We start from the raw sequence: 72089 nt of genomic DNA, 5'->3' as shown, positions 1-72089 counted from the left end.
TAGATCTTTAATAATTATACTTTGGTTTTTGTAAATTCTTTACTGGCCTCACTCACTCATCTGACAAGGTAAGTAAAATTAGTGGAAGCACCCTGATTAGAGTTTTTAAAGAGACAGGAAAGAAAATGGAAAAATGGACGTTTCTTACAGTAGTTAACATTTGCATAGCCAGTTACAAAACTTAGCCTGCTACTAAGTGAAAGATTTTATTTCAGAGTTTAAAGATCAGTATGAGACAGACAAGTAAACCACGATATTTTGTGGCAATTTTCATGTTGTCTTATAATTACAACTCGAGTCTCAAAGCTAAAGTAAATAGATACATATCATCTCCACAATTTAAAGATCAACACTAGATTTACTCCTGCCTAACTCAGCGAAAGCTGGCAAAACGAGTCTTCTCCCAGTCTTTATAGATAAAGCACTAGACTGGTTTCTCATCGAGTCTGAACGCTCTTCCTCTGGGGTTCATGAAATAACTCTACACCCTTTCAATAAGTTTCTCAATTTTGCCTAAGGTATTTTATGTGAATCTCTGGTACTTGCAACCAAATGACCCCAGACTAAAATATGAAGTACTGTGGTCTTAAGTATAGCTCGTCAGACAACCACACCGTTTTCCTTTTCTAGTCAATACCTAATGGAAGTAACTAGGGAACACCTGGGGTAACGAGACCAACCTCTGAAGGTCAAAATGTGGGGGGGGGGGCTTCCCTGGGGGCGCAGTGGTTGGGGGTCCGCCTGCCGGTGCAGGGGGCGCGGGTTCGTGCCCCGGTCCGGGAGGACCCCACGTGCCGCGGAGCGGCTGGGCCCGTGAGCCGTGGCCGCTGAGCCTGCGCGTCAGGAGCCTGTGCTCCGCAACAGGAGGGGCCGCGGTGGTGGGAGGCCCGCGTACCGCAAAATAATAATAATAATAATAATAATAATAATAATAATAATAATAATAATAATAATAATAATAATTTTTAAAATGTGGGGAAAACCGAAGGTTCAGGTAATAAATCAGTCATCCTGACGGCAAATAAAATAAAAACTGTCAACTCAGCTACATAGGGGAGCAGGCACACTTGAAAGACGTGGGTAATATGAGGGGCATGTCTCACATTTGTCCCTGGCAAAGCCCATTAACAATTCCCAGGAGATAATAACAGAATCTGGGTAATAAAATAAAGTCTAACCTTTTTTTTTCTTTTCCTTTGTGCCTCCTTTGGTTTCACTTGCTCATAGGGTGCTGCGCAGAGGCCTCGCCCCCCGGGAGTTCATGCCAGAGTTCCTAGTGCGAAAGGGCTGCGCCTGACACTTCAGCTCATCAGGCCGTCAACCTGCAGGCAGAAACGCTCCACAGGACACTCAATTTAAGAGGGTAGCAGCGCGCCGTGTGCAGAGACGCTACGCCCGACACGGCACTCTGGAGCGTGAGCTGCGCAGGCGCGCGCACTCGCCTGGCGCGAGCGCCACCCCTTCCCCCTGCTGACGAGATTCCCGCGAAGCAGTTCCGCGCACAGCCGGTCCGGGAGAGTGTGGACTCTGTAGCTCTGGCTCGCGCCTCTCCGTTCTTTAATCAAAGAATAAAGCTTTCCTTTGCTTCTGAGCCGAATTTACCCTCGTTCTATTGACGGAGGACCCTTGTTAGGGACGACTCGGAAGGGTTGGTAACAATTCCTATCATGTGTTATTCCTATTATATACCTTATAGCCCATACGCCATTTTACACGTATTATCTTCCTTATGAGACTATGAAGCTCTGAGGACATAAGTTCCTAATTCATCTTTATATTTTCCCATCAACCAGCATGGGGTCTGTTATTTAGTATATAGTGTGCTTAATAGGTATTTGTCAAGAGTGAAAATGATGGGGAACTAGGATTAGTCTCATTGGAACTAATGGATAGATAGCCCTATCTCAGGGATAGCTTATTTGATGAAAACAAAGGGAATATACCTTAAAAGAAGAGACACTCTGTGTTTCCCTGGTGGCGCAGGGGTTGAGAGTCCGCCTGCTGATGCAGGGGACACGGGTTCGTGCCCCGATCCAGGAAGATCCCACATGCCGCGGAGCGGCTGGGCCCGTGAGCCATGGCCGCTGAGCCTGCGCGTCCGGAGCCTGTGCTCAGCAACGGGAGAGGCCACAACAGTGAGAGGCCCGCGTACTGCAAAAAAAAAAAAAAGAAAGAAAGAAAAGAAAAAAAAACTAACACTTTTTAGCTACCAATTGCCTGATACTCTGCTTTACTCCTCTTGTTGTGGGATATGATTTAGGGAAAATGATCATTGTTTTTTTCCTCCTACATATTCTGGTTGCTGCTCTGATTTCTACCTGTCAAATGAGCAGCCTTCACCCTCTCAGGGGAGGATATGTGTAGCTGAGAAGGGGAAAGAGATATGTTAAAACTCCTCTGAGCCAGGCATTTTGAAATCCAAGCCTTTTATGAGCCAAGCTTTTTGAGATCACAAATGATTTCTGAGCTACAAAAGGCTAAGCCTCTGGAGAATATTAAACATGGAGCCTTGAGGATAAAGTTGGGGGTGAGGGAGGGGAGCTTGCTAAGAGTATTTCCCCAGAGGAAAGGAGATGAAGTTTAATAAGTGAGTAGTGTTATCTGAGGGGAAGGAGCTAGAGTTTGGAAACCGAGGGTGACTGAGACAGCACGTTGTGCCCTACTCTCGGCCTCACCAAGCTCTGGATGGCATAAATGCAGACCACAGAGAGACTTAGGAATCTTGGATCAGAGGAGGAGAGTTTTCCATGAAGCCTGAGGGAGTGCAAGCCTCCAAGATAAGTCCTGTTAGTGTACCTGTTCCCAACCAAAGTCATCATCGTCTTGCAATAGAAGGGTAGAAGGGTCTGGGTCTGGGCCTGCGTCTGGGCCTGGGTCTAGGTCTGGGTCTGGGTCTGGGTCTGGGTCCGGGTCTGGGCCTGGGTCTGGGCCTGGGTCCAGAGCCGGGTCTGGGTCTGGGCCCGGGTCTGGGTCTGGGTCTGGGACTGGGTCTGGGACTGGGTCTGGGTCCAGGTCCAGGCCTGGGTCAGGGTCTGGGCCTGCGTCAGGGTCTGGGCCTAAGCCTGGGTCAGGGCCTGGGTCAGGGTCTGGGCCTGGGACTGGGTCTGAGTCTGGGTCTGGGCCTGGGTCAGGGTCTGGGCCTGGGACTGGGTCTGGGTCTGGGCCTGGGTCAGGGTCTGGACCTGGGCCTGAGTCTGGGTCCAGGACTGGGTCTGGGTCCGGGCCTGGGTCCAGGACTGGGTCTGGGTCTGGGACTGCGTCTGGGTCAGGGTCTGGGCCTGGGTCTGGGTCTGGGTCTGGGACTGGGTCTTAGGCTGGACTTGGTGCTGAAAGAGGCTGGAACTGGGACTGGGAGCAGTGATGGGTCTGGAACAAGGCCTAACCCTGGGTCTGGGTGTGGGATTGTGCCTCGTTCTGCACTAGATCTGCACTAGATTTAAGTTGGAGATGGGTCTGGGCCTTGGGCTGGGCTGGCGCTGAAGATAAGTTTCTGTCTATAAGAGGAAGTCAGGGCTGCTGCAGAGCTGCAGAGGCTTTGCTCTTAATTAAGTTAGTAGATATCAGGAGTGGTACCTAGACTTGCTCTGATAAGGTCACTAAACTGTCAGTGACCAAGAATTTCCTACCAGCAAAGCCATTAACCCCTTTCTCACTCAGACTTTCCTTTAAATCCAGAAATCCTGGTATCTGATTTCAAATAAGAGTTCATCAAGAGCAGAACAAAAGTGAAAATATAGCTTTAGTTACGGCAGAGTCTTAATTAGTTTGCAGTTAGAAGACATTTACGTTTTTTAGCTCTTTTAAATCTTAAACAATTTTCATTTATTCATATTTTATGTTTTAAAGTAATTATTTATTTTTTAATCAAACATGTTACCTTTGGTTGTTATTTATATTGGTTTTGGAATTATTATTATTATTATAAGTATTACTGTAACTTTCATTTCTAAACTTTTGTGGATCTATGATTTTATAAAAATGGGTTATGGATTATGGATTATAGTTATCCATGTTGGAGATGGTACAGCATGCCTTGAGAATAACTCTTTCAATTCCAGCTCTGCCTTTATCTTGACTTTGAATGTGTCGATTACTCTTAAAACCTCACTTTTGACATAACAACCCTGCCTTGTAGGATCGTGAGTGGTCCATCAGCTAGTAAAAACAACATACAGAACAGACAAGCTATACTCCGTAATATCCATTCCCTTCATAGGCGTCACCCTCCACCTGTCCTCACTATCAGAATCCTTCTCCTGCGGAACACAAGCTACTTTGGGCAACTCAGTCTTTTGAGTCCCTCAAAAGTGGTTGTGAATAACCTAGATTGTAAAATCCCCACACTAATTTGCTAAAGTGTAAGTTACTATCCCACTTTGGACTCAGTTTGCTTCTTCTGTTTTGATCTTAGTAAGAGAAAACAACCATTATGAGTTTCCATGATGTCTGGCACTTAGAACTCGTTTACTCACTTAATTTTCACAATGACCTGCAAAGGTGTGTTATTATCCCTATTTAATTTGAGGAATATGAGCCTGAGAAAGACTTAATCACTTGCCCCTAGCTATGTAGGTATACCTGACCGAGTCAGAATTTGAAATAAATACCTTCTGACCCTGCATAGGAAGCCCCAGACCTATTCCTGCTCTCTCATTGCTGGGGCACTTACAGAGGTGACAGTGCTCCCTGACTCATAGTCAAGTGCCTGCCTTTGGTTTCTGACCTTTCCTAGATTCCTCTGACCCTCAGCTTTCCTTCAGTATTGTGACTTAGCTTCTTCTGTCTTGAATCTGAGCCCCATGTCTATGATTCACTGTTAGGTATTCTCTTCGTGGGGTGCCTAAAGGTAGAGTTTTTAATGTATGTAAAAAATTGATTTGGTTTGGACTTATGTAATGATGTAGAAATTAAGACATATGATATAAAAACTAAGAAAAAGAAATACAGCAACTCTTGATTTTCACAAGAGGGTGTGTGTGTGTGTGTGTGTGTGTGTGTGTGTGTGTGTTATTTAAGATAAATTACAAATTCTGGGGCAATTTTTTATCCCCATCTAGTATAATAAACTGCTGCCTACACCAGTCTGTTTGTTTTTAAAGAATGCAAATTAATTTTAATATTGGAGTAAGGCATTTTAAAGGAAGGAAAATCTGTTGTTAAAACATCATATAATTCAGATTTCATTTGTATTCCACTTTGAATACAATTGCCTGTATGTTCTTCATCTAGGAACACAGATGGCAGAAATATGTTTATATATTCACATTTTTTATATTCCTTATAAATTTCATTCATAATCTTTGGCACTGTCAACTGACACAGTTTTATTCATTGAGATTCTAAGATATGTGTAGAACTACCTGTTTAATTGCTCTGAATACAAGTCCAGGAAAGTCAGGGTCATGAGGAAATCATTAGTCATGACCTTGAAGAGTTAATGTAGCAAAGAAAATCAGGAAGAAAGATTTTGTCGACAACCGATTATTACTCAACATCATTTTTTGGTAAAAGACAAAAATATTAAAAGGTAAAACAGAAAGCCTTATCAGCTCTTATTAATGTGCTTAGCATGGCTGACACAGGGGTGATAGTTGTGTTGGCCACCAGTCTCTGTAAGGACTCATCAGTACCTTGGTCTCTGGAATTACCCTAGGAAAGAAATGAGAACTCTATTTTCTTTTACTGTTTTTCATGAAGTGCAACATCAGGATAGTGGACCTTTAAATTAACTTGACCAACCATTGGCTATTAAAAACAGATTGCTAAAGGTTGCTGAAAAGGAAAAATGAGTAGAGAGATTTAACAAATATCGTCTTAAGATAGCAGTGAAAAGGAATTCTGTAGTCAGAGCCAGATTTATATATAATAAATTGTCTAAATGCTAACCTGCTATAAATTCTATGGTTTTAGGAAAATATAATAAGAAATTAACTCATGCCTAAAATCTCACACCATCTTTGTTTTCCTTTCAGGTTAGAGTTTTGAACTCTAATTAATGTGAATAACTCTCCCTGAGAGGTAATGTCACCCAGTAATTGGTACAAAGTTGCTTAAAAGAGAACCAGAGGAGGGTGGTATGAGTGATCCCATGAGGCAGTGTCACTGCTCAATCTCATACGTGCTGATTTTCTTGGGGATTGCCAGTTCATTACACCAGCATGAATGAACATCTGAAGCAGGTTTTCCTAGGAGAGAGAAAACAAAGTATAGTTGGACCACACCAAAAGAAAATAATGACATGGGGCACATAGACCATAGCTGCCGAAAATTATATGGAGAGCACAGTATTTAAGGTTAGGGGTTTTGGAATTATGCATGCCTGGGCTCAAATCCTTCATCCACCAACCATTTGTGGAGACAAGATACATAGCTATGCTATGAAATAGACTCCTCAGCTGTATCTGCTAGGGTTGTGGATAAGATTAAAGAAGAAAATGATATCATGAGCATAGTATAGGATTTAGCTCCATAAACAGAAAATGTTTGGCTCTTGGCAGCTAATATTAATTCTTTTATTATCATCATCACCTCCAGTGCATGGCAGGAGTATGGATTCTGGAGTCAGACTATTAAGGTTCAAATCCTTTCTTCATCAGTTACTAACTCAGTAACCCTTTGCAGGATATTTACCCTTGATGTGCCTTAGTGTCCTCATCTGTATAATGAAGATACTAATAGCTATCTTATGAGTTTGTTAAGAGGAATCAATGGTTTAATACATGTGGACAATTGAACAACTAGATCCTGTAAATAGTAAGCACTCTGTTAGTTTATAGTCCATCTGTATAATTTTTTTTTGCGGTATGTGGGCCTCTCACTGTTGTGGCCTCTCCCGTTGCGGAGCACAGGCTCCGGATGCGCAGGCTCAGCGGCCATGGCTCAAGGGCCTAGCCGCTCCGCGGCATGTGGGATCTTCCCGGACCGGGGCATGACCCCGTGTCCCCTGCATCGGCAGGGGGACTCTCAACCACTGCGCCACCAGGGAAGCCCCCATCTGTATAATTTTAAATGGTGTAGAGGAACTCTGAATAGGAGATCAGTGGCAATTTGAACATAAAATAGGATACTTTTTAGCTTTTTAGGAGAGTGATTTTTTTTTCGTATGACTGTCCAAACTAACCTCAGGTGCCTGAAGGTTAGGATTAATTTTTTTTTCTAGGACTCTGTTATGCTTGGAGCAGTACCTCCAGTCATAGAATCTCCAAGTAGGAGGAAACCCAGTGGTTTTTCTGGCCTATGTAAGACATGCACACTCTTTATAGTACCTTGGACAACACAGGGCATAGCCAGTGAAGGTGAACATATTACTTTTCAAGGCAGCCAATTTTCAGACAGTCATAGGAAAGAAAGTTGGTTCTTGTCTGGAACTGAATCTCAATTCCCTTCTAACCACTGGACAAGTCCAGCCCTAGAAAGCATCACAGACTAAATATAGTTTCTCTTCCTTATGGAAATTATTCAAATATTTGTGAATAGCATCCAGGTCTATTCCTCTCCCCTGTGTTAGGCTGAGTTTCCCTTTTCTTGAAGCTAAGTTCCTTCCATTGTTGCTTGTATAAGAACAGCATGGAATCCTTTGGAGTCATATTGGGTGGACATCAAATTTCCATGTGCTTAACCTGGGCTGTTTATTAGATCCCTCTTTAATGCCTCATAGAGATGGAAGTGGTAATACCTAACTTAAAAATTGCATTAGGGATTAAATGTGTGAGTGTATGCATAATACTAGACACAACATAGGTGCTCAATGATAACAATAACTACATTGGTAATTATTGTTTTACCTAGAATGTTTCTTCTGCTATTCTTGGCCTTCTTTGATGAAAGTGTTCAATGTGTCAACATATGAAGAAAGAAAAATAATTACTTTCGTTTTTCGTACTGTTCCTAGGTGTGGTTTAATCTTAGATTTTAAGACTAAAATGTCATAGAGACATTTGAAATCACTTCTAATTAATAAATTTTGTGAAAGTTTCAGAGTGCTTATTATGTGTCATTCACTGCGTTAAGTGCATTAGGTGCATCATGCACTGTCTCCATTACAATAACTCTATGGGGCAAAAGGCATTTATTTATTTATTTATTTATTTATTTATTTATTTATTGGCTGCGTTGAGTCTTCGTTGCTGCACGCGGGCTTTCTCTAGCTGTGGTGATCAGGGGCTACTCTTCATTGCAGTGAGCGGGCTTCTCATTGCGGTGGCTTCTCTTGTTGCAGAGCACAGGCTCTAGGCACGGGGGCTTTGATGCTCCGTAGCATGTGGGATCTTCCCGGGCCAGGGATCAAACCCCTGTCCCCTACATTGTCAGGTGGATTCTTAACCACTGCATCATCAGGGAAGTGCCCAAAAGACCATTATTTTCCTCATTTTATAGAAAAGCAAACTGAGATTTAGTGATACTAAGAAGCTTGTGCAAATTCACATAGCTGTTAGGTAGCAAAACTATTATTATCCAAGTCTCTCTGATACAGCATATAGCACAAGTGGTCCACAGTCAGGTGTGGGGTTGCTGGCACAATCCATGGTCCTATGAATTTTTTTTTTAATTTATCAACTGAAGCTGTCTTCTAGGATAAAGTCCTACTCTAATGGGAAACTTCTGGACATTGAATCCAAATGGAGGACAGTGTCAATGGGAATAAAGGAGAGAAGATTCCTTATATAAGGAATGGGTGGGTCGGAGGGCAAAGCCAGGAGATCTCAGGAAGTATATGACAATTTTAAAATTTACTTTACAAAAAAGCAGGGAAGAATAGGTTCTAGAGCTGGGGTGCTGGAAGAGCTGGAGAGTCCAAAATAACTCCTTTCACATAGTTGCTTGCCATTTGCAGGGGCCTTAGCTGAGACTCTCAGCAGAGGTCTTGACCTTTTTCAGATGGGTCTATCATCAAGGCTTCTTGAACTTCCTCAAGCCTTATGGCTGAGTTATAAGAAGAAAGCAGAAAGCAGAAGCTGTCAGTTCTCTTAAGTCCAGGACTCAGAATTTCCAAGAAATCAGCTTTGCTGGTCAAAGCACCACAAGACCAACCCAGATTCAAGGTGTGGGGAAATAAATTCCACCTCTCAAGAGGAGAGTACCACATTTGTCAAGTAAGAAAAGAACTGATGGAGGCCATCTTTGGAGACTATTTACCATATATGCTTATACTAAAATGCAAAGAATGAACCTAAAAGTGTATCCAGTTGTTGATATAACTATGCTGAGAGAAACTATTCCAAAACTGATGTTAAAATGTAGTACTAGATTATACATCTTTAGTAGGTATATTTTAAGGACAAAAATAACAACAAAGTAAAATATATATCTTAAAATGATTTTAGAAATCATACTATTTGTGGTAGTGTTGGTATTGACAATCTGGGACTTGTGTATAAGCTGGAAAAAAAGAAAATTATATGATATTTAACTTTATCATGTTATTAAGAATCAGGATTTGTGGCATGGGAGAAATAAGACAGTATAAACTCATGATGTATTTTATCTTATTTTTTTATATTTTACCTTAAAAATATTGTCCACTGAAAATTTCTGAAAAAATAAGCAACCTAGAAGAAATACACATTTAGCACTCAGTTGAAATATTATGTCTCACTAAAAAGAATGAGAGTTCCTTGGGAAAATGGCTGATTCTGGTGGTACGAAATGTGCAAGATGGGCATACCAAATAGCAAGGAAACCATCAAAGACATAAAAAAATCATACCAGGACTTCCCTGGTGGTCCAGTGGTTAGGACTTCACCTTCAAATGCAGGGAGTGCGGGTTCAATCCCTGGTTGAGGAGCTAAGGTCCCACATGCCTCGCGGCCAAAACATCAAAACATAAAACAGAAGCAATGTGGTAACAAATTCAATAAAGACTTTCAAAAAATGGTCCACATCAAAAACAAAAAATCTTAAAAAAAAAAAATCATACCAAAAGTACTCAGGAGCCCACTTGAGGAATTTCTCAGTGGCCAAATGAGGGACAATTTGGCCGTAAACAAGGATATAACTATAATAAATTTAAACATATCACATAGTTTAAATCTACAAGTTCCTAATAATAGTTTAAAAAAAGCTTATAGCTCAATATTGGAGGATGCTAGGAAGCCAGCTTATTATTTTTAAAACTGGTAAAGGAAAAGAACAAGCATTTATCCTTTCTCTTCTATATGTATTTGGCTACTCCTGGGTAACCATATAGTAGATGTGTAATGAGCCTCTTTATAGAAGTATTGTAGTTAATAAGTAATGAAAGAATATTAGACTTAGATATCACCATATTTCAATTCTCCAAAGAAATAGTGAATGTATCCATTCATAATCAATGGCCTCTATCATCACAGTATAGAGAGAACCAGACCTCTTGATGAAAGAACAAAACAGCATTTATGAAGTAGTCTTGCAAAAGCATCCAAGTAAAAAGTGAGCAGCAAACTGATTAAGGCTCCAGATTCAAAATCCAATTTATAAGAAACTCAGTAATCAGAGAAACATGTTAAATGGCAGTCACAAGGATGTAGTTGGCAAGATTCAGACCACAGGAAAACCTACAGAATGAGCAACCTAATTTATTCAACAAATAAATTATAATAAAAGATACAGAGAAGATGCCTACAGATTTTAGAGACATTAATCAATTACAATGTGTAATTTTAATTTTAAAAGTAAAAAAGAATTTGTTTTACACACATACACTATATTATATATATATACATGTGTGTATATATATGTGTGTATACACACACATATACACATTATATACTTATTGTGTATATGTATACATTATACACTTTATGATATGTATCACATTTTTTGACAGAATTGGAAATTTTAAAACTGGATATTTGATATTCAATGATAGTAAAAAAATACTGTTAAATAATTTTAGATGCAATAATTGCATCTAAATCTCAAATTTCAACACATATTTCTTTCTCTTTCCCCAGTATTTGTGCATTGTCTGGACAATTCTGCCTCAGGCTATGGGCTTGTGTTCAAATGTGTCCCATGAGTTTCTCAGTCTCCCTAGATCTCATGTTCTTTTAAAGACAGATGACAGGACCACAGAGGTCAGACTTAATCACACAGCACTATGCAGTCTTTGCTGGTGTCATGAGCACTAACATTTCAAGCTATTTTCATGGCCAAGTTCAACATCTACAGGTAAGGACACAAACTCTGTCCACAGAGGTGGAACTGTAAAGCCACATGGTAAAGGTCATAAATGGGTAATTCTATAATAAAGTAGAAGTGAAAACATGAGATCAGTAACCCATTCTACGATATACTTATAACTTTTAAAAATAAGTTTTTATCTTTTAGAGATAAATATTAACATTTATAGATTAAATGATATGATGCCTGGCATTTACTTCAATATGATAAAGGTGAGGGTACTTACAAAACAGGGTCTTCCATAAGTTGATAAATATTGTAGCTACGTGACAGGAACATTGGAAGTTCATTTTACTATTGTTTTTATTCCAACATAAAGAGTTAAAAATTTCAGAATAATTTAAAAATGAATACTCGATGTCTTTTGTCATTATTTGTAGACCATAGAATCATGAACAAATATTTGCTAAGCATTCTTAGGTATATACATAGTTTTAAGTACCATCTTAGGGAAGTAGGATTTCTTAAAAATGAAGTAATTCTGAATTGTGAAAGGCCAGATAACAAACCAAGTATGTTTGTTCTTTCTGAAAAACTTTTGAGTAATACATGCCAAAAATATAAATGACTGATGTTTCCCAAGAAAACCATTTCAATTCTATAAACAAGATATATCTACAATCATCTATTTAGTGATTATTCAGTGATTCAGCAAAATGAATGATCATTTGTCTTTTCAACATATCACAGTTACTGGATGCAATAAAAAATAAAGTTCTAATCCTCTTTTCTTACCCATACTCTACATAACCAAATTACTGCCAAATTTACAAACTTTTATTCTGTTTCCAAGATCGTCCTAACACTTCACACTTTTGCTTAATGATATGATGTTATTGAGGTTATTTAGCTCTTCATTTTATTTATCTAGATTTCAAGATCTTTATAACTTATATTTGAAGTTTACATAAGCCCTTTAGGTATCCTTTTATCAGCTTCATCTTCATTACTCTACAAAAGCTCACTGTACCTTCCAAACATGAAAAAACAGAGATGAAAAAAAATTTTTAAGTGCTTTTCCTAATTACTAGGCAAACATTTAGAACTGAATAGTGCTTTTCTTAATTAATAGGCAAACATTTAGAACTGATATTTCTTCCCAACTCATTGAGTCTGTTTCATAAGTCCTTAAACAACAATAAAAGCAATCATAAAATAGTGCAATGTTCTAACAAATTAAAATATTTACTCAGAAGTATTTTGTGCAGTAGAAATTATTTAAGTAATGCTGATTTGAAAATAAATAGATTTTTGACTCTTACTTGATTCCATATGTGATTTGAGTATGAAAAGTTTATACTATTGATAACTGAACACAGGTTTGGTGATATTTACAAACTGTAACTGACTAAACAGGAGTGTACTGGAACCGAATTTGAAAACAACAGTCAGGACACTCCACAACTCCTTTTCAAATCACCTATAGGGATTGGGAAGAAAAGATTGCAAACAGATGCCTATGATTCATTCTCTCCTGTTCTGGTAAGTGGAGAGTCACCTAGGAAAGAAAAAGTCTAGGGAAGACCTGGTCTAATTTTGTAAACATGGTGATTGGGCCTCCTGGAAAATAGACTAATGCTATTCATAAGAGACTGCTTATCTATGGAATCTTTTTTAGCAGAATTCCCATGGTTTAGGATTGACATATTGATGAATAAAGCTAGAATCTGGCTTTATGAAGCATGGCTTCCTGTGAAATGTAACATATGCTATAACTATCTAGGACACACAACATCTATGTATGGCAATCTAAAGTGCCTTGCAAACTTTCTTAGATACCTCATCCATTACTTTGGGTCAGAGGGCTTTTCCATTGGGAGAAGGAAGGACCTAGGGAGGTGCTCTCAATGTTCCAGAGCATTCCCTGCTTTGCTTATGTCCCTTGCCTGCCCACAACCTTGAAAATATTAGTAAACCGTGGTACTGGGTATGGTCTTTTATTTATTTATTTTATTTTATTGATTTATTTGTGTCAGACTGATTTAACAATATTTTAAAACATTTAAACGCTGTCTAAATTAAATCATGGGGTTTCCCAATAACTGTTTTGAACTATGTGACTCAGAAATAGAGTAATGGGTACTAAAGCTCTGGGTAGTTAGTTACAAGGCCAAAACAAAATTCCTCCTTTTTGTAAGTAATTATAAACAATAATTAGTAAAAAGATTAGAAACTATTTCTAAGCAATATAAATTTTACTGATAATTGCACCTAGACTGATAAATCCAAAAATGATGTGTGTTGCATACTGAATATTTTATCTGTGATCTCTATAAAGGAAACCATAGTTACAAAATGAGGTTGCTTTCTATAATTGATACTGGGGTAGATATTTCTATACTGTTGTATTAACATTTTGAGGCTGCACACTGGAGGTTCTCTGAGAATGAACAGACATTCAAAGCGATTCCTTTACCTCAGAAGGGGCATGAAATTTTTCACGAATTAAAAAATATATAGTTTGAGAGATTTGCAGATAATGTTGATCTCAATCCTCTTTTTATGTATCTTGAGAAACATTGCTATAAACAGATAAAGTGTGACACTCTATCTCATTGATTTAATTATTTGATGCGATAATTAATATGATACCAATATTTCTAAAATATATCTCTTTATTGACAGGGTATCTATAAAATCTTGAAATAAGATTTGAAGATAAAATCAAATTTCCCTGTAGAGGTGGCACAGGAATCAATTTAAGCTCAGAGATAAGACATAAATCAATGAAATTTTCTGGAGGGAAAGAGTGAAAAAGAAGAGGGAGCTGAGAAGACCAATACTGAAGAAAGAGGAGGCTGGGGTAAGAGTGACAGAGCTGGTAGAGCAGTGAAAGAAAGACAGCAGGACAAAGTATGTCAAATTAATGATTTAACTGTTTAGTAAATTTTATGTTCTGTCTTTGTTTAAGCCTCCCTAAAATAACCCTTTTAGGAAAAGTCCTAGTTGGAGAACTCTTGAATGGTTCCATGTACACTGCATTGCAAGCTGAACAGCTTTGCATACATGTATGGTTTCTCTACTTCCAGAAAGACACTACTGACCGTCTCATCTAAAAATGCACACTTAGGAAAGAATTGATCCCTCATGGGATTTGCCTGCAAATGTCTACCTTCCAGGCATATGCCTTTATGCTTCAGCTCCCCCTTCTGTTGCCCTCCCCACACCCACCCCCCTCCACATGGCAGCCCTCAGCAGGATTGGTGTCACCTCCAAATCATCCCCCAACCTACTGTGACAGAATGATTCCATGCACTTTTAGCAATTTGAGCACATCTCTATTTTTGCCCTGTACTTACTCCTGTCTGTTTGCGTGTCTGTTTTCCTTATAAGACCAGGAGCTAATTGAAGGCAAGAAATATTTGTTATTCATAGCTTAACCAATGACAAAATTTCTGGCAAACACTGGAAATATTTGTTGAATAAGTATTTTTTTATACATGTGGCAAGCTGCCACATGATTCTACCTGTTTACATAATACATAATATGATTTTTATTTTTATTTTAAATGTGTTTAGCATCCAAGGCACATCTCAGTTTAAGTCTCATCAGTCTCCTGGTATAGACAAAGTTTAATGAGAAAATGTCTCATAGAAACTAAGTGATTGCGTGATTGATGTCATGAGTTTACTTTCCTGTTATATGTATTAAATATGTATATATTTATCTCTATATATAGAAAATTTGTATATGTATGCCAAGACTTTCTCCAGGTCCACCAATTTGGGAGTGCAAATAGAATCATAAAATAATAATGCTTTTTCTTGATTGTACTCCACCTACTCAATATGTCTAAAATCCTGCCTGGGTATGTATTTTTGTAAGGTCCCTGGAATATGTCTCATTTATACTCATAAATGTGCTCATGTTTCCTTCTCCTCTTCTGTTGCAGATTCTTTTTCATGGCATCCTGCTTGGATTGCTGAACCCAAGAGATCTGACTAACCACTGTGCTCCTGATGAGTAAGTACTTCCACTTAGATCTGGCATCTGGGAACAACCACTGTCACCAATGGATATTATATCACTCAAGTTTCAAAATAGCATAATATTCCAAGGTTAAGTGTGTGAAGAACTTTCTTTTTAAACAGCTTGTGGCATGGGTGCAGGTCCTTGTAAGGCAATGCAGGGTTGTTAAAATCCAGAAAGAAACCTGTTGTGTCTATCTGGCATGAGAAAGCAAAGGACAAGTTCAGAATGAACTCAGCATCTGGAAAGTAAGTGGGGGAAGATCCTACAGAAGAGTCTATATACATCTTGTGTATAAACTGCTCAAGTCTCTAGCTGACCTCTGAATTATGGATGTGCTGGGTAGATTCTAAACAGCTTAGTTTCTAAGCTGGCCAAAATAACTGAACTGAGATTGCAGAGTTTGGAGTTTGAGTTCAGCCATGAAACAAAATATCAGTACTTTTCAATGGAACATAACAGAATCCAGAGTCTCCACAAGGTGTTATTCATAGTGCTCAGAGTATAGTTAAATTTATTATATGGGAAGAAACAGGAAATTGTCACCCATACTTAAAGAACTTAAAGAGAAAAAGCAATCAATGGAGACCAACTTCAACATGACCCAGATTTGGAACTAGCAGGCACAGATCTTAAGCATTCATTAAAACTATGCTAAAAACGATAGAGGAAAATATAAGGGACAGGGCAATGGTGGCTGGCACATGTATTGGTGTATAGACACTCTATCCTTCCTATAAAATAGCATTCATTATAAAAGTAGTGATGACAGAAAAGAGCTTGATATGCACCCTCTAAAGGAGCATTGAATTCAAATTTGTTCTATAAGATATTCATTCATAATGAAGAATCGTTTAAAATGTACCTTGTTGGGTGCTATGAAGACAACAAAAATTAAATTAAAAAATTAGATATGGTTTTTCCATTAGCAGACCTAAGAGTTGACTTGAATCTGAACAACTATAATATAAGGCCAAAAATAATGTGTTTTATAAAAACAGTACTCAAATGTAGTCTGAAGCCCTAGAGGTAGGCAGATTTATTTCCAGATTTTGGGAGGAGAAGATCTAAAAGTAAGGCTTTAAGATGACGTGACAGATAAGATGGCTCTTAATAAAGGCTTAGATTTTTTTTATATGTGGGCATGAAAAAACAAGGGTGAGCATCCAGGTATACCCAGTAAAGAAAGTTCTAAATATAATGAAATGAAGTAGCTATCTTTGCCTGGAGGGTACAATTTGTAACAAAAGCAACGAGAGAGAATGCGCAAAGAACAGGTGGGTCCAGATTGAAAAATGCTGGACCAAGTAGTTTAGACATGATTCTGAAGATACTAGGGAGCCAATAAAAGACAAGATACAAAAATCCAACATTATTTCCTTTGAAAACCACAAATGCAGAAAGGATTTCCATTATTTATTTTTTGTGATTGTAATCACCTAGTACAAAAGGCAAACGGAGTGGCTCTTATAATTTCAGTGCAGGTCTCTTTAGTCTGTTCAGGATTAAGTTACCACATGACACATTTGAGCAAAAAAAGAAAAAGATACATGTGCTATAAAATGACTTAACATTTTGGTTAAAAGATATATGTAAGAGCTTATAGTTTCACAAAATATTTCACTGTACTATTAAAAAGAGCCTACCCCTGCCACTTCTTGGCATAGGTGTGAGGCAAATTGAATTTCATCTTTACAAATGAAAACCAATGCATAAAATACAAATTGCAATTAAATTATATGTTGCTAAGCTTATCTGCTAATATTTGCAGGTAAGCAAATATTTCTTTCCTAAGACCCTTTCTGCAGCCTTTTCTTGTGAAAAAATTCAGAAGATTAACTATCAGGCAGTTATAAAATTACATTGACATTTGAAAAATATTGATAATAAAGGCAAAGCATGAAAAAATATTTTAAGCTTAATGTTAGGTAGGAAAACAAATCCTTTGTGGGTAATGTGATTTTATAATATTTCAATGGGAATATTTTGGGTTTTTGGAATGTCAGAATATAATATTACCAGAGTATCTCAAAACAGGATGGACAATGGAATTTTATGTCTTTGCTCTCATAATGCTTATTTTATCCTTCATATTACAGCTAATGGCCTCAAGAAAAAGAGCATACACATGTGGCCATGCACACATTTTATTACATGCAATAAGTGATTTATTATGTGATACTTTTTGACTGCAGATAGCTAATGCAGCACTCATTTTTTCCCCTAAATTTGTTTTGTGGCATGGAATGGTGTCTAAGTAACCCTCCTGAGATAATCTATATTGATATATACATAAATGTTCCATATATTCTGCAAGTTCATATAGTGCATTTTGTTTAGAACATTCCCTCCAATGGTCTTAGGTAATGTTCTATGAAAATGTCTCATTGAAGATGTGAGTCACTTTCTCAAGATAAAGTTGTCCTTGTAAATGATCCCATTGCTTACAAAAAAAAAAAAAAATGTGTGTGGGGAGGTGGAAAAACTGTGATTTTTTTTCCCTCTGAAAGGGAAAATAACCCAACAAATTTTGGTCTTACCATTTCATTTCCTCTTACTTGCTGGTTTTATGATATTAATGTATTTTAAAGTTTACTACTTAATCAAGATCAGGAAGGCTAATGAACTTAATATATTTCCATGCACTGACAATCAAATTGTGATCATAAAATGCCAGATGGCACACTCATTATAAAAACAGTGCACTCACTTTTGTTTTGTTTTGTTTTGTCTTGCTTTGGGTTTCCTGGTAGGTGCTTTGTTCTATGACTTTGGAATTTTTGCAGTTATCCTTGGTATCTCTCTCTAGCATTCTCATAAAATCATTTATACCCAAGTCTCCTGAGATCCAAGCTCAAATATGTCTCTCTCTTTATTAAACCATCTCATATTGCTCTCTTTATTAAACCATCTCTTTCTATTTTATAGGATTCTTTTCACTAAAAACCATACAATAAAAAAGGGCTTAAAATTACAACTTGACCCCAATTCATGATCAATATAAAGAAATATAGGCATCCTTGAACTCATTATATTGCTTTCTGCTCATTGTTTTTACTGTTTACTCTAAAATATGCTCAAGAGCACTTCTAGCAACAATATTTAATAGCATATGACCAATCTTCTATTATTTGGTTCTCACACAGTTATAGGATTGTATGAATAACATACAGAATGGTGCCAACAAAATTGTTTTTTTAACAATCTGACCAGTGATTAAACACAGATAACTTGCTGCTTTATCTATCTTCTGTTCCTTTTACACTGATTGAGAAGGTCTTATAACACCTAGAATTTTGGACTTATGTGCTCAAACATTAGACAGTGCTAGTCCAACTCCTTTCTGTGCTTAGGTCAAGAAACAAATAAATACTTCCCATCCTCTCCTTTTCACACACCCTGGGTCCAACATGCCTTTAAAACAGGGTCAAATCTGTGACCCTCTCTGATTTACGTCTGTGAGTTAAATCAAACTCTAACTGGCCTACAGCTGCTTGTGTAAAACAGTCTGTTACACAAGCACCTCAGTTTTCCCTGAATGAAAATGTTAGTCCGTGGGCTCATCTTCTGAAGGGGGTAAGGGACTTGAAGAGGTATCTCAGCTTATTCATCAGCATCTCCCTGAAGTGATCTCCCATAAAGAAATAGAAGACAGGGTTGATGACACTGTTCAGAAAGGCCAGCGGCCGAGTCACAATGTACAAGGAGTTGATGGTGGCCTTAGTGCATGGCGTCTGCTTCCAGATCCCCCAGCGTGAAGCAATCCTCACGTTTCGCATGATGTGATAGGGAGTAAAAAGCACGGAGAAGATCACAACTGCCATGATGACTAAGGTGAGAGGCTTCTCAAGGGGCAAAGCAGTAGAGAGCTGCCTGCTCCTGTGCTTTAGGAAGACACCAATCTTGAAATAAAAGAAGCACATCACAAAAAGAGGAATGAGGAACCCCAAGAAGGTTAGACACATGCTGTAAATGAGGACGTTATTGGGGTCTCCAGAACTTGCATAATCAGTACAGTTGGTGCCTTCGGAAGCTATAACAGGAAGTATGGGCAGGAGCTCTAAGGTTACTAAACCCCAAATGGCCAAAGAGATTAAAACAGCAAACTTTTTCTTTTGCAGGCAGTGTTCCCGGAACGGATACTTCATGAGCAGGTATCGATCGATGCTGATGAAAGTGAGGAAAAGAATGCTGGTGTAGAGGTTAGCATGAAGTACATATCGGTTGCTTATGCAGAGCACATCCCCATATGTCCATTTTCCCTGGGCATAGTTTCTCATCAGCATGGGGAGGGTACACAAAAAAGCCAAGTCAGAGATAGAGAGATTAAAGAGATAGATGTTACTGCTGTTCCAGTTCTTCAGGCAGAAGAGGTAGCCAAAAACAACAACAGTATTCCCAAGGATTCCCACAATAAACTCAAACCCGTAAAAAATGGAAAGGTAGTACTTTTCCAGAGCAGCCTCCACTGCCTGCCAGTTTTCACAAGTTGCATTCCATGCCTAAAGAAGAGAGAGAGAAAATATAAGAAGGAATCACTAGACTACGACTGAAGATAAAACTGCAGAATATCATCACCATCATCATCAGCATCATCATCAACATCATCATCCAATAACACTTAAAAGTTGAACTGCAGAGAGTTGGTTACATTAGTAAGGAGTGCGTATGTATACAAACATAATCATGTACATATATATCACTAATATATTATTTCAACAAATATTTATTGAGTTCCTTTGAACTATGTGCTAGACACGGGATGACAGCCATGAGTAAAACAAAGCTCCTCATCTCAAATAATTTATACTCTCTTGGGAAAAATCAGGAAATAATCAAATAAGTGCATATCATGTAATGATAAGGAGTATCAAACATAAAGAAAAGCGCATGCAAAGGCCCAGACGTGGAAACATGCATAGAGGACTTGACAAACACAAGGAGGCCAAGAGAAAGTGCAGTGAAGTAAGTGAAGAGTCAAATTCAATGTGTGTCTTCAGGATTGACTGTGGTCCCTAGCATATCACAGTTGTTCAACAAATCCTCTGAGTTAAATTTAATTGAACCATAACCTAGAAGAGGAAACAGGGATTCTTATAACTCTAGTCTTGCAATTTTAATAGCTTTGATTATGTTTTCATATTGACAAAGGATTATGCTTGTTGTTTTAAGTTTATAAAACACGACACCAGTTTTTTTGTTTGTTTGTTTGTTTGGTTTTTGCGGTACACAGGCCACTCACTGCTGTGGCCTCTCCCATTGCGGGGCACAGGCTCCGGACACGCAGGCTCAGCGGCCATGGCTCACGGGCCCAGCTGCTCCGTGGCACGTGGGATCCTCCCGGACCGGGGCACGAACCTGTGTCCCCTGCATCGGCAGGCGGACTCTCAACCACTGCACCACCAGGGAAGCCCCACAACACCTGTTTTTAAAAATTTTTGCAACGAGACAACATATTTATTGACATGTTATATGCCCAGCACATCACAAATATTATCTCTAATTTTCAGAAGAATCCATTTGACTCAATCCCACTTCCATCCTACTAGACATGAGAACAACCTGGGTTGAAGAATTAAATTACTAATCACAGGTCACCAAATGCCAGAGCCAGAATTTGACCTTCAGCCTATTGCACCACACACAGTGATCTTTCACTACATACTTCAGCATGCTTGTTATGGGATGGATTGTGCTCCCCACAAGTTCATATGGTGAGGTCCCAAAGCCCAGTACCTCAGAATTTAACCCTATTTGGAGCTGGACCTTAAAAGAAGTAATTAAGGTTACATGAGATCATATATATTTGTGTCCATATATGATGAGAAAGAGACGGCAGGGATGCATGCACATAGAGGAAAGGCCATGTGAGCACATAGTCAGAAGACAGCCATCTGCAAACCAAAGAGAGAGGCCTCAAGAGGAACCAAACCTGCTGACACCTTGATCTCGGATTTCTAGCCTCTAGAACTGTGAGAAAATAAGTTTCTGTTGTTTAAGCCACCCAGTCCAAAACATTTTGTTATAGCAGACCTAGCAACAAATATAGTGCTTAAAATAGTTTTCTTAACATTTAATAGAATCTGTACAACTCCAGTGTTAAAACATGATTTTAAAAATTTAAAATATGAAGCTGAAAATATTAGTAATAATAATACCAGTGGCCACTATTTACTGAAAGCTTATAGTGTACTAGACACTGTGCTCACCACTTTCCAAGGATTATCTCATTTAATACAGTGACATAAGGGACTGGGGATTGTTATTACTTTCACTTTATACACAAAGTCACTGAGTCTTGAAAGGTCATACATTTAGTAATAGACCACAGTCATAGCCCCTTCTGAATAGGGGCCATGAAAATAAGCAACCTGATTCATTCAAACTTCAAAAGTCTTACTCACCTGCCACTTTCTCTCTTTAAAGAGGCAAGATTATTTGTGGTTGGATAGACTATTTAAAGAATTGAATTTCTTAAAAATGTACTGGATTGCCATTTTGAAATATTAAATCCTACTTATTTCTAGTAAGAAAAAAGCAAGGTTGGAAATAAAATTTTCTAAAAATTTCCTATCAAATAGGCCTTGGAGTGTTAGTTGCAATCAAATGATTCTCTTAGTATAGTATTTTGGTAAATAGAGCAAAATAAGAACAAATGCATCTGAACCGCCTCTTCTGGGAAACATGCAAACATTGAGCAGAATTTTCTGTAATGAAGGCATCTGGAGAACTTTTATTGATTTTTGTCAAATTCAAGTGTTTTATTTCAGTTGAAGATCACTGCTACTTTTTTTTTTTTTGGCTGTGCCACGAGGCTTCTGGAATCTTAGTTCCTCAACCAGGGATTGATCCGAGCTCCCCTGAGGTGAAAGCACTGAGTCCTACAGTCCTAACCACTGGACTGCTAGGGAGTTCCCAAGATCGCTGCTACTTTGAGAGTGTTTTATTTACAAAAATAATTCATGGAATTGTAGATATGATAAATGCAATCTTTTGATAAGTTATTTTTAATCACTTACTTTAAAACATCCTGAATTCCTCTGAGCCTCTCCTCAAGGCTTCCCATGGCAACCTGCCACAAAGTCCAACACTAGAAGAAGCTAGATTGGAACTTCCTCAGGCAGCAGACACATTGAACGATGCTGAAGAACCAAGCAAATTGGTTTCACTCTGTGTTTGAGGTTATGTGATTCTACTGCTCTCTCACATTGCCTGCGACTTATTACATTTTTCATTGTCATACCTTTCCAATTTTTTTAAACCTCTGTCCTCATCATGGATGAGTTTTGCCTACAAATCCCTGAGACAGAGCCCGTCCACTGGGTGTCCACTCTCTGGTTCCTTCCTCCGTTACTGTCCTCTCCTCCTTCCTTCCTGTGACAACAGACAATATCTATTCCTCTGGGCTTGCTCCAGATCCAACTCATTCCCAAATTCTCAAGATTCCTACACGTTATCCATCTTGTCTCTTTACTGTCTCTTCAGCTTCTCCACCTCAACTGCATCCTTTTGATCAGCATTTAGACACTCTCATCTTGTCAGTCTTAAAAACAAGACATAGGAGACCTTCAAGATGGTGGAAGAGTAAGACGTGGTGATCACCTTCCTCCCCATAAATATATCAGAAATACATCTACACGTGGAACAACTCCTACAGAACACCTACCGAATGCTGGCAGAAGACCTCAGACCTCCCAAAAGGCAAGAAACTCCCCATGTACCTGGGTAGGGCAAAAGAAAACAGAAAAAACAGAGACAAAAGAATAGGGATGGGACCTGCACCAGTGGGAGGGAGCTGTGAAGGAGGAAAGGTTTCCACACACTAGGAAGGCCCTTCACAGGCGGAGACTGCGGGTGGCGGAGGGGGGAAGCTTCGGAGCCACGGAGGAGAGCACAGCGACAGGGGTGCGGAGGGAAAAGCGGAGAGATTCCCGCACAGAGGATCGGTGCCGGCCAGCACTCACCAGCCCGAGAGGCTTGTCTGCTCACCCACCGGGGCGGGCGGGGGCTGGGAGCTGAGGCTCGGGCTTTGGTCTGAGCGCAGGGAGAGGACTGGGGTTGGCGGCGTGAACACAGCCTGAAGGGGGCCAGTGCACCACGGCTAGCCGGGAGGGAGTCCGGGAAAAGGTCTGGAGCTGCCAAAGAGGCAAGAAACCATTGTTTTGGGGTGAGCGAGGAAAGGGGATTCACAGCACCACATAAACAAGTTCCAGAGAAAGGTGCGAGCGGCGGCTATCAGCGCGGACCCCAGAGACAGGCATGAGATGTTAAGGCTGCTGCTGCCGCCACCAAGAACCCTGTGTCCGAGCACAGGTCCACACCTCCCCTCTGGGGAGCCTGTGCAGCGCGCCACTGCCAGGGTCCCGTGATCCAGGGACAACTTCCCCGGGAGAATGCACGGCACGCCTCAGGCTGCTGCAAAGTCACGCCGGCCTCTGCCGCCGCAGGCTCACCCCACATCTGTACCCCTCCCTCCCCCCGGCCTGAGTGAGCCAGAGCCCCCGAAGCAGCTGCTCCTTTAACCCCGTCCTGTCTGAGCGAAGAACAGACGCCCTCCGGCGACCTACACGCAGAGGCGGGACCAAATCTAAAGCTGAACCCTGGGAGCTGTGGGAGCAAAGAAGAGAAAGGGAAATCTCTCCCAGCAGCAGCAGGAGCAGCGGATTAAATCTCCACAATCAACTTGATGTACCCTGCATCTGTGGAATGCCTGAATAGACAACGAATCATCCCAAATTGAGGTGGTGGAATTTGGGAGCAAACATATATATTTTTTTTCCTTTTTCTCTTTTTGTGAGTGTGTATTTTATGGTTCTTTGTGTGATTTTGTCTGTATAGCTTTGCTTTTACCATTTGTCCTAGGGTTCTGTCTGTCTGTTTTGGGGGGATTTTTTTTGTTTTTTTAGTATAGTTTTTAGCACTTGTTATCATTGCTGGATTTGTTTTTTGATTTGGTGCTCTCTTATATCTATCTTTCTTTTTTCTTTTTTTTATTACTTTTTAACTTTTTAATTTTTAATGATTATTTTTTATTTTAATAACTTTATTTTATTTTATTTTTCTTTCTTTCTTTTGTTCTCTCTTTACTTCTGAGCCATGTGGGGGACAGGGTCTTGGTGCTCCGGCCAGTTGTGACGAGTGTGCCTCTGAGGTGGGAGAGCTGAGACATTGGTCCACCAGACACCTCCTGGCTCCACATAATATCAAACGGCGAAGGCTCTCCCACAGATCTCCATCTCAATGCTGAGACCCAGCTCAACTCAACAACCAGCAAGCTACAGGGCTGGACACCCTATGCCAAACAATTAGCAAGACAGGAACACAACACCACCCATTAGCAGAGAGGCTGTCTAAAATCATAATAAGGTCACAGACACCCCAAAACACACCACAGGATGTGGTCCTGCCCACCAGAAAGAAAAGGTCCAGCCCCACCTACCAAAACACAGGCCCCAGTCCCTTCCACCAGGAAGCCTACACAACCCACTGAACCAAACTTAGCCACTGGGGGCAGACACCAAAAACAATGGGAACTATGAACTTGCACCCTGCAAAAAGGAGACCCCAAATGCAGTAAATTAAGCAAAATGAGAAGACAGAGAAACACACAGCAGATGAAGGAGCAAGGTAAAAACCGACCAGACCAAACAAAGGAAGAGGAAATAGGCAGTCTACCTGAAACAGAATTCAGAGTAATGATAGAAAGGATTATCTAAAATCTTGGAAATAGAATGGAGAAAATACAAGAAACATTTAACAAGGACTTAGAAGAACTAAAGAGCAAACAAACAACAATGGACAACACAAAAAATGAAATAAAAAATTCTCTAGAAGGAACCAATAGGAGAAAAACTGAGGCAGAAGAACGGATAAGTGACCTGGAAGATAAAATAGTGGGATTAACTACCACAGAGCAGAATAAAGAAAAAAGAATGACAAGAATTGAGGACACTCTCAGAGACCTCTGAAACAACATTAAATGCACCAATATTCAAATTATAGGGGTCCCAGAAGAAGAGGAGAAAAAGAAAGGGACTGAGAAAATATTTGAAGAGATTATAGATGAAAACTTCCCTAGTATGGGAAAGGAAATAAGTCCAGGAAGCACAGAGAGTCTCATACAGGATAAATCCAAGGAGAAACACTCCAAGACACATATTAATCAAGCTATCAAAAGTTAAATACAAAGAAAAAATATTAAAAGCAGCAAGGGAAAAACAACAGGTAACATACAAGGGAAGCCCCATAAGGTTAACAGCTGATCTTTCAGCAGAAACTCTGCAAGCCAGAAGGGAGTGGCAGGACACATTTAAAGTGATGAGATGGAAAAACCTACAACCAAGATTACTCTACCCAGCAAGGATTACATACAGATTTGATGGAGAAATTAAAAGCTTTACACACAAGCAAAAGCTTAGAGAATTCAGCACCATCAAATCAGCGTCACAACAAATGCTAAAGGAACTTCTCTATGCAGGAAACACAAGAGAAGGAAAAGACCTACAATAACAAACCCAAAACAATTCAGAAAATGGTAATTGGAACATACATATCGATAATTACCTAAATGTAAATGGATTAAGTTCTACAACCAAAAGACATAGACTGGCTGAATTGATACAAAGCCTAGACCCATATATATGCTGTCTACAAGAGACCCACTTCAGACCTAGGGACACATACAGACTGAAAGTGAAAGGCTTTTAAAAGATATTCCATGCAAATGGACGTCAAAAGAAAGCTGGAGTAGCAATTCTCATATCAGGATAAATAGACTTTAAAATAAAAACTATTACAAGAGACAGAGAAGGACACTACGTAATGATCAAGGAATCAATCCAAGAAGAAGATATAACAATTGTAAATATTTATGCACTCAATCAGAGCACCTCAATACATAAGGCAAATGCTAACAGCCATAAAAGGGGAAATCGACAGCAACACAATCATAGTAGGCGACTTTAACACTCCACTTTCACCAATGGACAGATCATCCAAAGTGAAAAGAAATATGGAAACACAAGCTTTAAATGATATATTAAATGAGGTGGAGTTAATTGATATTTAAAGAACATTCCATCTGAAATGACAGAATACATTTTCTTCTCAAGTGTTCATGGACCATTTTCCAGGATAGATCATATCTTGGGTCACAAATCAAGCCTTGGTAAATTTAAGAAAATTGAAATCATATCAAGTATCTTTTCTGACCACAACGCTATGAGACTAGATTTCAATTACAGGAAAAAATCTGTAAAACATACAAACACATGGAGGGTAAACAGTACACTACTTAACAACCAAGAGATCACTGAAGAAATCAAAAAATACCTAGAAACAAATGACAGTGAAAACAGGACAACCTGAAACCTATGGGATGCAGCAAAAGCAGTTCTAAGAGGGAAGTTTATAGCAGTACAATCCCACCTCAAGAAACCAGAAACATCTCAAATAAACAACCTAACTTTACACCTAAAGCAATTAAAGAAAGAAGAACAAAAAAACCCCAAAGTTAACAGAAGGAAAAAAATCATAAAGATCACATCAGAAATAAATGAAAAAGAAATGAAGGAAAAAATAGGAATGATTAATAAAACTAAAAGCTGGTTCTTTGAGAAGATAAACAAAATTGATAAACCTTTAGCCAGACTCATCAAGAAAAAAAGGGAGAAGAGCTAACGCCTATCCTTCTCAAACTCTTCCAAAATATAGCAGAGGGAGGAACACTCCCAAACTCATTCTACGAGGCCACCATCACCTTGATACCAAAACCAGACAAGGATGTCACAAAGAAAGAAAACTACAGGCCAATATCACTGATGAACATAGATGCAAAAATCCTCAACAAAATACTAGCAAACAGAATCCAACAGCACATTAAAAGGATCATACACCATGATCAAGTGGGGTTTATCCCAGGAATGCAAGGATTCTTCAATATACGCAAATCAATCAACGTGATACACCATATTAACAAATTGAAGGAGAAAAACCATATGATCATCTCAATAGATGCAGAGAAAGCTTTCGACAAAATTCAACACCCATTCATGATAAAAACCCTGCAGAAAGTAGGCATAGAGGGAACTTTCCTCAACATAATAAAGGCCATATATGACAAACCCACAGCCAGCATCGTCCTCAATGGTGAAAAACTGAAACCATTTCCACTAAGATCAGGAACAAGACAAGGTTGCCCACTCTCACCACTCTTATTCAACATAGTTTTGGAAGTTTTAGCCACAGCAATCAGAGAAGAAAAGCAAATAAAAGGAATCCAAATTGGAAAAGAAGAAGTAAAGCTGTCACTGTTTGCAGATGACATGATACTATACATAGAGAATCCTAAAGATGCTACCAGAAAACTACTAGAGCTAATCAATGAATTTGGTAAAGTTGCAGGATACAAAATTAATGCACAGAAATCTCTGGCATTCCTATATACTAATGATGAAAAATCTGAAAGTGAAATCAAGGAAACACTCCCATTTACCATTGCAACAAAAAGAATAAAATATCTAGGAATAAACCTACCTAAGGAGACAAAAGACCTGTATGCAGAAAATTATAAGACACTGATGAAAGAAATTAAAGATGATACAAATAGATGGAGAGATGTACCATGTTCTTGGATTGGAAGAATCAACATTGTGAAAATGACTCTACTACCCAAAGCAATCTACAGATTCAATGCAATCCCTATCAAAATACCACTGGCATTTTTCACAGAACTAGAACAAAAAATTTCACAATTTGTATGGAAACACAAAAGACCCCGAATAGCCAAAGCAATCTTGAGAACGAAAAATGGAGCTGGAGGAATCAGGCTCCCTGACTTCAGACTATACTACAAAGCTGCAGTAATCAAGACAGTATGGTACTGGCACAGAAACAGAAAGATAGATCAATGGAACAGGATAGAAAGCCCAGAGATAAACCCACGGACATATGGTCACCTTATCTTTGATAAAGGAGGCAGGAATGTACAGTGGAGAAAGGACAGTCTCTTCAATAAGTGGTGTTGGGAAAACTGGACAGGGACATGTAAAAGTATGAGATTCGATCACTCCCTAACACCATACACAAAAATAAGCTCAAAATGGATTAAAGACCTAAATGTAAGGCCAGACACTATCAAACTCTTAGAGGAAAACATAGGCAGAACACTCTATGACATAAATCACAGCAAGATCCTTTTTGACCCACCTCCTAGAGAAATGGAAATAAAGACAAAAATAAACACATGGGACCTAATGAAACTTAAAAGCTTTTGCACAGCAAAGGAAACCATAAACAAGACCAAAAGACAACCCTCAGAATGGGAGAAAATATTTGCAAATGAAGCAACTGACAAAGGATTAATCTCCAAAATTTATAAGCAGCTCATGCAGCTCAATAACAAAAAAACAAACAACCCAATCCAAAAATGGGCAGAAGACCTAAATAGACATTTCTCCACAGAAGATATACAGACTGCCAACAAACACATGAAAGGATGCTCAACATCTTTACTAATTAGAGAAATGCAAATCAAAACTACAATGAGATATCATCTCACACCAGTCAGAATGGCCATCATCAAAAAATCTAGAAACAATAAATGCTGGAGAGGGTGTGGAAAAAAGGGAACACTCTTGCACTGCTGGTGGGAATGTGAATTGGTACAGCCACTATGGAGAACGGTATGGAGGTTCCTTAAAAAACTACAAATAGAACTACCATATGACCCTGCAATCCCACTACTGGGCATATACCCTGAGAAAACCATAATTCAAAAAGAGACATGTACCAAAATGTTCATAGCAGCCCTATTTACAATAGCCCGGAGATGGAAACAACCTAAGTGTCCATCATTGGATGAATGGGTAAAGAAGATGTGGCACATACATACAATGGAATATTACTCAGCCATAAAAAGAAATGAAATTGAACTATTTGTAATGAGGTGGATGGACCTAGAGTCTGTCATACAGAGTGAAGTAAGTCAGAAAGAGAAAGACAAATACTGTATGCTGACACATATATATGGAATTTAAGAAAAAAAAAGGTCATGAAGAACATAGGGGTAAGACAGGAATAAAGACACAGACCTACTAGAGAATGGACTTGAGGATATGGGGAGGGGGAAGGGTAAGCTGTGACAAAGTGAAAGAGCGGCATGGACATATATACACTACCAAACGTAAGGTAGATAGCTAGTGGGAAGCAGCCGCATAGCACAGGGAGATCAGCTCGGTGCTTTGTGACCGCCTGGAGGGGTGGGATAGGGAGGGTGGGAGGGAGACGCAAAAGGGAGGGGATATGGGAACATATGTATACATATAACTGATTAAATTTGTGATAAAGCAAAAAATAAAAAAAAAATAAAAAAAAAAAAAAAAAGAAAAAAAGGGAGAAGACTCAAATCAATAAAATAAGAAATGAAAAGGAGAAGTAACAACTGACACTGCAGAAATACAAAGGATCATGAGAGATTACTACAAGCAACTATATGCCAATACAATTGACAACCTGGAAGAAATGGACAAATTCTTAGAAAAGCACAACCATCTGAGACTGAAGCAGAAAGAAGTAGAAAATATAAACAGGCCAATCACAAGCCCTGAAATTGCGACTGTGACTAAAAATCTTCCAACAAAAAAAAGCCCAGGACCAGGTGGCTTCACAGGCAAATTCTATCAAACATTTAGAGAAGAGCTAACACCTATCCTTCTCAAACTCTTCCAAAATATAGTAGAGGGAGGAACATCCCCAAACTCATTCTACGAGACCATCATCACCCTGATACCAAAACCAGACAAAGATGTCACAAAGAGAGAAAACTACAGGCCAATATCACTGATGAACATAGATGCAAAAATCCTCAACAAAATACTAGCAAACAGAATCCAACAGCACATTAAAAGGATCATACACCATGATCAAGTGGGGTATATCCCAGGAATGCAAGGATTCTTCAATATAGGCAAATCAATCAATGTGATAACCATATTAATAAATTGAAGGAGAAAAACCATATGATCATCTCAATAGATGCAGAAAAAGCTTTCGACAAAATTCAACACCATTTATGATAAAAACCCTCCAGAAAGTAGGCATAGAGGGAACTTACCTCAAAATAATAAAGGGCATATATGACAAAGCCACAGCCAACATCATTCTCAGTGGGAACTGACACCATTTCCACTAAGATCAGGAACAAGACAAGGTTGCCCACTCTCACCACTATTATTCAATATAGTTTTGGAACTTTTAGCCATATCAATCAGAGAAGAAACTGAAATAAAATGAATCCAAATCGGAAAAGAAGTAAAGCTGTCACTGTTTGCAGATGACATGATACTATACATAGAGAATCCTAAAGATGCTACCAGAAAACTCCTAGAGCTAAACAGTGAATTTGGTAGAGTAGCAGGATACAAAATTAATGCAGAGAAATCACTTGCATTCCTATACACTAATGATGAAAAATCTGAAAGAGAAATTAAGGAAAGACTCCCATCTACCATTGCAACAAAAAGAATAAAATACCTAGGAATGTTTACCTAAGGAGACAAAAGACCTCTATGCAGAAAACTATGAGAAACTGATGAAAGAAATTAAAAATGATACAAACAGATGGAGAGATATACCATGTTCCTGGATTGGAAGAATCAACACAGTGAAAATGCCTATACTACCCAAAGCAATCTACGCATTCAGTGCAATCCCTATCAAACTACCAATGCCATTTTTCACAGAACTAGAGCAAAAAATTTCACAATTTGTATGGAAACACAAAAGGCCACGAATAGCCAAACCAATCTTGAGAACGAAAAATGGAGCTGGAGGAATCAGGCTCCCTGACTTCAGACTATACTACAAAGCTACAGTAATTAAGACAGTATGGTACTGGCACAAAAACAGGAATATAGATCAGTGGAACAGGATAGAAAGCCCAGAGATAAACCCATGCACATATGGTCACCTTATTTTTGATAGGAGGTGAGAATATACAATGGAGAAAAGACAGCCTCTTCAATAAGTGGTGCTGGGGAAACTGGACAGCTATATGTAAAAGAATGAAATTACAACACTCCCTAACACCATACATAAAAATAAACTCAAAATAGATTAAAGACCTAAATGTAAAGCCAGACACTATAAAACTCTTAGAGTAAAACATAGGCAGAACACTCTATGACATAAATCACAGCAAGATCCTTTTTGACCCACCTCCTAGAGAAATGGAAATAAAACAAAAATAAACAAATGGGACCTAATGAAACTTAAAAACTTTTGCACAGCAAAGGGAACCATGAACAAGACAAAAAGAAAACCCTTAGAATGGGAGAAAATATTTGCAAATGAAACAACTGACAAAGGATTAATCTCCATAATTTACAAGCAGCTCATGCAGCTCAATATCAAAGAAACAAACAACCCAATCCAAAAATGGGCAGAAGACCTAAATAGACATTTCTCCAAGGAAGATATACAGATTGCCAACAAACCCATGAAAGAATGCTCAACATCACTAATCATTAGAGAAATGCAAATCAAAACTACAATGAGGTATCACCTCACACGAGTCAGAATGGGCATCATTAAAAAACCTATCAACAATAAGTGCTGGAGAGGGTGTGGAGAAAAGTGAACCCTTTTGCATTGTTGGTGGGAAGGTAAATTGATACAGCCACTATGGAGAACAGTATGGAGGTTCCTTAAAAAAGTAAAAATAGAACTGCTATATGACCCAGCACTCCCACTACTGGGCATATACACTGAGAAAACCATAATTCAAAAAGAGTCATGTGGGCTTCCCTGGTGGCGCAGTGGTTGAGAGTCCGCCTGCCGATGCAGGGGATGTGGGTTCGTGCCCCGGTCCGGGAGGATCCCACATGCCGCGGAGTGGCTGGGCCTGTGAGCCATGGCCGCTGAGCCTGCGCGTCCGGAGCCTGGGCTCCACAACGGGAGAGGCCACAACAGTGAGAGGCCCGCGTACCACAAAAAAATAAAAAGTAAAATTAAAAAAATAATTTAAAAATAAATAAATAAATAAATAAATTTATTTAAAAAAAAAAAAAAAAGTCATGTACCACAATGTTCATTGCAGCTCTATTTACAATAGCCAGGACATGGAAGCAACCTGAGTGTCCATTGACAGATAAATGGATAAAGAAGATGTGACTCATATATACAATGGAATATTACTCTCCCCTAGAATGAAATGAAATTGAGTTATTTTTAGTGAGGTGGTTGGACCTAGAGACTCTCATACAGCATGAAGTAAGTCAGAAAGAGAAAAACAAATACCATATGCTAATACATATATATGGTATCTAAAAAAAAAAAAAAAAAAAGGTTCTGAACAATCTAGGGGCAGGACAGGAATAAAGACGCAGACGCAGAGAATGGACTTGAGGACATGGGGAGGGGGAGGGGGAAGGGTAAGCTGGGACGAAGTGAAAGAGTGGCATGGACATATATACACTACCAAATGTAAAATAGATAGCTAGTGGGAAGCAGCTGCATGGCACAGGGAGATCAGCTCAGTGCTTTGTGACCACCTGGGGTGGGATAGGGAGGGTGGGAGGGAGACGCAAGAGGGAGGGTTTATGGGGATATATGTATATGTACAGCTTATTCTTGTTGTTATAAAGCAGAAACTAACACACCATTGTAAAGCAATTATACTCCAATAAAGATGTTAATAAATAAATAAGTATATAAATAAATAAAAAGACCATAAGAAGTGAAGCCAACTGTTTAGACTTGCTGAGACAGGCAACAGGGAACCACTAGGTGGTGATGAAAGCGGTATTTTAAGATTAGTCTGGCAGCTGGTAGCAGAATGGATTAGTGGGGAGAGACCTCAGTCAGAGGCCATGTGGTGGCCACAAGGAATTTCTAGAAATGAGCCTGCATATTGCCAGGAATACAGTCCTCAGCCAGCACGGCCCTCCTGGTCAGCACGAGGGCTCACAGGCACAAAGTAAGACACAGTTTTTAGCAACCACACCCAAACACCCAAATATAAAGTTTTCTGATCCAAACGAGCCATACTGAGAATTAGGGAAAACTTCTTCATCACCTAAATGTAGCCACTTTGAAACCTATGAACTTACTCCCTACATGGTATCACTACTCAAAATGTATATTTGATTAAGAGAATGAAAAGACAAGCCACAGACTGGGAGAAGATATTTGCAAAGTGCATAACCGATAAAGGATGGGTATCTAAGATATACAAAGACCTCTTAACACACAGCAATAAGAAAAAACACCCCAATTTTTAAAATGGGTGAAAGATCTGATCAGACACCTCACCAAAAAAGAGATACAGATGGAAGATAAGCATATGCAAATATGCTCCACATCATATGTTCTTAGGGAGTTGCAAATTAAAACAACAGTGAGAAACTACTGCACACCTGTTAGAGTAGCTAAAATCCAAAACACTAACCACCAAATATCTGTGAGGATATGGGGCAACGACAGGAGCTCTTATTCTTTGCTGGTGGGGATGCAAAATGGTGCCGTCACTTTCAGGGATAGTTTGGCAGTTTCATACAAAACTAAACATACTCTTGCCGTAACATCCAGCAATCACGTTCCCTGGTGTTTACCTAAAGGATTTGAAAACTTAGGCCCACAAAAAATACACACACAGATGTTTATGGCAGGTTTATTCCCAAATGCCAAAACTTGGAGGCAATCAAGATGTCCCTTGGCAAGTGAATGGATAAATAAACGGTGGTTCATCCAGACAATGGAATATCATTCAGTGCTGAAAAGAAATGAGCTAGCAAGCCATGAAAAGATGTGAAGGAACCTTAGATGCATACTACCATGAGAAAGAAGCCAATCTGAAAAGGCTACATTCTGTGATTCCAACTCTATGACATTCTGAAAAACGCAAAACTATAAGGATAATAAAATGATCAGGGGTTACCAGGGGTTTGGGGGGAGGGAGGGAAGGATGATTAGGTGGAGCAGAAAGGATTTTTAGGGCAGTGAAACTATTTTGTATGATGCTGGAATGGTGGATACTTGTCATTATGCATCATCCAAACCCAGAGAAGGTACAACACAAAGAGTGATCTCTAATGTATATCTCTAATGTGGACTTTAATAAGTTAATAGTTTAATAGTTAATAAGAATGCATCTTTATCGTACTAAGTGAAGTAAGCCAGACAGAGAAAGACAAATATCATATATCACTTATATGTGGAATCTAAAATTTGACACAAATGAACTTATTTACAAAACAGAAACAGACTCACAGACTTCAAAAATACATTAATGATTACCAAAGGGGAAAGGTGAGGAGGGGGGAGGGATAAATTAGGAGTTTGGGATGAACATACACACACGACTATATATAAAATAGACAACCAACAAGGACCTACTGTATAGCACAGGGAACTCTACTCAATATTCTCTAATAACCTATATGGGAAAAGAATCTGAAAAAGAATGGATATCTGTATATGTATATCTGAACCACTTTGCTATACACCTGAAACTAACACAACATTGTAAATCAGCTATACTCCAATATAAAAGTTAAGTTTAAAAAAGAAAAAATAAAATAAACAAGGCATAGATAAGACATCAACAACTCTCCCTGGTTTCACATGTTTCTCTCCTTGTCATACCTTGAGCAACAAAAATAGCTGTCTTTCCCTAATTGTTTTGACATCCTGACACCCTATTCCCTTTTCAACATACTCCAATTTGGCTCCTGATCCATCATTCCACCAAAATAGCCTCCACGTTGCTCCATCTAAAGCTCATTTTTCAGTCATCTTCTTACTTGACTTCTCACCTGTTTTTCATACCATAACTTCTGGAAGCACTCTCTTCCTTTGCCTTCTCTGACTTGACAGTCTCCTAGTTTTCCTTCTTTCTCCCTGGTTGTTCTTTGCAGGCTCTTTTGTGATCTAAGCCTTTTTGTGTTAAGCATTAAACGTTAAGTTCCTCAAGGATCAGTATTGAATTCTTTCTTTATCTAGGCTCTGCCCGGATGATCTCATCCACTTTCTATCTTTAATGACCATCCACATATCAACCTCTCAACGTTTATCCCAGCACAGACCTGTCTTATAAGCTCTAGTTTTTTATACTTATTACCACAGATTGATCTCTCAGAGGTACCTCTACCTCCAGAAATCCTATATAAGCTCTCCAACTTCCTTCTCAGTCTTGCTGTACCTCCACCTAACTCAGTGAATTTACCCAGGTGGTCACCTCAGACATCCGAGCAACATCCTTGAAGTCATCTGTTGCTCACCTCCAATAACAACTAAACTATCTATGTCTCATTGACTATAATGTCTGGATATTTCTCAAATTCACCACTATTGCTCCATCTCCTTCATCACCATTCTAATCCAGGCTACTATCATCTTGGACTATACCATATCCTTCCATGGTCTCCTCACATCTTCTCTGACCCCCTTTTAATCTACCTTCAACACGATAGCTAAACAATCTTAAAAAAAACTATAATCAAAATTCCAATCATATTACTCTACTCAACCAAAACGTTTCAATAATTCTTTACTGTCTAAGGAATAAAGTCCAAAATTTTTAATGAGACTTCAAGGCCTGCATGGTTTGGCTCCTGGACTCCACTCCAGCCTCACCTGGTATTATTCTCCTCCTTTCTCATCTTTCTTCCTGCTCTTTGAATGCACAGACAACTTTCCTAATGTTCAGTTCATTGAATTTTTCTCTGACATTTTCCCCCTATGATCCTTGCTCCATCACATACTCTGTCTTACATCTACAATTCTTTCAGACCTCAGTTTAAGTGTGGGTTTCCCAAGATAGGATCTCTGACTCCCTAGTCTAATTAGCACCCCCTCCCCACCGCATTGTGTACTTATCTTGCTCTTAGCATTTCTCACAACTTTATCTTACTCACAGTTTACCTTTTACACCTGGTACAGTGACTACCAGGTAAGTAGACGGTCTGTAAGTTCTTGCTCAGTGGAAAGAGGAATATAAACACTTGACTGTTTACAAAACATGTTTATAAATATTTCCTCCAAGGTCAGATAAGTAGTAAGTCCACCAAATTAAGCTCCTTGCTCTATTTCCCTATAAAAGATGATGCTGCATATAGTATGACAAATATTCAAAACTGGCAACTGGAGTAGTGATAGCTGTGATTTAGACATATTGTTGTAGAAGGTAAAATTTGATATATATATATCTTCTAAGATCAATTTTTTAAATTAAAATTAACAAAAAAATTAGAAATTTACATCTGAAATTAATAAACCTTAGAAAGCTTAGGACATGTACCAAAGTATTAATACTTTTATCCCTAGTAAAGAGATTCCAGATAATTTTTATTGTGTCCTTTCTCCTTTTGGTTTATCTGGACTTCCTATTTTTTTTCTGCAGATCAGCATGTATAATATTAAAAATTAAAAATTCTTAGGAATACAGCCGAAGGTCAATGGTCTTTTAAAAAATAATAATAGGCTTTAGTTTCTAGCTCATGGTAATTTTTCAATATTATTTTTTACTCTATTCCCAGCAACTTCCCATTCCACAATTTCTGGAAGTTCTCCCTTCCTTGCCTTCTATGACATGGCAATCTCCTTGTCCTCCTTCCTCTCTTTGTAGACTCTTTTATGGTCTAATCCTTCTTTGCCCACATTGTAAATATTGGAGTTTCTCAAGGCTCAGTTCTAGGCAACTCTATTCTGGGAATACTCAAAACTCTGATGCACACACTCAGATGAATATTAAGACAATAGGAAGTCTCATTATGACAAGAAACTTACTTGTTTTATTTTTGTATTTCCTCCTTTTCTAGTCATAATGCTTATCTTTCTGCCTAGTTAGTTCTTAAATGTACTGACTTATGTCAGTAGCTTATGTGTAGCATAAAGGTTTGTCTGCCATGGAAGAAAAATACATCCATGAAGACTTGTATAACTAGAAGCCAGATTACCAATAGCTACCACTCGGGCAGGTAGGGGCCATGTTGATGCCACAGAGAATTCTTCTGCTTTTGAGTCATCCACTGGGATTAAGAGATTAAGGGAGGTAGCAGGGATAAAGAATACCACTAGAATAAGGGAAGTGAATGACTAACCATTGTTCTGCTTAGAGTGGTTGCTTCATTCTTTTTTTAAAGAATAACTTTTAAAAACACCTGTTATTATGTAACACTCACTCAGAAAAGGCAGATAGGCAAAGAAAAAAAAAAATCAAAAATTTCTATAACCAACCATTCCTAATATTTGGATACCCTCCTACACTTTGATATATACTTGAATTTATCTTTACAAAAATGGTATTATACTCTTTATGATGTTTTATAATGTGCTTTTTTGATACATTTATTTCATTCTTAAAATAATTTTTCTAAGTCCAGTATTAGTAATTTGTGGTTTTATAAAGGTAAGTTTGTCTAATATTTGCAAACCAATTTAACCTCACCAGGACCCACAGTTTTTAGATTTCAAATTGGATGATATTTGTAGCTGCATGTGTTTTTAGTGTGGCCATCACAATTCTACAAATTGATGAAGTAAGCTAGTCCTTTAAGCAAAATTCCTATTGAAGAGAAACTTCTCTCATGAAAAATTAATATTTCTCTCCTGCTTTGTAGTGGTTATATTTTTAATTTTTAGGAAATAGAAATCATAATAAATAGGTTATAGCTGATTTGGTTTAATTATTTTTAACGGTTTTTTTTCCTTTAGATATTGGCAATTAAAGTGAAATCTTTAATTATACTTATAAAAAATATATCCAAACCTGTTAGAGGTATTAAACTATAAATAACATTCAATTTTCTTACATAAGCAGATCAGTAGTTCTCACTTTTAATTTGGGAATAATGTTTCTTTCACTTTAGTTGTATTCAGCCTTTTAAAAATGAACATTTTTAAAACTTAAATTTAAAAATATGTTTGATAGTCTGTTAGCTTTTAAACTGCTTTTTCTTATAATCATCACAATTAAACAAAGAACATTTATAAAGTTTTAATTCTTAACTACAAGACAAGTTTATATAGCAACATGAGTAATTTATAAACAAATTAATTTTTCATTGATAAACTGAATGAAAATATTTACAATGAAAATATACAATCATTTAATATTGATGACTTCCTTTTTAATATATTTTTATATATTCCAAAAATTACACCAGAAATCAAGATATTAAAAAGTGATAGTATGGTATCAACTTGTGTGTTTATGAAGTTCTTTAAAAGTACTTCACCAATTATTAAAAGTTCTGAAAGGTGTAATAGCAATAGTTTCTGCAATTTTCTTTTTGTCCTTGGTGAACTATATATATTCTTGAATAATGTAAGTTTTACAAACATAAATGCTAAATTTCATTTCTGGAATGCCTTAAAATTTCCTCTTAACACATTATTTTCTGAACATGCAAATATTATAGACTAGATTCTTTCATCTGATTTAGAAACTTTAAATTACATTCTATAAGTAGTTATATATATTTAAGTAAATCCAATTACTCTTTTTGTTGAAATATCAGTTACCAAGACATTAGTAAATAAAATAAATTTAATAAAATAAATTTAATAAAATTTATAAAATAAATTATAAAATAAATTTAGTACTTAATAAAATAAATTTAGTATTTGGAAATAAAATAAAATAAATTTAGTATTAAATTTAGTATAATAAATTTAGTGTTTATTAATAAAATAAAATTAATAAAATAAATTATTTTATTAAAATAATAATAAAATAAATTTAGTATTTGGCAATTAAAACAAGACAAAATTTGGGAAAAAATAAATGAGGAAACAACTATGACTTCCTTTCTTTTGCGGTTCTACATGTACTTACAAATGACAGTTCAGACAGTTCATTTAAACATTACTTAAAACCTTAATTGTTCACAGGCCACTTTTAAAAGAAACCCTTAACTAATGGAAGGTCTAGCATTACTTTATATACCTGACAACATGAGTTGCATTAGAGCTTACCATTGTGTCAGAAGGCTGTGATCCCCTGACAGAAATTCTTTACCAGCCACTTGACACAGCTTCTGACCCAGCACTGTGCTGCTGGCCATAGTTAGTGCAGTCTGATTTGCATATCATGCAGCCAAGATTAATAATTCAAAAGTCCAGGAGAAATTTCTTCAGTCATGCCTCCAAGTCAGATGTTCATGTAAGCGAACTTCCTGAGAAGTTCAGACACAAAACAAATGACTCATTTCATGGAAAACACATTTCACATATAGGTTGTTTTTTTTGTTTGTTTTTTTTTTCTGTGTGCGGGACTCTGTTGTGGCCTCTCCCGTTGCGGAGCACAGGCTCTGGACGCACAGGCCCAGCAGCCATGGCTCACGAGCCCAGCCGCTCCGCGGCACGTGGGATCTTCCCAGACCGGGGCACGAACCCGTGTCCCCTGCATCGGCAGGCGGACTCTCAACCACTGCGCCACCAGGGAAGCCCCACATATAGGTTTTTAAAAGACTGCTGTCGAAATTATTCCTCTCACTAGCAAAACAACAGAGAAGCACTCATTATTTCCATGTTTATTTGCATATTTAAATAATAAGAAAAGGTAAAGCACTGTTTATGTTGGGTTTACAATTGCTTCTGTTTTTTCTTCATTTTTCAAATTCACAAATTTTGGTGAATTCTGTATTGGGCATATAATAACTAAACAGCTGTTTTCAACAAATTTTAGGGAACTATAAAACTGAAATTTTGGAGGCTAAGCTGGATATATGCTGTCAGTGTACTATCAAAAGGGATACTAGAGCTTCAGGTATTTCCCATTTTATTTTCAGTGATTAAAAACAAGAGACACATAAAAAATACATAAGGTAGCTAGGGATTAGGGAGAGAGGTGGCAGTTAAGTAAGATAACCTCAATAGAAGGAAATTCATGCATCCCAATCAATGCTCTGCATAACACCTGGAAACACATAACACCATTTCAAACAGGAAACACACCTGGCTTTTTCTGAGGATTATATTAGATTTATACTCAAGTAAACACTCAGTCTGCTTGATTTGAAGCATAAGGATGATGCTGAAAAAGTTCCTAATTGTGCAGGCAGTAGTAATTTAATTTGAATGCCATAAAAGTTGAATGTTCAATCGGCAGTGACAGACAGAAGCCCCAAAAGAAACTATTGCAGCCAGTCCTCCTAGCCAAGTATTCCCCTTCTCTGATATACAAGAACTCAAAACTCAGAAACCTAAAATATATATTTTATAAGTATACACACATATGTATTTATTTACCTATATTATATACTTAAAAGTATATACATACATGAAATACAAATATACTCATATATGCATATTTATATGAAATAATGTCTCTATAATTTGTTGAATTCTTGTGATGTGCCAGGTATTGCACTAAGCACCTTTATGTACTGAATACTTATAAAGATCCTCTGAGGTTGTTTATTATTTCTAAAATTTTCTCACTTTACAGATTAAAAAACACTGAGGCTCAGAGAGGTTAATTAACTTTCTCAAGATCACAGAGGAGAGGGACCTGAGCTAAACCTATGTATTTTGATTCAAACCTGCTCTAATTCTTTTTTTTTTTTTTTTTCCTGTGGTACGCGGGCCTCTCACTGCTGTGGGCTCTCCCGTTGCGGAGCACAGGCTCCGGACGCGCAGGCTCAGCAGCCATGGCTCACGGGCCCAGCCGCTCCGTGGCATGTGGGATCTTCCTGGACCGGGGCACGAACCCGTGTCCCCTGCATCGGCAGGCGGACTCTCAACAACTGCGCCACCAGGGAAGCCCTAAACCTGCTCTAATTCTTGATTGCCTCCAATATAGAATGACAATACTTTTGATGTACACCACAGATTGAATCAAAGATCAAAAATTAAAGACAACTGGGACTTCCCTGGTGGCGCAGTGGTTAAGAATCCACCTGCCAATGCAGGGGACACAGGTTCGGGCCCTTGTCCGGGAATATCCCACATGCCCGTGGAGCAATTAAGCCCGTGCACCACAACTACTGAGCCTGAGCTCTAGAGCCCTTGAGCCACAACTACTGAACCCACGTGCCACAACTACTGAAGCTTGTGCACCTAGAACCCATGCTCTGCAACAAGAGAAGCCACCACAATGAGAAGCTTGTGCACCACAACAAAGGGTAACCCCTGCTCGCCACAACTAGAAAAAGCCCGCACACAGCAACAAAGTCCCAATGCAGCCAAAAATAAATAAATAAATTTATTTTAAAAAAATTAATGACAACTATTTTTCAGAAATGCAACTCTTTTCTACCTTTAGAAGGAAGACTAAAAACTATTTCTTGTCTACAATTTTAAAAGTGCAAAAAGCAAAGCATTTTAATGTCCAGGGCCAGGCTTACTAATTTTAAACAAATTAACATGGACCCCCATCCAAATGACCAAGATAAATGGATATATTTTACAGGTTTCTGCCACCATTCTGATGGGAAGCAAGTGTGATTCCCTCTTTGTGGGATAGTGGGAATTCCCCAGAACTTCCTCTTTCTTCTCCCCACATCCTGATCACTATCTTACTCTGGACTGCTAAGATGAAATCTGGTCTCTGCTTCTCCTTTCTCACAGCAGATCTGGTAGCCTTGCTTCCCTCCCAAGTCTTACTTCACCAATGGCCCATTGCCTCAGGGTGCTCTCACTGGAAAAACTAGAGTAATTCTGAGACAGACTCAATAAGAGGTCTCCAGTGCTTCTATTCCATTAAGAGGCTTTATTGGAGCCTAAAATAGGATAGATGTGCTGGGCCAAGGCCAGGTACAGGGTTATGGGCCCTGCATGGGCCCATGTCATGGGCGTACTACCTTTTAGTCACACAGGGTCTCATGCTCCACAGGACCACATACTTGATTTAATGCTCTACTGTCACATTCTAATTGGAATTCTTAATAACTTTTTAAAATAGGGTCCTCTAATTTTATTTTGCACTGGACTCTGCAAATTATGTAGCAGTCTTGCCTGTGAGAGTACAAACATCCTAGGAAATATTTCTATTCAGCACTCAAAATTTCAATGGTGACAGTGTTTTGGGTTTTTCTTTTTTCTTTCTTTTTTTTTTGGTTTTGGTCTTGTTTTGTTTTGTTTTAGAAACAATGTGACATGTTGAAATTTACTGGTTGAGGAGAAATGAAACTTTGAAAGCAGTAAGTTTGCAGTATAATTTACTAAGAGGTAATACAGTGTACTGGTTAAGAGCACAGGCCCTGGAAACAAACTTCCTCCTTTCAGACCTTGGCTTCACCACTTACTAGCTCTCAGTTTTCTTATCTGTAAATCAGGGACTATAAGAGTGCCAGTCTCATGGAGTTGTTATGTATATAGTAGAAGCACGTAGTTTATACATATGTAGTATGGGGTATATACTAAGTGCTAAATAAATGTTGGCTATTAGAGATGTTTGTAATAAATGAGAAGACTTCCTCAGAATGATCATGTCAATCCAATGCCATCAATGTTAGAATATTTGCTGCCCAGGAATATCCATTCCAAATGACCTTATAAAAGGAAGCTTGGTGAAAAAAGATTAGTGAATTCTCATGTGGTTTTGCCTTTTACTCACTGTGTGCTCTGTGAAAAGATAACAAAACTTAGTTTCCTTGTTTGGAAAAGGGGGATAATAATTCCTACGCCATAAACCTCATAATATTCATAATATTAAATGAGATAATATATGAAAATGCAATGAGCTATGAATGCAAGAGCAGTACATATAAACCAGGGGCACCAATCAGGAAATTCAATAGGAAAAAGAAAACAGTGGGAAAGACAATCAAAATAATTAAATCCAATGTTAATAACTTTCACTAACATTTTTTGAGCACCCACTTTGTAACAACACTGTGCTTATTAATTTCTTTAATATACAAAAGAATTTAATGCAGCGGATATTGGATCAACATGGCAGAGTAGAAGGACGTGCGCTCACTCCCTCTTGAGAGAGGACCAGAATCACAACTAACTGCTGAATAATCATCGACAGGAAGACACTGGAACTAACCAAAAAGATACTCCACATCCAAAGACAAAGGAGAAGCCACAATGAGACGGTAGGAGGGGTGCAATCACAATAAAATCAATTCCCATAACAGCTGGGTGGGTGACTCAGAAATTGAAGAACAATTAAACCACAGAAGTCCACCCACTGGAGTGAAGGTTCTGAGCCCCACATCAGGCTTCCCAAGCTGGGGAGTCCAGCAATGGGAGGAGGAATTCCTAGAGAATCAGACTTTGAAGTCTAGCAGGATTTGATTGCAGGACTTCAACAGGACTGGGGGAAACAGAGAATCCACTCTTGGAGGGCACACACAAAGTAGTGTGCACATCAGGACCCAGGGGAAGGAGCAGTGACCCCATAGGAGACTGAACCACAAGAACCTGCTACTGTTGGAGGGTCTCTTGCAGAGGCAGGGGGTGGCTGTGGCTCACAATGGGGACAAGGACACTGGTAGCAGAAGTTTTAGGAAGTACTCCTTGGCGTGAGCCCTCCCAGAGTGTGCCATTAGCCCCACCAAAGAGCCAGGTAGGCTCCAGTGCTGGGTTGTCTCGGGCCAAACAACCAACAGGGAAGGAACCCAGCCCCACGCAGCAGCAGACAAGCAGATTAGACTTTTACTGAGCTCTGCCCACCAGAGCAAAACTCAGCTCTACCCACCAGCAGTCCCTCCCATCAGGAAGCTTACACAAGCCTCTTAGATAGACTCATCCCCCAGAGGGCAGAGAATAGAAACAAGAAGAACTACGATCCAGCAGCCTGTGGAAAGAAAACCACATTCACAGAAAGATAGACAAAATGAAAAGGCAGAAGACTTTGTACCAGATGAAGGAACAAGATAAAACCCCAGAAAAACAACTAAATGAAGTGGACATAGGCAACTTTCCAGAAAAAGAATTCAGAATAATGATAGTGAAGATAATCCAGGACCTCGGAAAAAGAATGGAGGCAAAGATCCACAAGATGCAAGAAACGTTTAACAAAGACCTAGAAGAATTAAAGAACAAACACCTAGAAGAATTAAACAACAAACAAACAGAGATGAACAATACAATAACTGAAATGAAAAATACACTAGAAGGAATCAGTAGCAGAATAACTGAGGCAGAAGAAGGGATAAGTGACCTGGAAGACAGAATGGTGGAATTCAATGCCATGGAACAGAATAAAGAAAAAGAATGAAAAGAAATGAAGATAGCTTAAGAGACCTCTGGGACAACATTAAATGCAACAACGTTCTCATTATAGGGGTTCCAGAAGGAGAAGAGAGAGAGAAAGGACCCGAGAAAATATTTGAAGAGATAATAGTCGAAAACTTCCTTAACATGGGAAAGGAAATAGCCACCCAAGTCCAGGAAGAGCAGAGAGTGCCAGGCAGGATAAACTCAAGGAGAAACATGCCAAGACACACAGTAATCAAACTGACAAAAATTAAAGACAAAGCAAAATTATTGAAAGCAACAAGGGAAAAACGACAAATAACATACAAGGGAACTCCCATAAAGTTAACAGCTGATTTCTCAGAAGAAACGCTACATGCCAGAAGGAAGTGGCACGATATATTTAAAGTGATGAAAGGGAAGAACCTACAACCAAGATTACATCACCCTGCAAGGATCTCGTTCAGATTCAATGGAGAAATCAAAAACTTTACAGAGAAGCAAAAGCTAAGAGAATTCAGCATCACCAAACCAGCTCTACAACAAATGCTAAAGGAACTTCTCTAAGTGGGAAACACAAGAGAAGAAAAGGACCTAGAAAAACAGACCCATAACAATTAAGAAAATGGTAATAGGAACATACATATCAATAATGACCTTCAATGTGAATGGATTAAATGCTCCAACCAAAAGGCATAGGCTTGTTGAATGGATACAAAAACAAGGCCCATATATATGCTGTCTACAAGAGACCCACTTCAGACCTAGGGACACATACAGACTGAAAGTGAGGGGATGGAAAAAGATATTCCATGCAAATGGAAATCAAAAGAAAGCTGCAGTAGCAATACTTATATCACATAAAATAGACCTTAAAATAAAGAATGTTATAAGAGACAAGGAAGGACACTACATAATGATCAAGGGATCAGTCCAAGAAGAAGATATAACAATTATAAATATATATGCACCCAACATAGGAGCACCTCAATACATAAGGCAAATGCTCACAGCTATAAAAGAGGAAATCAACAATAACACAATAATAGTGGGGGACTTTAACATCTCACTTAAAGCCAATGGACAGATCATCCAGACAGAGAATTAATAAGGAAACACAAGCTTTAAATGACACAATATACCAGACACATTTAATTGATATTTATAAGACATTCCATCCAAAAACAGCAGATTAAACTTTTGTCTCAAGTGTGCACAGAACATTCTCCAGGATAGATTACATCTTGGGTCACAAATCAAGCCTTGGTAAATTTAAGAAAATTGAAATCATATCAAGCATCTTTTCCAAGCACAATGCTATCAGATTAGAAATCAATTACAGGGAAAATAATGTAAAAAACACAAACTTATGGAGGTTAAACAATACGTTACTAAATAACCAAGAGATCACTGAAGAAATCAAAGAATACCTAGAGACAAATGGCAATGAAAACAAGACGAGCCAAAACCTATGGGATTCAGCAAAAGCAGTTCTAAGAGGGAAGTTTCTAGCAATACAACCCTACCTCAAGAAACAAGAAATATCTCAAATAAGCAACCTAAACTTACACCTAAAGCAATTAGAGAAAGAAGAAAACAGCCAAAAAAAAAAAAAAAAAAAAAAACCCAAAGTGCGCAAAAGGAAAGAAATCCTAAAGATCAGACCAGAAATAAATGAAAAAGAAATGAAGGAAACAATAGCAACAATTAATAAAACTAAAAGCTGGTTCTTTGAGAAGATAAACAAAATTGATAAACCTTTAGTCAGACTCATCAAGAAAAAGAGGGAGAGGACTCAAATCAATAAAATTAGAAATGAAAAAGGAGAAGTTACAATGGACACTGCAGAAATACAAAGCATCATATCAGACTACTACAAGCAACTCTATGCCAATAAAATGGACAACCTGGAAGAAATGCACAAATTCTTAGAAAGGCATAACCTTCCAAGACTGAACCAGGAAGAAATAGAAAATATGAACAGACCAGTCACAAGCACTGAAATTGAAACTGTGATTAAAAATCTTCTGACAACCAAAAGTCCAGGACCAGATGGCTTCACAGGTGAATTCTAGCAAACATTTAGAGAAAAGCTAACACCCATCCTTCTCAAACTCTTCCAAACAATTTCAGAGGAAGGAACACTCCCAAACTCATTCTATGAGGCCACCATCACCCTGATAGCAAACCAGACAAAGATACTACAAAAAAAGAAAATTACAGACCAATATCACTGATGAACATAGATACAAAAATCCTCAACAGAATACTAGCAAACCGAATCCAACAACACATTAAAAGGATCATACACCATGATCAAGTGGGATTTATCCCAGGGATGCAAGGATTCTTCAGTATATGCAAATCAGTCAATGTGATACACCATATTAACAAATTGAAGTATATAAACAGTATGATCATCTCAATAGATGCAGAAAAAGCTTTTGACAAAATTCAACTCCCATTTATGAGAAAAACTCTCCAGAATGTGGGCATAGAGGGAACCTACCTCAACATAATAAAGGTCATATACAGAAAACCAACAGCAAAGATCATTCTCAATGGTGAAAAACTGAAAGCATTTCCTCTAAGATCAGGAACAAGACAAGGATGTACACTCTCACCACTATTATTCAACAAAGTTTTGGAAGTCCGAGCCATGGCAATCAGAGAAGAAAAAGGAATAAAGGGAATACAAATTGGAAAAGAAGAAGTAAAGCTGTCACTGTTCACAGATGACATGATACTATACATAGAGAGTCCTAAAGATGCCACCAGAAAACTACTAGAGCTAATCAATGGATTTGGTAAAGTTGCAGGATACAGAATTAATGCACAGAAATCTCTTGCATTCCTATACACTAACAATGAAAGATCAGAAAGAGAATTTAAGGAAACAATCCCATGCACCATTGCAACAAAAAGAATAAAATACCTTGGAATAAACCTACCTAAGGAGGTAAAAGACCTTTATGCAGAAAACTATAAGACACTGATGAAAGAAATCAGAGGTGACACAAACAGATGAAGAGATATACAATGTTCTTAGATTGGAAGAATCAATATTTTGAAAATGACTATACTACCCAAAACAATCTACAGATTCCATGCAATCCCTATCAAATCACCAGTGACATTTTTTACAGAACTAGAACAAAAACTCTTAAAATTTGTTTGGAGGCACAAAAGACCCCAAATAGCCAAAGCAGTCTTGAGGGAAAAAAACAGAGATGGAGGAATCAGACTCCCTGACTTCATACTATACTACAAAGCTACAGTAATCAAGACAATATGGTACTGGCACAAAAACAGAAATATAGATCAATGGAACAGGATAGAAAGCCCAGAGATAAACCCACGCACATATGGTCACCTTATTTTTGATAAAGGAGGCAAGAATATACAATGGCAAAAAGACAGCCTCTTCAATAAGTGGTGCTGGGAAAACTGGACAGCTACATGTAAAAGAATGAAATTACAACACTCCATAACACCATACACAAAAATAAACTCAAAATGGATTAGAGACCTAAATGTAAGATTGGACACTATAAAACTCTTAGAGGAAAACATGGGAAGGACACTCTTTGACATAAATCACAGCAAGATCTTTTTTGATCCACCTCCTAGAGTAATGGAAATAAAAACAAAAATAAACAAATGGGACCTAATGAAACTTAAAAGCTTTTGCAAATCAAAGGAAACTGCAAATCAAAGGAAACTACAAACAAGACAAAAAGACAACCCTCAGATTGGCAGAAAATATTTGCAAATCAATCAACGGACAAAGGATTAATCTCCAAAATATATAAACATGTCATGCAGCTCAATATACAAAAAAAAAAAAACAGCCCAATCAGAAAATGGGCAGAAGACATAAATAGACATTTCTCCAAAGAAGGCATACAGATGCCCAAGATGCACATGTAAAGCTGCTCAACATCACTAATTATTAGAGAAGTGCAAATCAAAACTACAATGAGGTATCACCTCACACCAGTTAGAATGGGCATCATCAGAAAATCTACAAACAAATGCTGGAGAGGGTGCGGAGAAAAGGGAATCCTCTTGCACTGTTGGTGGGAATGTAAACGGACATGGCCACTATGGAGAACAGTATGGAGGTTCCTTAAAAAACCAAAAATAGAATTACCATATGACCCAGCAACCCCACTACTGGGTATATACCCAGAGAAAACCATAATTCAAAAAGACACATGCACCCCAATGTTCATTGCAGCACTATTTACAATAGCCGGGTCATGGAAGCAACCTAAATGCCCATCGACAGAGGAATGGATAAAGAAGATGTGGTACATATATACAATAGAATATTATTCAGCCATAAAAGGGAATGAAATTGGGTCATTTGTAGAGACGTGGATGGATCTAGAGACTGTCATACAGGGTCAAGTATGTCAGAAAGAGAAAAACAGATATCATATATTAACACATATATGTGGAACCCAGAAAAATGGTACAGATGAACTGGCTTGCAAGGCAGAAATAGAGACAGCGATGTAGAGAACTAACGTATGGACATCAAGGGGGGAAAGTGACAGGGGTGGTAGTGGTGTGATGAATTGGGAGATTGGGGTTGACATATATACACTAATATGTATAAAATAGATAACTAATAAAAACCTGCTGTATAAAAAATAAAATAACTCAAAAATTCAAAAAAAATAAAGAATTTAATGCACTGCATAAGATTATATCCCTAATTTTCTGATGAAGAGACTGAGGCCAAATAAAGATTAAATAATTGTCCACAATCACACAGCTAGTAAATGACTGGACTATAATTTGAAGGCTTGTCTGTTTGATTCCTGAACCCAAGCCTTTGACTCTTATTCTGTCCCTCTCATGGCAAAGGAGAAAATATCAGGTCAAAACATAAAGTGACTGACATTGGGTAATTTTTACTTTATATATGGCAATTTCATGTGTTTTAACCTAATAAAAATAAGTTTAAAACTAACACTAAATTTAATTACTAATTTTCAGATTTATTGGTTATCAAATTTAAGCTTTTAAATCTGACAACTAAAGAGAATAGGACATTTTGCATAAGAAATCAGACAACTAGACACATTTAAAATAAATAAGGTGTTGGGTTTCCCTGGTGGCGCAGTGGTTAAGAATCCGCCTGCCAGTGCAGGGGACATGGGTTCAAGCCCTGGTCTGGGAAGATCCCACATGCTGTGGAGTAACTAAGCCCATGCGCCACAACTACTGCAGCTGCGCTCTGGAGCCCGTGTGCAACAACTGCTGAGCCCGCGTACCTAGAGCCAGTGCTCCTCAACAAGAGAAGCCACTGCAATGAGAAGCCCGTGCACCGCAACGAAGAGTAGCCCCCACTCGCTGCCCACGGGCAGCAAATAAGACCCTGTGCAGCCAAAAATAAATAAATAAATTTATTAATAAAAATTAAAAAAAATAAGTAAGGTGTTTATGGGACGGTTCTACTAGCAATAGCCCTAGTCATGTTTATAAGACATTTCTTTTAACAGTGTGAACAAATCTGAGTGGAAAACAAGCTTGCCTAAAGGTCACACTGATCATCAAGAAATCACAGGCAGGGAAAGAGGAAGACAATTAATTCAATTCAAGGAATTTCTACCAAACCTTTATAGGTAATAATAATAACATTATGACCCCAAAGAGGGGTCATTATTTTGGTGTTGCTGTGCTAGGTGGATTTACCAAAGGCTATTTCTCTATTCATACAATGGGGGGTTTTTTGTTGTTGTTGCTCTGTTTTGTTTTAATTTTTATTGGAGTATAGTTGATTTACAATGTTGTGTCAGTTTCAGGTGTACAACAGTCAAAGAATGGGTTTGGATAGGAAAAGAGAAATTAAGAGAACAGAAAAACAGAAAACATAATAGAGGGTATATGTAGATTGTCTCTAAACTCTTCCAGATTCTAAAGTTCAAACAAACTTTCTATTGACCAAATTTACTTTATGATGGAAAGTAGTCCATCCAGGATGGGCATTCCAGCTGAGGCAAAGCAATTTGTTTCTACTTAATATAAAAATCCTTGTCGTGTAAGAGTCACATGAATAATGTGATTTTGTCCAACATTGCTGCTTCTTTGTTTCTTATCCCACTGAATAAAATGCGTTGTGTTTACTTTTTCTGAGCATAACTCAAAATAATTGTTTTCTGCTGAATTAAATATGTTACTTGTTAAAATATCTGGCTATAGCTGAAAAGATTCCAAGTGTTTTGAACTAGTAATAGTCTAGAAACACAAGAAACTCACTTTTTATTTTTCAGCTTATACTCAAATTCCAACAGTTAAAAATTTTTTTTGATATATGGTAAGCATTAATCACCAGTGTCTCCCTACAGAAATAATGTTGTCTTGTTTTCCTGATATGAAATTCAAACATTTATGTAAAATTCTGGAGACAATTTTCATTCTTAACTATCACTGACCAAGGCACAGACTTTCTGATTAAAAAAGGAGAGCTTGCCTGAAATATTGAAATAATTTATTCAGCTAATTGGCTATACAACTACTCAGTCTTTTCCAGTCACATTTATTGTATTTTGTACAAATTTGCTTGATTCTTGGAATATTTTGCATTATTTATGAAAACAAAACAAAACAAAAAACAGCTAGTTCATTGTTTTGATGTATCTATAAGCACTTTGAATTGAATGCTAATTAACCACTCCCCATCTTGCACCTCTTGCTTGTTCTAATATATTATTTACCCTTGGAATATAGAACAAGAAATCAGTATGATTGAATCTCACTGAGCATTTTGTAATTGAATTGAGAGATTTTTAAAATTCCCTGGAGTATGAGAAGTATGTTCATTAAGAGAGCTAAGTGCTCTGTGATTGTGTTATGAATTAAATTTTTAAAATTACTTGTCTCCACTAATAAAACACTTAGTGATATGATTCTCTTGTATTAGTTTCTTTGTCTCTATGACATATTCACTGATGCAATTATTAATTTTAAAGTGTGTTTTATGCTGGCTTATTACACTGCAAAACTAATAAAATTTGACTTCACTATTAGGTCAATATTTGTAACATACTAAATGAAAAAATTTCAGATTATAGCAATTTTGACAATTACAATTAAACAATGTAAAAGGTTAAGAAACCTTTTACATTACAAATATTGCCTTTTAAAATATCCTTCTACCCTCTATGTATCATTTATGTGTCTATAAGTAGCTTTTTTTTTTCATGTTAACCTAAATTTTTTTTTTTGGCCACTGAGTGTGGCTTGCAGGGTCTTAGTTCCCTGACCAAGGATCAAACCTGGCCCTGGCAGTGAAAGTGCCGAGTCCTAACCACTGGACTGCCAGGGAAATTCCCAACCTAACTTTAAAGCCCAACATCACTTGTATTATTTAAAAGAATTGTTGCTGGTCAAAACTCCTAGTGTGGGCTGTCAGATCTGGAGAAATGCTTAGAAATCATTGCATAGAGCTCCCTCATCCTAAGCACAAGGACAAAAGGCTCAGAGTGGTTAAGAGGGATGCACATGGATTGGAAGGCTGACTTCAGGAACAATAAGAGATGTTCTGTGCACAGTGGAGATGCCAGGCTCCATGCTGGGGAGGAGAGAGTACTAGGGAAACTTCCCTGAGAGCCATATATGCACATTGTTTCCTGCTGGAAGAGGATAAAACCACTATTTGATCCATCCCTGGACTGGCGCCTAACATTATTTATTTTAATTAACAAAAAAGAAGGCAAGAAAAATAACAACAATCTTGAGAAAGAGGGTCCAGCCATTTGACCCTCCATGATGTCTCCACGGTCAGGGGAGGGATATGACAAATGTGAGCTGGCCAGAAACTTCTCACTGCCAAAGGACTGCAAAACACAAAAGCTTATGCCAAAAGACCATTCACTCTAAACAAAATTCTGCATGTCTGTACACTGTGACCATAATGAAGTGCACCAGCTGCATCAATTTGTTTTGCCACTGATAGGACCTTAATCCCCAAAGTCCAAGCAAATGTTTTGAATAAAAATGGCCCATTTCCTGTATTCTGTCATTCTTTCTCCTTCACTCAACATCTTTTAAAGGCCTCCACATATAGCTATCAGGAACTGGAAATGGTGAAATGGTAATTTGTAGCAGAGATTAGAATATGAAAATGAAATAAATATTTCCAATAACACTAGATTCTTGAATGTTAAATACCAAGCATCATGACAGGAGGAAAATTAGCAGAGATTAGAAAAGCTCTTCACAAAACAGTACCTGATATTTCTCTTCTCTCCTAATTTTGTTTCTGTCCTCATAACTTATACACTAATATTTCATTACTTCAATAATTAATTCAACAAACATGTATTGATCACCTACTATGTTCAGGGCCATATGGGAAATAAGGGATAAATAAGTATAAGGAAATTGTGACATTTTTACACACAAATCCGGTTAAAATTTTAAACAAAGTCTCATCCCATATGAAGCTTTCCTTTTTTGTCTTCAGCTAGTCTACAGTGATACTTGTTATTGTTTGCATTCTTAAACAATAGAATTTCTATAATACTCTGTTAAATCTCTAGATTTTCCATAATCTCCTCTTTTGTTGGTGTGCAAAGTTAAATATTTAATATGTGACCTTGAAAATTTTATATCATTATCTGAGCCTTGATTTTCTCAAAAAAATGAAGCAAATTGGTGGACTGAGTTATGAATGGCAAATAATAAGGGCTACCTGTCCACATGCTTGAGTCCACGGTAGACATCAGTCACTCTGTTGTTTCTGCTGTGCCCAAACTTAACCTCAGAATATTTTTTAATGGAGTGCTCCAGGACATCCCTACCAATTAAAGATATCACTCTTGCTGTGTCTTGTCTTGAATACAGCAGCTCTTATTTAAATATAATTAGCTGATTCTATCATATGATAATGTCCTCTTAAAATGTGGTACCAACTGAGAATTAAAAAAATTTTTTTCTGCCATTTCATATTTCCATATTGTCCTGGGCTCCTAGAAAATTCCTGGTTGTGAGTTTGACTATAGTTTATATATTAGCTGGATGTTTTACTCTAGTTTTAATGGTTTTATTATATCTGGAAATTATTATAAACTGCTTCAACTACTGTCTGCAAAATGTGAGCTTCTAAATAGTAAGTGAATTAATGTTTCAGTGATTTGTATGGTCTTTATAATCTTATTCAAGACTCATAGGGTATCAGTTTCAACTTAAATTAATTCAGAGTATTAGCATGCTGACTGATTTAGAATCCAACATGTAGTGCTTGAAATTTTCACAATTTGTTTTTCTAACATGTAGATTTGTGACTACTGCAAGGGCCTTGTCCATCTTTGGTTATTAGTCAAGTCTCCTTTTTTTTTTTTTTTGTGGTACTCAGGCCTCTCACTGTTGTGGCCTCTCCCGCTGCGGAGCACAGGCTCCGGACGCACAGGCCCAGTGGCCATGGCTTATGGGCCCAGCCGCTCCGCGGCATATGGGATCCTCCCGGACCGGGGCATGAACCCGTATCCCCTGCATCGGCAGGCGGACTCCCAACCACTGCACCACCAGGGAAGCCCCAAGTCTCCTTTTAAATAGCAGGAAGAATTGTGTATACAGGACAAAGGGCAAGAACATGTTTCCACATATTATTCTCTAGAGAAATGAAAACCCAGCCTCTTAGAAAATCTGTGGAGGTGGGGGATGCAAAAAAAAATTCTACCCCATAGTACCATGCTTTGTGAACTCAAGAAGAGAATGAAGAAGAAAATAAATCATAGAAATGGGGAGAAAATCCTCTTAGAATTCAAGACATCAAAGAGTGGTACTGACTTGGGGAATGTTTGGAAACATAGATACAGGCATGTCTAGGTCAAAGAACAAGAATTAATGAGAAGACCAAGTACTTCACTAATAGCAAGCAATAAATTCACTGCTGATGGTAAAAATTAACAAAATTCAAGAAATCTGTCTTACCTTTCTCTTAATTAGGTCTGTTGCATATTTATTTTAATTAAGACAATCTTCTGCCTCTATTAACCTTATAACTTTAATTTACACAGATGGGAAGATTTTGCCAGAATTGATATTTTTGTTAATGTTAGTTTGCATACTCTATCTTTACAAAATTGGAAATATTTGCAGGTCATAATTTTTAAAGTTTATTTATAGGTATTCTGCTAGACAAAGTTCTAAATTTACAAATAAAATTTTATTATTTTTAGGTAAATTAAAAAATAATAAAATTATATTTTCTAGGCAGAAACTCAGTAATGTAACAGCTACTATTAAACTGAGCAGTAAAGGGAAAAGAGCAAAGATTTAATTGTGTGGCATGAAAGAGGCAGCAGGAAAATATTATGTGTGAAGAGAAAAGGTTAATGTGAATCAATAAAAGAGATTCCAGCTCAGTCAGGACACTGAAGCAAGTAATAACAATACTGCCCACTGGGCCTCCTCTGACCCCATCCCAGCAAGGAGTAGGGGTAGGGGAAGTGCCTTGATACTGTCATGTGGGGATGAAAGTTCTGGCTCCCTACAGGAGAGTTGGAGGTGCCTTTACAGCCTGGAAAGGGTGGGAGTCTTGGATCCTCACTCAGCCTTTTCTGGTGTGGTGGTGGGAGTGGTCTAGTTTTTTCTGCTCTGGTGTTTGATTCGGAGTGGTTTTAAAAGGTTTGTATCTTGCTAGACTGTCCCTTTCCTATCCCTTGGGCTAGAGAGAACGGGCTTTTATTGTGGTTCTTTTTTTTTTTTTTTTTTCTGTCTATGCCTGTTGCCATTTCTAGGTTGTGCTTCTTTAGCTCCAAGTCTGGTCTACCTGAAGCAAATAACAACAAATTAACAAAAAACCAAAAAAAAACAACCAAGGGACATCACCACTGTGTCATTCCTTGGGTACAAAAGTCTTGGCTGATCTGCCTTCTCTCCCGCTTTCAGAATCTTCTCATGTTTTTAGTTGCACTTAACAGAAAGAATAGGAAAAACTATATCTGTTTCATCTTCCCAGAAGCAGGGGTCTCCCAACACAGGAATTTAAATCAAACATTATAAGTTAATAATTGTTTCTTTAAAATGAGAGAAATAAATCACACTGTTAATGCATATGTTCTTATATTTCCATATCCTAGTTATGTGTAGTGGCTCCTTCAAAATTAGAAATAAAAGAGTATTGCCTGCTTTTGCTCAAAGATTAGCAGGAAGGTAAGTGATATTAGAAATGAGCAAAATTACTGGGAGGATCTTCAATGCTTAGATTAATTTTTAGTTTGACATTATCTTTGTCCCCACATTATGTTTTAAATCTGTCTAGAAAGTACTTTTAAAAGTTTCAAAGATGTACCAAGTATAATCAGAGAATTATTCTGGAGATGAGGAAGTTCAAGTATATTAAACTGAGGGGTTTTTTTTTATGTTTAATTACAAAGTATATCCTTGACAAAAGTCATTTGGAGGAAAAATAGAATTCGAAGGTGAGTTTTTGAAGATAATGCTAAGAAAAAATGAGAATAGTAGTTGTAGTTTAAATAGCAAAACTTCTTGTGTCAGTAAAACAATAATTTCTTTCATAGAATGAAATGACATTAAATTTCTTTCATTGTCCATGTATCACAGGATTTTTAGAACCAAATATGTATGCATGCTGTAAATGTACACCAGTTAAATTTTTAAAAATAATTTATGAGGGGCTTCCCTGGTGGCGCAGTTGTTGAGAGTCCGCCTGCCGATGCAGGGGACACGGGTTCGTGCCCCGGTCTGGGAGGATCCCACATGCCGCGGAGCGGCTGGGCCCGTGAGCCATGGCCACTGAGCCTGCGCATCCAGAGCCTGTGCTCCGCAACGGGAGAGGCCACAACAGTGAGAGGCCCACATACCGCAAAAAAATAAAATAAAATAAAAATAAAAATAAATAATTGCTGCATAATCCTCAGAGGGAAAATTTTGTACATCTAGATTTGCACCTGTCTTAGTTTAGTTTAACGTTACACATTGCTGTTAGACGCAATCATAATAGCAAATAAAATATTCTCTTGATGGTGCTTATTGTATTGACTATCATTTATATGGTTGTGTTCTTAAATTTCTGCCAGTTAAATTTGTGTTGTGTTCTTAAATTTCTGCCAATATATCTCATTTCAGATTGTGCAAGTATCATAAAGAGAAAGAAATGAAATATAAAATGAGCTGTCTTAACTTTGGCAATAAATGCTTTATAACTTCCATGTAGGATTGACCAAAATAAACTAGAAAAAGGATGTTACACTGCTGTTCTTACAAAATTGACCATCTAAGAGAGAAAGAAATGTCCCATAAAAATCCTTTTTGTCCCTGTATATCTAGGAACCTAACCTGGTACAATCTCAGGGAGTCAGAATGATGGGGACCTTATCAGCACCAAGAGATATGAGTGTTGAGGAATTGGTACTCTTTGTCTTGAAAGGAGAAATTAAGTCCATGCTTAATTCCAAAAATGTTCCTAGACTAGAGCAATTCCACCTTCCTACGTCCTCTGTTGCAGACATTCTTTGATAAGTAAAGGGGATAAATGCTTGGAATTTTCTAATCCCAGTGAATGACTCTTCCTACCCCCAAGATGGCTCAGGCTGGTCCTGTGGTGACAGATGTTAAGAACATGAATCACATTCCCACTCCACCTCTCAATGGCCTTTTCCCTTACAAAAATGACATTAGGTCATATTTAGTTGTATAACTGAAGAACTTGCATACAAATAATAAGTCAACAAGATATTGCAAAATAGCTAACTAATATTTCTCTAAAACAATATCTACTCATCCATGCACAGAGGTTGTTGCATAGTTCCCATGTACCAGAGGTCAAGTCTTGAGAAAGGAGCCCCATGGGCATAGAGCTTTCCAAATTCTGGATTAGAGGTAATTATACGAAACAGAATGGACTTAATTACAATGTTTCTTTTTGGACCTGTATTTTCCTCTGAGATTTAAAAATCCCTGAGATGCGATATTTACCGGCTAAAACTTGCAGCTCTTGAAAATGCATGATAAAGACCCATTGGGGACTATAATTTTGAATGGGCAACATTTTATTGTTACTGGCAGAGCATCTATTTTCTTAATACTAGCATTCACATAGTAATATTACTCGTCAATAGTTGAAATTTTGCATGACTGTTTCAAATATCTTTTAGTTACTTGCTTTTTTATGTTCTCTATATTTTTTTCTTCCACAAAGTTTACTTTCTTGTGTTTCATAGTTGCTATGTCCTCATGACCTATGAGAGCCGGTTCCCTGACCTCTTATATCTTTAAATTCCCATAAGTCACAACTCAATGATATTCTCTTTCCATGACCATGAACTCTGGGGCTCCCATTACCTTCTTGAATCTGAATTCCATGTAATGGAATGGAATAGCACGCAATGGAATAGCTTGTTTGAATCAGTGAACCAATGATGTATATTGTAGGATACTTGTATTTTGATTGGCAAGTATGATTTTAAAAACAAATTAACTTTTCTATAATAAATTACAGCATATTATCCACAACCTTCCATAAATAGAAAGGTGCCACTTTCCATATATATATTTGGTAATAAATAAATTAATGATGTTTAAATTATCCCTGTTATGGCTAAGTACTCTGCCATTTGTCCTGAGGTAGAGATAGATAATAAAATAAAGCCCCTGCCTTAAAAACTTACTTAATAATGAATTTGAAACTATCAGTTACCACCCAGGAACCACAGAGGCATGGGATCAAACCTGTGCCCCGCTGCAGTGGAAGCACAGAGTCCTAACCCAGAACTCTTAATAGGAAGCTTCACATCTTCCACCTTTCCTCAAAGACTAATTGACATGTGGAATACTAAATATGGAATGTTGAAAAATGTAAAATTATTTTGTGACTCTTGGTTTCTTAGTATACTACATTTTATATCCCTTGATATATTATATATATATATATCTTTATTAAATTTTATATGACATTATGTTAGAAGGGCTTGCAGCAGAGGAGCAAAAATGGCTGCTTATTGATGCATTTTCTTGGTTTCTGGGAGGAGGATTAGATTAAATGACATATAATTTCATAATCCATGAAATAATCATGGCCCTTCATGTCAGGCCAACTCTGAAATGAAGAGCATATATATTTGAGTTCATAGTGCATGATTGTGATATGAACTTTTCTGCAATGTCATCATGCTAAGCTTGCTAATATAAGATGTCTGTGATGTTTTACTGACCATGTCCGTAGTTTAATGACAGTTTTAGAGTCCTTTGGGGATTACAGAAAACAGAAAACACTAACTAGGTATATGGTTTCATCCACAGTATCCTAGTCAGTGCATATGTGGTTGCAAAGGAGGCTTATTTTAAGTATGTACTCACAAATAAGGATACAAACATAAGTACAGTTAGGCCTCATTAAGAACCTGGAAATTTAGAAGTCAGCAATTAATAAATGGAAGCTAATCTGTCTATCTGCTCTTCTCTCTATTTACCTATATCTATCTGTCCATATGTCATCTATCTATCATCTATCTATCTATTATCACTATCATCTATTATCTCTCATTATTTACCCCATCATCTTCTCTTTCTCTATGGCTTCAAACGGTCATCTTAGCCACTAAGGCTGCATATTCCTTCAGCACAACTTCCTTAACCTAATGACTTCTTTCCCAATTTTTGAATGAGAGGTCTAACTTCCTAAGTTCACCTTCTTCAGCTGGGTCTATGGGTCATAAGTAAGGAATAGGCAAGGCATGGGGTCAAGTGGTACATGTTGAATGTAGTTTTCTTTAGAAAGGGATATGGATGGAGTAAGCAGTGAAAAGCACCTCTTATAAACAGGCATCTTAATCATAACATGCCTAAAACTAGAATCATCTTTCTCTTCTCCACATCCTTCCTAATCTATATCCACACCATACTCATCTTCTTTGTATCCCTATCTTCATGAATGGTTCATCTAGTTATCCAATCTAGTTATCCAATCAAAAAGGATGGAAGACACAATTGATTTTTCTTCCTTATCTCCACATATCCAATCAGCTCTTGAAGGCTGATGATTCTCTGATTTTATGACATTAATGCCATTCACTTACTGGAACTTTATATATACTATTTCATTTCAATTTCAAAAAAAAAGTACAAATTTAAAACAGTACCCATATTTTATAGGTGAGGAAACAAACATTTAAAGCAATTAACCAACTTACTCAAAATGACCTGCATAGCAACAGGCAGAACGGAGTTTTTAATCCCAGCACTCCGACTCTAGAAATATCGCTGCAGTAAGTAGTCCCTTGCCTAGCCTGACAGGAGACTGGAGTACTTGTAAACAGGAGAGTCAGGAAAACTTGAACTTGTTGCAGTTATTTTACTTCTAATGTTAACCTTATATTGGGCAAGTTACTGATTAATTCCTACCTTAATCAACTGCAAGGAAACTAGTTGGGCGGTGATAAAATTATGACTACTTGGTGCTTATGTCTGTATCATTTCCTGCCTCCATTTCTTTTTCTGGCCAGAATTCCTTACCATCCTGGTACCCGGAATGCCTGGCTCGGTTCAATGCTTGGATCTCCACTTTGTGAATTATTGAAAGGACAACTTTAAATACAATCTAACCTTACTTAAGCAAACTCATGAGTACTACTGCCTAAAAATAAAATATGAAGAAAAAGGCACAGTTTATTACTCTTTCCCATCATTTAAAGAAATTTCAGATTGGGGCAGGGAATTGAATCTATTATATTATTATTTCTATAATATTATTTTTATTATTTCAGTTTGTTTTTTTTCTTTATCCAACTTGGTCCCTATTTCAGATTTGATTAATCATTGCCATCTTTGCCTAAATATTTAGAATAGAACAGTCAATTCTTTACAAATAATTGTTTATGATAATTGTGTGCCCCAAGTCTTCATGCATATGTTTGTGTAATTGAGTGTGTGGTGGCAAAGAGTATAAATTGTGTAACTAGAGTAGGGTTCCTGCTAACTTCACTTGAATAATAAGCATCTAATTGTTGCATATTTGTTCTTATGACATTGATAGCCAAAGCTATGATTTACTTGATGTTAATTCTTAGATTCATACGGAAATCTATAAACCATTTTATAATGTCCCACTTTCTGACTGATTTTACAGCAATATGTTTACAGAGACAGTTGGGATTGTATACACAAAATGTTTTCCCTTCAACATTACAGGACCTTGATTTATGATCTGTTATTTATTTTATAGAGAAAATGTACTTTGCCTTATTGACCACTATTTTGTACTGTGCTTTTAAACTTCCTTCCCTCTAGCCAATTGAAAATTCAGCTTTCCCTTATCATTTTTTAATAACTTTGTTAGGGCATATAACACATTTTGCTGTATAAAGTTACTTTATTATTCCCATTGTTGAAGTTCTAGAGACCTCTCAGAGAGAGAACATAATTGTATGCTCTCTCTATCGTCAATAAATATCACCTGAAATAAAAGGAAGCTCTATTAAACTGATTGAATCATGTTTCTTTTTCTGTTTCATATTTATTAAAGTATTTTCCTTTTTTCTCTAAGTTTTAGTATTAAACTCTTGGATATATTCATTAGGAGTTCCAAGGGACATATGCTGATAAGATGAGAAAATATGGTTGATTGAGAATTAACTATTACATTTAGCAGTGTGGAGTCATTGGTGATGTTTCCAAGAGTATTTTGGTGGAGTTATGAGGTAAAACACAGATTGCAGTGATATGAGAGGATAAATGGAGAGGAATCGGAGCCTAGCATTAACACTTTGGAGAATTTCTCTATGTTTTAATCCCTCATCTAACCACTGACTTTCAAAACACCTTGTGTCTCAAACTCCAAGCTTACCTCATTTTCTATGGCCAGAATCAGCTTGCTTCTCATGAGATCTGCTACTGAAACCCAGCAGGACCCTGTGGGGCTCCTAGGCATGGAAGCCTTTCTGTGTCCTCCATTTCTTATTTAGGCTTCAGCCTCTATGACCTTCCCTGAGTTCCAAAGGGCAGGTTCAAGCAGTTGTTAATCAGGGAAGGGAGTGGATGCGGAGACAAGGGAGGAGCCGTCAAGAAACAATAGGGAAGCCTTGGGGTAGGGTTCTGGTTCCACCTCAAGGTATACACATAACAGTATATCTGAGCACTTCTACAGAAGTAAAAAGCCCCACCAAAAGGAAGGTGTTAACTACTTGATAAAGCGTTCTTCATCCCAGAGACAGTCACAGTTTGATAACTTCGAGAACCACCTGAGGCCAGATTAAAGGAGTACAGGCCTTGCATACACCCTGATCCTTATCAGCAACCCCACCATTGAACCATTGCTGTAAAACTCCTCACCAAATCCCCCTGGGTTGGGACACATAGTTTTGAGGCCATTAGCTCACTGTGTCCCCCTTTGCCTGGCAAAGCAATAAAGCTATTCTTTTCTACTTTACCCCAAACCCTGTCTCTGAGTTTCAATTTGGCACCAGTGTACAGAGGTCAAGTTTTTGGCATCACTACTTCAGCTTTTTCTTTTTTCTTTTCTTTTTGGCTGCACTGTGCAGCCTGCAGGATCCTAGTTTCCCAACCAGGGATCAAACCCGTGCCCTCAGCAGTGAAAGAGCAGAGTCCTAACCCCTAGACTGCCAGGGAATTCCCTACTTCAGCTTTTTCAACTCTTTTTATCTTCCAAAAATTTATAGAGCTCTGTTTTCTCCATTTCTGTGATCTTTTTCTTAAGAATTTACATGATGCAATTCCCTCATCTCATTTTAGTGGTGTTTCACGAGCAGGCAGAGGAATTGTATTTGTTCAATACTCTGTTTAAGGAGAAACAACACAGATTCTTAGGGAAAGTTTGTCACCTCATCCAAATCCTGTATTGAATGAAAATCAGTTTACTAAATTTACTTTTACGATAAATTTAGCATTTACTTTCACCCTAATTTTTATTTTTCTAGACCTAAATAAATAAAAAATTTTATATTGAAATTATATTCTCATTCACTGCATTTAGAATTTCTCCTTAATACCATATTTGGTCTATAATCTGAAGAAGGAATCATTCAATTTCAGAAAGGTAACATTAAAGATCATAAAGCCTACCTCAAAGCCAAACTTTCAGAAAAATAAAGAATAATACAAATTATGAATTGATTAATCTTATAAAATATTTAATAAAGTTCATTTAAAAACTCTTAAAGATACACACCAGAAACCAAAGGATACACACATATTATTTAATAAGCTTAAATTTCTGTGGTTATAGAACAATTCAGTATAGTAATTTAATTTATGAGAACTGATAAGGAATAGATTGAATGACACAATGGAGTTTATGATATACAGGAGCCGAATTTCCCATGCTAAAGTACGTCTCTCTGGCATATTAATTGTTTTAAGTTGTTTTTTCTACTTTCTTTTCTGAGAAACAGCAGACATGGGAAGGGCTCTGAAAAACCAAACAGGGGTTGCTATTTTGTAAGAAAAATTTACATTTGTAAAGGAAATCTCCATTTGTCAGGGTGTCTCCCTCTCTGTATCTGGAAGAGAAAGATGACAAAATCTAGAAATTCTTATCAACGGAGAAGGCAAGGACATCAATCTGCATCACAATCCTCCTTGTTTACTGTGCTTTTCTTGGTAACCTCCCATAACTGACTCTCTCCACCCTCAACATCCTCTTTTGTCTGTAGCTGAGGATAGTATTTAAGGTGAGGGCTTTGGACAGTTTGGCTAATGACTCAGTGTTTCTGGGTATCTCCCGTGAATACGTGTTATTAAACTTTTGTTTGATTTTCACCTGTTATCTGTCTCATGTCAATTTAATTCGTAGACCAGCCAGAAGAACCAATAAGTGTAGAGGAAAATTTCTTTTCTCCCGGTATGATCAGGTCATTCACAATTGCTGTTCTCTTGCTCTCAGTACATCACCTTGCTTGATCAGTCCCTGCTTCACCTACACCCTACTCAACCTGACTGACCTTCCCTCTTCATCATGGAGCCTAATCAGTAAACGCCTACATACTTGCTTCCAGCCCCAACTAGTAATTGTTCTAATCTTTAGCTCAGAACATCTCCACCATGATAGCTTATCAAAGGGGCAGTGATGGTTGTGCTCCTCTGCTGGTTTCCCTGGTAGCTGATGAGCCAACCTGACATCAATTCCCCCTATAACTAGTAACCTCTCCTCCTCTTGCCCCCATAGTGAAGACTGCTGCCACATCCTGCCCACCTGTCCACCTGCTGCACAAAGTAGGGTGTCACTCCATGGACCTTGCTTCAGACATGTAAGATCCCACTATCTACTAAACCATTGATGCCTCTGCCACTGACTCCAGGCTCTTTCTTCCATCTCAAGGCTGGGTAAGTACAGGGCTTGCAGGCCTTTGGAGTGCAGCCCAACCCCCCTCAACATAAAAATGGTGAAAATGGTAAAATTATAACTTTACAATTTGATACTATAGTTTTGTTTTAAACACCATAGAAATCAATGAGATAACTAAAAGACAGAAAAATAGAAATATAATAGTTTGTTTAGCATTCCACTTCCAGAATACTGAAGGTCATGTAAACAATAGATCAAAATATTACTCTGATCAGTTAATAAATTGAATGGACCAACACAGGAAAACAGCTTGATGCTAATAAAGCACAACCATTTTCTTTTCATTCATTAAAATCATTAGTAAACATTATTCATATTCTAGCAAGAAATGTTTCCTTTTGTATACTCTTAATAGGCAGAATTCTAAATGCTACAGAGTTTCTATGAAATTTGGAAACAAATGCAAAGATACATAAAAAATTATTGATATCGCATTGCAGTGTTCAGTGACATCACATGGTACGTTCAATGTGTTGTTATTATTAGCAATACAGAGTTCAAGATGCTGTGCAAAATTATAGTGAACACAAAGCATTTCCCTAAACCATACAGGTGCATCTGTGATGTGCTACCTCATATGATGTGTCTCCCATTTTCACTGAATAAAACTTCATTTTTAGCATATTCCAGAGACAAAATAAGTAGTTTCATTCTGTTTACAACAATTAAACATTATCTATGTTTCCAGATTTTATGGCCAATCTGTGTATTCTCATTCCACAGTACAATGAAATCAGAACAACCACACATTATTAAATAATGGGAAAAAGCATTGGCTCTGGAGTTTGTAAATCTGGGACTGAGTCTTTACTGCACTGAAGTGGGTTTTCCACCTCTAACAGCCTAAGATTCTTAATTTGTAAAATAAGGTTGCTAGAGTGTCAAATCAGATGTCATAATACAGTTGAAATACTTTTAGACAATAAGATACTGTAACATTGTTCTTATAACTGAAATTTTTTAGCATGTTATCAAATAATGTTTTGATTGATAAAACGTAAATGATAAAAAGTAAGGCATGTTAGAAGATTTCTTACAACCACAAATACAAGTCTACTGTGGAAAAAAAATCATAACAAAGTTTACATCTGTGGCTATAGGATAGGAATCACTGAAGAAGGAGCATAAGGAAACTTTTTGAGGGGTGCTAGCAATGCTCTCTATCCTGTTAGGATTTGTGTAGGTATACACATTTGTCAGGACTCAGTGGATGATATTTTTAAGATTTGTGCATTTCATTATATATATATATATATATCTCAAAGAAAGCAAAAACAAAAATAACTACTGTACTCTGGTTAGTGAAATGTATGCTAAAATGTTTAGGGGTGGAATGTACTGACGTCTGCAACTTTGACATGCATTAAAAAAAAATTGGATTGGTGGAGTTGATAGAGAATGGATAGATGAATAGTGAGCTAATGAAGCAGATGTAATGAGATATTTATTGTCAAACCTAGGGGTGGGTATATAAGTATTCACTATAAAATTTTTTCACCTTTCCTGTACATGTGAAAATTTTTACATTAAATGTTGAAAAAGAAAGGACAAAAAGATAAAAATAAAAACATACCATTTCACAGAAGGTATGCCTTGTCTCCTGCTCTTCCTTAAGGGGTAATGTATTGACCTAAATGTCTATATTTGTAAAGCATATACAATGTAACTACTACCACTCAGTCTCCCACTAAAGAAACCCAGAAAGAGGAAATATATTAAAAGAGCAAAACTAGACAAAATTGAAAGCAAAGGAAATCAAGTTATTTGAATTTTCAAATAAACAAGGTATAGCCTAATTAATGAAAGACAAGATATGATTTGTCATTAATAGAGAAGGGTTGCTTATACATTCTCAGCTGAAATAATATATTATATTTCAATAATACAAATTTTTAAAATTTCCAACTGGAAATGGAAAACTTTTATACTTAAAAATACAAAATGGCAAAAATGATATCAAATATCTCTGATAATATCAAATAGAGACTATGACAGGAACAATAAAAGAGGAATTAATGAGGAAAAAAGGAAATAACTTCAAAACTAAACTACATGGAATTTTTCAAAATTTTCTAGTGATGAATAATTTTTATGCTACTGATATTTCTTAAAATATAAAAAGCATGGTTTATTGTCTGGTTTCTTATATCAAGAACTTAAAAATATGGTTTTTCTTCCCAGTTTTGACAAGAGCAAAACTGAAAGGAAAATATTAGCACTAGTGTATTATGAAGATAGATAGATAGAGCTGAAATTAAATCTTTGGGAATAGTTTGAAATTTAAAAAAATTAAGTACTGAAAAATATGTTAGAAAATAGAATTTAGTTTCTAACCTGTTAAAAATTTCACTTGGAAAGTGACTTAGGAAAAAAATATATTAAGTCAACATATTATTTGAAAAAAAGAAAAAAAGTAGTAAGTAAAATTAGGTTCTACCTCTGAACATGCAAAGAAGGCTTTGGATAATGTGCTATCTACCTCAACAAAATCATAAACTTTTGGAGGGCAATGTGTGAAAAAGCCCACTCACACACTTAAGAAATTCTGCTCACCTGCTGAGCAAGTAAGTCCTTATTCTGAAGTTTTGTTAAGGGGCAGCTGTTTGTGGTTTGACCTTTGGTTTAAATGGCCTGGTTTCAAAAGTAAGCACAACAATCAGAAAATGAGGCAGCCTCAAGAGCAGAAGCCAACACATATATCAAGATTTTCTATAAAGTTAAGGCCGTTAATGAATGTCATTCATTCAATTTTAAATCAGTCCAGAACAAGAAGAGGAACCCTCTCTGGGAGAGAGAGAGAGAGAGACTGTGTCCCCAGTTGCTGTTACCTTCATATTTCCATGATTTCTTGCCCTGTACATTTCTTGCCCTTGGCTTTCTATGAGACATTCTTTGTACTTTCTCTCCCCCATTTCTTCTCCACTTACTGCTCTATTATTTAGCAGGCTTGAGTGTGTTTCTTTTCTTTTCTTTTTTTTTTTTTTGCGGTACGCGGGCCTCTCACTGTTGTGGCCTCTCCCGTTGTGGAGCACAGGCTCTGGACGCGCAGGCTCAGCAGCCATGGCTCACAGGCCCAGCCACTCCACGGCATGTGGGATCTTCCTGGACCGGTGCATGAACCCATGTCCCCTGCATCGGCAGGCGGACTCTCAACCACTGCGCCACCAGGGAAGCCCGAGTGTGTTTCTTTTACTTTAAACCAATGGAGCCCCAACTAAACAGAACGGATAAGAATTAGGGAATTCCTGGTGGTCCAGTGGTTAGGACTCCATGCTTCCACTGCAGGGGCACGGGTTCGATCCCTGGTGGGGGAACTAAGATCCTTCAAGCCATGTGGTGCTGAAACCGTGCACCTCAGATTAGGACTTGGACCCACGTGCCAGGACTCAAACTGGGCCAAAACCCAGATTGGGACTTGAAACCATGAGGCTGGGACTTGAACCCAGCCAAAACCCACAATCTTCCAACTGAGATCACACACCTGCTTTCAGGACTTAATGAAGCTCAGGTTCTTGATGTCTCATTGCAGAAAGAATTCAGTGAGACACAAAGTGCTAGGTAAGAAGTGGATTTATTTAGAGAGAAACACACTCCACAGACAGAGTGTGGGCCATCTCAGAGGTGAGAAAGCACCAGGGTATGGGGTTGTCAGTTTTTATAGTGGTGGGTAATTTCACAGGCTCATGAGTGGGAAGAGTATTCCAGCTATTTTAGGAAGGGGTGGGGATTTCCAAGAATTGGGCCACCGCCCACTTTTTGATCCTTATGGTCGGTCTTGGAACTGTCATGGCGCCTGTGGGTGTGTCATTTAGCTTGCTGATGTGTTACAGTGAGCGTATACTGAGGCTCAAGGTCTAGTGGAATTTGACTTGTTCGCCATCTTGGACCCATTTGGTTCTAATCAGTTTATGTCATGTCCTCGGGCTATGTCATTCTTTCAAAGGTTGTGCCCTGCCTCCTTCCCTCCTGTTTCAGCGTGGCCAAAAAGAAAGGATGAAAGAAAGAAAGTACAATTCAATGGTTTAAAAAAAAAAGAATGAACAAAAATTAATTATTATATACTTGAAGTGCCTGACACATAAGAGCAGATTAAATATTTGCTGAGAAATAAATAAATTATAAGATAGAACATCTGTATTGATTAAAATTCCAATGAGGAAATAATCCACCATTTCAGACATGTTTTTAAAATGATAAAGATATGGAGAATGATTAACTTTGATTTATATCTTATTCAGTAATAAATTATAGCTAGGCCCCCAAAAAAACATTTTTTAAAAAGTTTGTTAATTCTGCTTTTATGAAACAACTCTAAAAGCTTTAGACTCTACATCTGAATACAAGTTGCAATTATATGACAGTTATGGCAGTTTCAATTTATAAAAAATAAAATATTTGGTGAAATAAATTATCTGAGGGCAGATATATATTCTATTAAATGAAATAAGGATAAAATTATGACTTTTTCCATTCTTCTTAACAGCAAGGGGAGAACCTTTGTATACACAACTCTGTTACCTATGTAAAAATTCTGCACATTGGATTTTAAAATACAAACTTAACCTCGTAAATATCGTATTTTCAGAGCTCATTTTTATTACAGAGTTAGTATATTGTTATGCAAAAAACAATGGATATTCTCTTCATAAAATTCGACATATTGGGCTTCCCTGGTGGCGCAGTGGTTGAGAGTCCGCCTGCCGATGCAGGAGACACGGGTTCGTGCCCCAGTCCGGGAAGATCCCACATGCCGCAGAGTGGCTGGGCCCGTGACCCATGGCCACTGGGCCTGCGCTTCCAGAGCCTGTGCTCCGCAACGGGAGAAGCCACAACAGGCAGAGGCCCGCGCACCACAAAAAAAACAAAAAAAAAAACAAAGAAAAAACCAAAATCGACATATTATTTGTGAAGACTGTAATATAGACTTTTTTGAATATAATCACTTCATATTTCCTCATTCCATGAACTGATTCAGGAAGTATTTATTTAGTTTTTAAGTACAAAACCCTGTGATGGCACCAGAGAGGAATACAGAAATGAAAACTGGGTGAACTACTACTAAGGAAAAGGAGGATGAAATTGTCACTGCAAATAAGTAAGTAAAGTTCTTATTGGAGAATTAAAGGAAGAGGATACAATTTTGAATTGAGCCTTGGAAAATGAAATGGATGACCTTCAGCCAAGTAGTGTTAAGTGACCAGAGACTTTGGGCATAACTTATTTTATCAAGTTTTATCATTTGTTTCTGGAAATGGAATTATATATTGATCAGTGGTAGACTTTGGAGGCAAACAAAAAATGGATCTTAAACACTCAATGATTGATAAAACAAGATAAAACAAGCAAACTGAACATGGATCTGACTTCAGGCTATTCCTGTTAGATTTTAGTAAACTTGGAAACAACAGGAAATTCCAAACTGCATATTTTTGCCAAAGTTTGTGTTTAACTTATATCCTTAAGTTGCTCTGAGTCTAATAGCTTGTGTACATTAACAGCCAATTGACTTGGAGCGAACAGGGTGAGACAACAGCATATCAGGAAAAAGGAATGATAAGGACAGGTGCAGAGGACAGAGTCTTTGGAGGATCAGATCTGTTGTGCCTCATGCAGTAAGTACTGAATACACTCCACCCCAGTCTTGGGACGCCTAATGGTCTAAGCTGAGTCATCTCGGAGCTTGATATGAAATTCACATGTTTCTGTATGAAGGGTCTGAACTATCACCATTCTTGGCCTTATACTCCGTTCTCACCCTTTGTTTCCCAAGTATGGTCCTCTTACTGATGGCAAGACACCACATGACTGTAGGGGTTACCATGACATCTGCTCACATACTGAGAAAGATTCAGTCCCTTTTCAACCTTTGGGAATACATCAAGAAGAAAGCCTGATTTTGATATTTTAAAGAATATTAAGTTTTTAAACAATTCTTTAACACTTACTATTGCCCTTTTTACAGGGGGCGCTATGAGGTGTCAGGCTCAGAGCATTGACAGGCAAGAGTATTCAGATAGTATTTATTGGTATTTTATGTTCATTACATTCATGAAAGGTGATATTGGTTTACTATTTATGATGTAATCTGAAGTTTACTTTTTTAAAAAATTAATTTATTTATTTATCTATTTTTGGCTGCGTTGGGTCTTCGTTGCTGTACGTGGGCTTTCTCTAGTTGCGGTGAGGTGGGGCTACTCTTTGTTGCGGTGCACGGGCTTCTCATTGCGGTGGCTTCTCTTGTTGTGGAGCACGGGCTCTAGGTACACAGCCTTCAGTAGTTGCAGCATGCAGGCACAGTAGTTGTGGCTCACAGGCTTAGTTGCTCTGCAGCATGTGGGCTCTTCCCAGACCAGGGCTCAAACCCGTGTCCCCTGCATCGGCAGGCGGATTCTTACACTGTGCCACCAGGGAAGTCCCGAAGTTTACTTTTTTTAAATTTATTTGTTTATTTATTTAATTGTTGGCTTCCTTGGGTCTTCATTGCTGCACGCGGGCTTTCTCTAGCTGCGGTGAGCGGGGGCTACTCTTTGTTGCGGTGCACGGGCTTCTCATTGCGGTGGCTTCTCTTGTGGAGCACAAGCTCTAGGCATGCAGGCTTAAGTAGTTGTGGCACATGGGCTCAATAGTTGTGGCTCGCGGGCTCTAGAGCACAGGCTCAGTAGTTGTGGCGCACGGGCTTAGTTGATCCGCGGCATGTGGGATCTTCCCGGACCAGGGATCGAACCCTTGTCCCCTGCATTGGCAGGCGGATTCTTAACCACTGCACCAGCAGGGAAGTCCCTGAAGTTTACTTTTAAAAAATCAATGTATTTAATTTACAAATAGTTAATTATTAAGAAATATTAAGAAAATTAAGAGTATAGTTTTCACCTAGATATGGCAAAATTGCAAGGATTTTACACAAATTAGTGACATGTTGAGCCATTGCTCTGAGCTGAGGGAGAAGCTGTGAGAGGATGTGCTGTCAGCTAGAAGTCCCAGAACAGAAATTAGAGGCCTCTTCTCTCCATGTACCTTTGTGGGGGAGGAAGAATTCTCCTCTACCCTTCCAGGTTCTTCTGTCTGGTCTAAAAATTAAATTGACATGAGACGGATTAACAGGAGAAAATCAAACAAAGTTTAATAACATGTATATATGGGAGACACCCAGAAGAACTGAGTAAGTCACCAAAATGGCTAAAAGCCTCACCTTAAATATCATCTTCAGCTAAAGACAAAAGGGGGTGTGATTTGGGATTTCAAAGGGGAGAATGGCAATTCACATGGAGATGGAAAAGCAAATGTTTGGTAAATAAATGTTTGCTGGGCCCTGCAGAGACAGTGGGACACTGAGTGGACTCTAATCACTAGGCCCCGCTGAGTTTCCCTCACCACATCTAACCCATATTCTTCGCAGAGATCTCTGGTGATAGCTCTGTTCCAGGAACAGGCCCTCTGTCTAAATTGTTTTAAGGCAGTTAGGGGGAAAGTCACAGTTTCTTCCTGACTCTTTTGGGCCTTGATTGTTTTCAGCCTGAAATAATCAGCATGTGAGACACATTTGGGGGTGGCAAGTTGGCACGTTTTGTTTGCCTACATCTTCAACTCAGTTTATGAAATAGCGATCTCTCTAAGTTGATGTTGGGCAATCGTGCTCATGATAGATGGTTTCAGGAAGGCAAAGCCAGCTGTTGCTTTTAATCCTGTGTACTATGAAAGCAGGGACAGAGATGTTTGCTTTCTCTTCTATTTGTGTTAGCGCCATAATAAAACATGACCTTTTCTGCTGTTTGTCTTTGACCTTGAGGTCACGTGCATCTTTTCTACAAAGTTGCTCAAGCTGCTTATTTTTCCATTATTGGTAAGAGAAAAGAGGCAGATCCAATTTAGATGTGCAGTTTTTGGTTTTATCTGAATTTTTGTTTTTATTTTAACTGTATTTGATAAGGAATGAATATATAGGGCTATAAAGGTTCTTTTTTTAGGACTAAAAAAATTCTCTTTATGAAAAAAATGCATTGCTTTTAAAATTTAAATAATACTTTCATTATTAATTAAAAGTATATCCTTTTAATCTACAGAGAGTAATAAAACATATGTGACTAAGAAAGAAAGTAATTGTAGAATATAGTATGTTTTATAATAAAATGCTTATTCAGTTATGAATTTTAAATTAGTTATAATTGTTTAATGAAAAAATTTAACCATTAAATATTTTGGTAAGAGACTCATGATTGTGTTATACTAGAATTATCAGACCAAATTAAACAAAACTCAAATAATCATATCAGGAAATACCATCCATGTAGTAATTGAAGAGTTTGGTAGCTAACTTTATTGACTTTTAAAAATACATGCTGTATTTGACAAGTTTTGAATACTGCTTTTTTAAATGATCTTAACAAATTTGTGGCTCTTGAACTATTTGTTAGTGGAGACAGAGTTTGAACCTATCGTTTTTATTTGTAGAATAAATAAACAAACTTTTTTTTT

General features: G+C 37.7%; 1 protein-coding gene across 1 annotated transcript; it reads right to left on the bottom strand.

The window, feature by feature from the left end:
* Positions 1–18690: 18690 nt before the first annotated feature.
* Positions 18691–39220, bottom strand: SUCNR1 (succinate receptor 1; the record flags this gene model as incomplete). The annotated part of the gene is given in 3 exon segments (XM_079705198.1): positions 18691–19632; positions 39104–39142; positions 39146–39220. Coding segments are annotated over 3 exon segments (1056 nt in total).
* Between the last annotated feature and the right edge of the window lie 32869 nt (positions 39221–72089).

Source organism: Hyperoodon ampullatus, assembly GCF_949752795.1.
Source record: "Hyperoodon ampullatus genome assembly, chromosome: 5".
Classification (NCBI taxonomy): Eukaryota; Metazoa; Chordata; class Mammalia; order Artiodactyla; family Ziphiidae; genus Hyperoodon; species Hyperoodon ampullatus.
This window is presented reverse-complemented; position numbering and strand designations above follow the sequence as displayed.